Source organism: Leptodactylus fuscus, chromosome 5 (assembly GCF_031893055.1).
Source record: "Leptodactylus fuscus isolate aLepFus1 chromosome 5, aLepFus1.hap2, whole genome shotgun sequence".
In the NCBI taxonomy this organism is placed as follows: domain Eukaryota; kingdom Metazoa; phylum Chordata; class Amphibia; order Anura; family Leptodactylidae; genus Leptodactylus; species Leptodactylus fuscus.
The window spans coordinates 168,548,427-168,620,515 of record NC_134269.1 but is presented as its reverse complement, the minus strand read 5'-3'; the positions used below and the strand labels follow the sequence as shown (position 1 = coordinate 168,620,515).

Below are 72,089 nucleotides of genomic sequence, written 5' to 3'. Positions count from 1 at the left end.
CATCAGCAGCAGAAGCAGCCTCCCATAGGAAACTATAGGAGAGGAGTGCATGATGTATCGTGCACCAGTCTAATTAGCATATGAATAAAAACGGACTTATTCAGAAACCACTGAGGCAATTTACATACTAAAAGTAGGTGTGAAATAGCCTTTCTAAAGCCTATGTAAGGATGTGATTAGTTAAAAATGACTTTTCCCAGTGATAGAGCCCCTTTAAGAAACAGACAAAAGTTTCCTTATGCCTTTATCAGACAAAAGAAAAAGCCCAGCATGTTGCTTTTTTCTTTCCATCAAAAAAAACTGAAAGCTAACGGAGGGGGAATTCAGATTTTTTTGTAAAGCTGCTGTCAGTGAGTACTGACAGAAAGGAAAAATGTTAGTTTTGCATCCATCCTTCTGACAGTCTTACAGTCCATTGTTTTGATTCTCTCATGGATGAAAACATTGGATAATACAACCATAGTGTGAAACGGCATTAGTGTTTGTGTAATGTAATTTGTGCAGCTTTTTCATTCCAGTATTATCCGTTGCTTTCCATATTGGAATATGAGACAATTTCAGTTTTTCTGATGGAGACATTCATTACAATAATAACAAGGCCGTAAATGATAAGAGTTCTCACAGCTAAAATGATGCCCCATTCACTATGTTTGAATACCCTATTGTGCTTTAATGCAAGTGACTGGCAATTGGTTAATAAGTACCCTCTCAATAACAAACAGCTAAAATGCCAGCGCTACCAGCTGCGCCTCGATTTTGGCATTTTTACAGAAAGAAGTTGTGCCTGTCAAGTATGAACTTATTCTTACCATTTTGATATATACTGTAAGTTTTGATCCTAGTTAGAAAAAGTTAGAAATGTCCAATTATTTGGTAGCGTAAGGGGGTCAATACCTGGTCCACTGTGTGCAAAAACTGTATTTTAGTATGATTTCTTAAAAAAAAAAAACTGTTTGGTACTCTCAGCGATTGTACGTATATAGGACATTACAACTTTAAAGTCCTTCTTTAAAAATATTTTTTTTTACATTTAAATTGGCCCACATTTGTGTCCTGCTTAGTTTTTCAATATACTGTTATAATAGACAGAGAGTTCTCCAAATCTACATGTACATAAACATAGCCTATAACTTGCCTACAACTACTACTATAAGGAAATTAGGGTCTAAACTACTTACTGATATGCTGTATATATATAAATATATATCTATCGCTAATCTGACTATATCTGTTGCCCGGTGCTGCAGTAACATTAAAGTCAAACACCTGTGATTTATCGCTGATCCTATAGGAGTGATAAGCATCTCTATGCTGAAGTTACTGTCCAGGAGTTACACTGTGATAAGGGAAGCTTTTAGGACTATTATTAGAGATGAGCGAACAGTAAAATGTTCGAGATTCGATATTCATTTTGAGTAGCCCCTCAATATTCGACTACTTGAATCGAATATTGAACCCTATTATAGTCTATGGGGGGAAAATACTCGTTTCAGGGGTAGGCAACATTCGATCAAATTATGCTTACCAAGTCCACGAGTGAGGGTCGGGCTGGATCCTCCGAGAAGTCTTCTCCGTGCAGCGTCCCTGTGGCGTCTTCCGGCTCTGAATTCACTCTGCCAGGCATCGGGCCTGGGCAGAGCCGACTGCGCATGTCCGTACTACAAGCGGGCATGCGCAGTTGGCTCTGCCCAGGCACGAGGCCTGGCAGGGTGAACTCAGAGCCAAAAGACGCCACGGGGAAGCTGCACGGAGAAGACTTCTAAAGGTAGGAGAAGAACCAGCGTTGATTGGCCGACTGTATAGTATTCAGCCAATCAATGCTGGTTCTGCATCGAACTTTTCCATTCGAATAGCGAGTGGTACTCGATCGAGTACGAGTATTTCGAATACCGTAGTATTCGATCGAATACCTACTCAATCGAGTACTACTCGCTCATCTCTAACTATTATCATCATTTTTATCACACTGCTCAACTCTGACACAGTTGAACACAAGCTATCAGTGCAGTTAGTTTTGATGCCTGATATGCTAACTATGCCAAGTGGATGTTAGGTACAACTCATCTAGCTGCTACTTACAGAAGTACTCCGATGACTCTGCTATACTAGGCCTCATCACAGATTGGGACGACAGGGAGTACAGAGACTAAAACCAGGACTTTGTGGAGTGGTGTCAGCAGAACCACCTCAGGATTAAGGCCGGGAAGACCAAGGAGATGGTGGTGAACTTTAGTAAGCAGAGATGTGCTCCAAAACTCGGTGGACATCCAGGGGACTGGCTTTGAGATAGTAAAGTCCTCTAAGTATCTGGGTGTGCTCCTCAATAATAAGCTGGATTGCCAGATCACCTGGAGGAGCTTCACAGAAAGGGCCACAGCAGGCTCTACCTTCTCAGGAGGCTGAGGGCATTTGGAGTCCAGGGGCTACTTCTTATGGTCTTTTTCAACTCTGTAGTAGCAACAGCCATCTTCTTCAGAGTGGCCTGCTTTGAGAGCAGTATATCAACCAGGGATAGAAATAGACTTGACAGGCTGGTTAGAAGGACCAGCTCAGTCCTGGGGAGCCTCCTGGACCCAGTGCAGGTGGTGGGTGACAGAAGGATACTGTCCGCGGTGAGCTCCATGCTGGAGAATAACTCCTATCCCATGTATGAGACTGTGATAGCACTGGGCAGTACTGTCAGTGACCGACTGCTTCACCCTAAGTGTGAGATAGAGCGCTATCCTCTTCCTGGCGCCCTTAGTAGCTGCCTCAATACAGGGCTCCAAGCTGGGAGCAACCTTTATCTTTCCTTTCTTTTCCTTTCTCACTCTTTTTCTCTGTATCTTCAAAAATCCGGTAACCAAGAAACTAGCACTATGAATTGGCAACTATAAATCGAATGGAAGACCCTGTGGAGTTGTTTGTTCCTTTTGTTTCTATTGTAAAGCATGGACTCAAGACCTGGTTCAGCTGGTTTCCTGTATCTACACATGTGCCTATTACCATACCCCAGAGCTAGGACAGCATGTCTCACCATGCGGCATGGAAGAGAAACCTACATGGAAGTGTGGACTTCTTCGTTCAAGGAGATGATTTTTGGAGTCTATTGCTGATGTGTGAAGATGCTACAGCTGACTGGTATTTCTTTCTATTACTGTGGACACGTGGGACTCTGCTACAGCCTGGAAACCTACCATCACCCACCTACCCCAGGAGTTATGGAAGCTTGGCAAGAGAGCAGCACCATGTTTACCTGGATGGCTTCAGACTTCTTTGGGGAAGTAGAACACAGTGGTAAGGAGGAAGGAGGAGGAGGGCTTGTGATGAAGGACATTTGGGGCATTTTTTTGTGGTTAATGGACAATAGTGCTGATGCAAGATACCGAACTATCAGCTGTGAGCAGGAGATCTCACCACCTACCAAAGGAACTGCCACATGTTATCATGATAGCTGCATATGTCCCCCACCTCTGCAAAAAATGTTTTTCTGCCTGTTATATCTACATGCTGTGACCCCCCTCCTCGTGTCCTCCAACCACATTCGGCTGTATTATTAACATCACTCCGCACAGAGAACTAAATGATCCTGCAGTGTGTCTGTGTTTCTTTCGTTTTAGTTGCTATGATTCCTAGGATTTCTCTGCCATGAGCTTCTATGTGTTTCTCTCTTGTTATATACTGCTGTACCATCTATGAAACTGTATCACTGACATTTCCCCATTGTGGGACTATTAAAGGAATATCTTATCTTATCTTATCAGAGGTCCTTCTCCCAACCGCACAAAGAACTAAATGATCCTGAAGTTTTTTTTTTTCTTGTTATGACTCCTAGTATCTTTTTTTCTTTATCTTCCATTCTGAGCTTGTATGTGTTTTTTCATGTATTATTATTCTGTTACCTATGCTGCTGTAACACACTGAATTTCCCCATGGAGGGACTGTGAAAGGATTATCTTAGCAGGAAGGAGCAGGCGTAGGAGATGATTCTGAGCTCCTACACTGTCCTGCCTCTAATTGGAGCTCTGAGTTACACCCCCTTGCCTACTCCTGCCTGACACCATCTATTTGACATTAGAGGCATTAGTTAACATATCTTGCACCAAAACTACCTGCACTGCTCAGAAATAGTGGAAGCTAGAGAAAAAAATTGTGCTGGAATGAGTGGAGAAGTGCCTATTAAAGGATGAAAAGTGCTCAGTTAGTGAAGATGCTGAAAGGTCCTCTTTAAATGAGTTCCCCCATAAGTCACATTCCCAATCCACAGGACAGGGGATACATTTCTGATACTCTGGGGCCCTCATTCATCACATCAAAGGAGTCAATCTATGGCAGCCCAATAGAAGTTAATGGAATAGTGGCCATGCATGTACACCACCACTACATTTACAAAGAGTAGTCAGAGTAACATGCAGTCCCTGCTCTCCTGATCTCTGAAGGTCCAAGAAGTTAGACTGCTATTGACAAGTGTATACAGGGCAAAAACCTCTTTATTCAGAATATGGTACAATGCATTTAATCCCTATTTTTCTTACAACTTATAATGATACATAAAAAGAAAAATGTTTGTGATCTGTTGACAATGTAGTGGCCAAAATTGTATCAGTGTTGCACCACTTCCCTGTCGAGGAATTTTCTGTCATGTGATTCTGCATAGTGGGCTCATGAAATAAGTCGTTTCATAGAGCGTCTATACATAAGTGTAAAAATATGTGGTCAAAGGTTCATTGCACTGGAAAACTTTGTGAATGGGGGGCTTTCTTCCAACTGTTAGCATGCTTTAATGTGGTCACATTTCCATAAAGGACTGACTTCTTGTAAGTAATGTGTTTTCTTAAAGTGTCCTATCCTTTCACAAGACATTTCCATACAAAGTATAAATAATGATAAAGCCTTGCAGAAATAGTCCTATATAATACCATGTAATAAGACTCAATGAATGGAGATTGGTCTAATGGTATAATGTGGTAGAGGGGAAAAAATCATTCTATGCAAGGTTCTACTGGCATTACTATGCATTGTTTATGTAACCCTATAAGGGCTAGTTCACACGTGAACTGCCCGCGCGGGTTTTGACACAGAGCGAGCCGCGTCTCTCTCTTGTCAAAAACCCGCCCGCCGCGACCATCGCTGTCGCGGCTTAACCCTCTGCTGTCGGCTCAAATGAATGAGCCGACATAGGAGGGAGCTGCCGGGGGCGGAAGCCGCGCGGCTGAGACTGCGCGGCTTCCGCCTGAAGAAAGGACATGTCCTTTCTTTTCTCCGCTAGCAGCAGCTCGCCGCTAGCGGAGAACAGAAGCCCGGCGGTCTCCATAGACCACCATTATAAGGGGAGGTTTTGGACGCGAATTCCGCTGTCAAAAACCTCCCCTTATACTCACGTGTGAACTAGCCCTAAGACTGAACACAAATGTTGGGGAAAAGCTGTGTTTTTGGTTCTAAATTGCTGTAATTTATTGCCCCAAAGCCAAGAGTGGATTTTATAGGAATGGGAAGTATACAATGAAGACTTATGCTTCTCCCTTCTGCTAAATAGACTTGTGGCTTTGGCTAAAAAAAGGTTTGCGGCCTCAGCCTAAGGCTAGTTTGAGCCTTAACCCTATAACAGTGCTCAAGATGCAGTGTTAGGAGAGCGACTACTTAGTAGCAACTTCTTCTCCCGGCAACTTCTCCCATGACCATAGTATAATGTAATATACAACTTGGGCAAAGTATTCTTGAGGAATATTTTGTCGAACAATGGTTTTGTTGAAGTGTTTTCCTCACTCCACTCTATTAGCTGCACTTTACCATAAAAAATAATGCTCTATGGACCTAAGTGGAGTCTTCATCTCTGCTGGGGTCCTATCGCTGTTGTTGCCCGCCTCTTATCATTCATTCCCTGCTCCAGTCAATAATAAAATGGTCTCCAGGTTTCCTCAGTTCTGCATGTGCTAATCCTTGCCTCTACATCTAGAACAGAGGTTCCCAAACTTTTTTTTTCTCATAGACCACTTTCAAAATGTTACTGGTTTCGGTGGACCCCTGCTGATAGAGTTCTACCATATTCCCAAAACTCATCAAAAAATGTGAAGATTGAATGATGGAAAATTGCGTCACGGCTGAAACCCCTGGGGGTCCACCTGGACCACTTTGGAAATCAATGATCTAGAATGTATGTTTATCCTGTTGTCCCTCCTATGAAGAAGACAAGGTACGAGTTAAACCCCAAAATATTCTCTTCTGTGGTCCCAGGATCTCCTTTACCTCCTTTGATCTGACAGCCAGTATCCTCCTGAGTTATATTCCGAAACGGATAGAATGACTCTAAACTATGAACTTATCTTAGGTGCTGTGGTAGATGTTAAAGACTATGAACCTATGGAGACTTTTGCCACAACTTTTCCACAAATTTTTTTAGTGAATTCAGTCGCATTTCCACCGTGAAGGTAATGCGACTGACTACGGCTCTACGTTTATTGTGACAGTCAGGGCACCCTTGTGTCACCATGTAGCTCCATTCATTAACACAAGTGAAGGAGTCGCAAAATTGTTTCCAAATTTATGCAGTTATACACTCCACCAAAAACTAGGGAACTGACGGAAGAAAGTATGAGTGCAGACCAACAGGTTTGTTGTCATAGAAATGTATACTGTAGGTTTAAAAACTGTGGGAAACTGTTCAATCAGAATGATTCTAATTGAAAACCAGTTGGACATTTACTCTAGTCTTTATTTTTTTAAAGGAATTCTGCCACCCATTTCAGCGATAAACAACATACTTTTGTTATGTGACATATTTAGTAGATTTGGAAGTGAACAACTTTGAAGTTTTATGCAAATGAGGCAGATAGTGCACTGGGGGCGGGCCTTCAGCTTCCAGGATTAGAGTTCTTGCCACTCAGATCTCTATCATCTTCTGTCTGCATCAACCCATCTTACCCTTCGTTCACATCTGTATTCAGTATTCCATTCGGGGAGTCCATATGGGGACCCCCTGAACGGAATACCGAACGCAACTGCTAGCGGTGTGCAGTGAAAGCACATGGACCCCATAGACTACAATGGAGACCGTGTGCTTACCGCGCACTGCCTGCACGAATCATGTGGGCAGGAAAGTAGATTGTGAACTACTTTCCTGTCCGCATGATCCCCGTGGAGATCTGGCGGCAAGCACATGTACCCCATTACAGTCTATAGTTCACTGATGTGAACGAGGCCTTAGTTGAGTAGCAAGATATTACTACTATATGGAGGAACAAAGTGGAGCACAAATTAGAGTATTTCTTCTTTGTGGGGACATAAAGAAGGGCTTTATCACTCCTTTGAATCAGTGGATGTCTGACTTCCAGTGCATAGTGCCATACATTGTATAGTGACTGGTAATGTAGCTGATCTGTGAATGATCTGCAGTAGATTCACGTTAAAGGTGTACATGACTTTCTAGGAAGATGCCACGGCCTTGCCTTTGGATTGCAAGACTTTCAATCAGCTGAACAGCAAAGGTGCTAGAAGTTAGACTAAGGTCATCAACAGTAAAATTTTTGGAAAAAAAACCCCATTAACCTTTCTCATATAATACAAGTTTCTATCACTCATCTTCCTGGCATTCTTCCAACTAAAACCTTTTGCTGAAACTGTAAAGATGAAAAAAGAATTACATGGCTGGTCATTCAAGCATAGACACTGTAAGCATCTAGAAATGGTACTGAAAATATTTTTTGTCTAAAGGTAAAAGTCTTAGTTTCAGCCCGCAGTGTAAAAAAAGACGCAAAATACAACTTTCTAACTGTTCTGTGATTTGGGCAGTGATAGTATATTGTATACCACTTAATAGTCTTTCTTCTGCTGTCAAAATACAATACATTTCTCACAAGCAAAATCTAGACCAATTGTGCCAACTACCTGGTTTGACTTTGGGCCATTCCCAAGGGCTTTTTCTAAAAAAAATGCCTCCTGATCCTTTAATCCCTGTATGGATATCTGGATTTCGCTGTGGAAGGATAACCAATTCAGCTACCTCTATGAGTGGTTGTGGTATAGTTGGCAGCTGGGAAGGGCAAGAGAGACAGCAGTGTGTAGCACTGAAGGGTCAGGCAAAATCATAATCGGACATGGGTCAAGGGGTGTGGGCAGGCAGCAATATACACAGTCCAGTCACATTAATGTGACCACCTGTCAAAATCCAGAATAACCACCTTTCGCAGAGCAGACCGCTGCGAGATGTGCAGGAAGAGAGGGGGATGTTGTGATGATGTTCACTGGGATGTTGAGCCATGCCGACTACAGTGCCGTGGCCAGCTGCGCTAGGTTACGCGGTTGAGCATCCATGGTGCGAACAACCCGATCGAGGTGGTCCCACAGATTCTCCATTGGGTTCAAGTCTGGGGAATTTGCTGGCCAAGTGAGTATGGTAATCTCATCTTGGTGCTCCTCGAACCACGTACGTACACTGTGAGCTTTATGACACGTCGCATAGTCCTGCTGGTAGATGCCATCATCCTGAGAAAAAAACATTTCACATGTAGGGGTGAACATGGTCCGCAAGGATAGATGCATACTTGTGTAGATCCATCGTGCCTTCCACAATGATGAGTGCACCCACATGACTGATGACACGTGCCTTCTGCAATTGGTTATTTAACCCTTTCCGACATCCGCCATACTAGTCTGGCGCATGCCGGGTGTGTAACTATGGCGACCGCCCGGGATTCGGGCGGCCGCCATAGCCACCAGGTGTCTACTGCTTTACACAGTAGACAACCGGCGCTAATGTCACTGATCGGTCACCGGACCGATCAGAGGCATTAACTCTTCCAACACCTCGGTCAAAGCGCCAGTTTCCCGGCGGCGCGTCGATGCCGTTATTTTCCTGGTGATCGCCCGCACCCGGAGTAAAGTGAAGGCTCCCCGGCTTGTCATTATATTGCTTCTATTGCAGGCTATGCTACATAGCCTGAAATAGAAGTGCCGGTATTTTACAATGCATTAGCATTGTAATACATTGCATTAGTAATCAGATGAGCCGACTGCACATGTCTGCTTGTAGTGCGGGCATGCGCAGTCGGCTCTGCCCAGGCCCGATGCTTAGCAGAGTGAATTCAAGGCCGGAAGAGGACGCGGAGACACTGCGCAGGGAGAAGAATCCAGCCCGACCCTCACTCATGGACTTGGTAAGTAGAATTTGATCGAATGTTGCGTACCCCTGAAACGAGCATTTCCCCCCATAGACTAGAATGGGGTTCGAAACCCGTTCGAACAGTGTGCGGCTGTTCGAATCGGATTTCGAACCCCGAATATTTTAGTGTTCGCTCATCTCTAGCTAGGACACATCAGTAGATGCACATGCTGGCCCTTTAAGAGAGGGAGTTGCAGCCTTACAGGAACAGATAGCATTCTGCTGTGCGCTAGAGGGCTGTAAATTGAGGACGAAATCAGGGGGGACTCGGGGACTCTGCTTATATTCCTATTCATTTTACGCTGCTAGAACTTCCCATTACATTTCTTTCCCGAGTACATTTTCTTTTAAGATTGATTTTTAAGATGAAATATCACATGTGTTGTGGCATCATCTATATTAACATGTATCCGATGTGTAGTCTGACAACATCCCCCTGCTTAGTATGCAATATCAGGCACTTGCTGCAAAGACAACACAATTGGGTGCTGTTTACTTAATTGAAAGTGAAACATAACTAGAAAACCAGCTTTGAAGCTCTTTATATCTGTTAGTTTAGTCATCGACTAGCTGAACCGAGCACCAAATTGCTACAAAGGGGTTAAACACTGTTTTCTACCATCCAAATGAGTGAGCTCAGCTGTGTCTATTTATTTTATGCACTGGAAGACATGATGTCATCCAGTTCTTTCATCTGGGCCATCAACGGCTTTTATTCCTCTTTAATTTCCTGTGCCCAGCAAAAAAGCCTGTTGGATAGTGTTCAGACTGAGCATTCAATTCAGTGGGCACATTCCCTGGAAGATCCAACAAAGCTATAGGCAAATGTTGATGTAACACCTGAACCCCTCTCTATGAAGCTATACACGTACGGTCATCCGGGGTGAAAACACAAGGCGCGGACCTGATTGTCCTTTTTTTGCCGTGATATTTTTAGTATATATAAAAGCTATAATCACCATGATAGGGCAAAGAATAGATTTCACTGCATCAATGATAATCTATATAGTACAGCCACAAATAGAAGGAATAACCCGAATAAACTGTATCAAAAAGGGGCTAAATATAAAACTTCACTTGTATTAAATCTTGGTAAAACTCAAAGTCATACGTGTGCCCCCAAGGGTACGAAAATAAATAAACCAATAGCTACAGTCCCTGTAAATATACCCATACTATGTGAACATACCCTTACAGTCATGGGGCACAAGTCTACAGGGTGCCAAAAGAAAGGACACCAGCCATGACTGGCTGGCAGGTTGTTGAAGGATTCTTATGGTAACAATCTGAAATTCACCAGTCTACAAGGAGAAGGAAGACACAGGTGGGATCTTCCCTTGTCACTGGAAAATAGCAATGACTAAATAAGTAAAATAAATCATATCATCATAATTTTTGCCTGTGTTTATATAATAATACACCCTCATCCTGCATAATGTATATTAACATTATTCATCCGTATCTTCCTTCTTCCTGGAAACTGATAAATTTCAGATTTTTAGCATTAGAAGCCTTAAAAAGCATGCTAAAGTTATGGCTGATGTCCTTTCTTCAGGGCACCGTGCAGACGCACACGTGGATGCTCCAGAACACCAAAATGCAAAACTTTATGCTTTAAAGGGGTTGTCCCATCTCAAGGATCCTATCTATACTGGTGTAAATTGAAGCCTTTTTCTAAATATATTGCTTTAGAAATGCTGCGTGGTTTGCCTGGGATGTGAACTTATTCCTCCCATTGTTTACACTGTATTGCTATAACCATGGACCTGGAAGTAAGGACAAGTGACTCAGTCACTTACTCAGTGCCAGCAGGACAATCATTCAAATAATTGCGCTTTGCTGATAATGTGTCTGTTATCTTTCTAAGTAAATACAGAGATAACATGGAGTCCATTCCTTACAAGAATCTGCAAATTATCTGACATGCAGAAGTGTTGTTTGTCCAGTTCAGCAGGAGGGAGGGGGAGGGAAAGACAGGAAGTGAGAAACAGACACTGCATACAGCCTGGCTGAGATGGGAGAACCCCTTTAAGGAATATTTTAAATTTTAGAGGTTTTTGTGTTACCAAAATTCTCATTGAAAACTGTAACAATTCCACCATGTCTGATTTTGGTCATGCAGCAAAAACTGTTGTGTACTTGGAAACCATCATGGGCTTAACTTCAGGGAGTGCAGATGGTACAGTTGCAGCTGGGCCCAGGAGCCTTATGGGGGACCAAAGGTGCCTCTTACCAATATGAGGAGACCAGTACTAAAACTATACATTAGAGATTTAGCGGCTTGGCTGAATTTTCCTAAATGATTTGATTTATATTAATTTGTGGTGAATCGCGTTACAAAACAGCAATTTCCTGGCAGCAGAGAGCCTGTATGGTAGTGTAGAACAGTGTGCCTTGTAGTAACACATATGGGGAGTCTGCTGTGGTAGTGAAACGATACAGTGAGTCAGTATAAGACGCACATGACAGGTATCGCACTTAGAACCATTGTTCTGCTTCAGTACTCTGTATAAATTCCTCCCTATCCTTTCCCTACACATCTAATGCTCTTTTCCTGAACTGCGAGGGAGCAAAATATTCCTCAAGTCTTTTCTACCACTTTCCCTGCTGACATCTCTCCCTGCACTGAGTACATGGGCAGAGTGTTTTTATAGGGCTGTGACATCACAGGGCTGGCTGGCTGCACGCATGGCATTGTGGGTGATTCTGCGTTACCAGAGTTCCCTGCCCCTCGTCCTAACATGTCAGCCATTTTAGGAAAAAATATGATTCATTACCACGTAGTGTGAGGAGGTCCGTATTCGATGCGAATTGAATATTTGCTGAAATTCGGATCGAATTCCACTTCATGAGCTTCGATTTGCTCATTTCTAAATGTGTGTATAGGATTAGCCAGAACCTCATCCACTCTGCAGAAAATGTAAAACGTTGTGTTTTTGCAACCTAGGGCTTCAGGGTTGGGGTGTGTTTTCACTTACAGGTTATTTGATGCAGTTTTAGAAGCCAAAAACAGAAGTGGATCATAATGGGAGACAAAATATAAAAGTACTTTTGTATAAAAATACAGAATGTAAGTTATATAATGAAATATTATTCCTCTATATCAGGGGTGCTAACACTTTTTCAGCATGTGAGCTACTTTATAAACTGACCAAGGGATAAGATCTACTACCCACTTCTTGTGGGTGGGGCCTGTGGGCGGGGCGGAGCGTGAGAGCAGTAGACAGCTCTCCGGTGTCTGCTTGTTCACAGCGCAGGCTGAGAATCATCTCTGGACACTGGCAAGCCGGGGCCTTGCACTCGTTCGCAGTCAGGGCTGCGGCGGGCCCTGCCTGCAAGTGTCCGGAGATGACTCTCAGCCTGCGCTGTGAACAAGCAGCACCCCGGCTCCCTTCATCCCTAAGAGTTGGGAGTGCATCATCCCCCGGAACTGCTGCTGCCCGGCCTGCAAGTGTCCGGAGTGCTTGTTCACAGCGCAGGCTGAGAGTCATCTCCAGACACTTGCAGGCGGGGCCGCCGCAGCCCTGACTGCGAACGAGTGCAAGGCCCCGGCCTGCCAGTGTCCAGAGAAGATTCTCAGCTTGCGCTGTGAACAAGCAGACACCGGGGATCCCTGGCTGCATCCCGCGATCGACCCATACGTCCTTCGCGATCGACCGGTAGATTGCGATTGACGTATTGGGCACCCCTGCTCTATATGAACACACAACAGCTTATCCTGAAAATCACCTGAAACCACTGGGACGCTCTAATGAATGCCTCCTATTGTGATTGTAGACTTGGAGGAGTTTGTTACAGTTCATCATAGATGTCTAATGGGCAAAATAAGGTTTGTTGGTTTAGAAAATTATATGTAATTATATGGAAAACTAGGACTCAAGGAAGGTATCCGAAGAAATGTGGGAAATGATTCCTGCTCTAAATAGTCCCAGGCAATAAATCATTAAATAGCTGAATAACATCGGGCCTAGCACTAACCATTAACAACATAGATAGACAGACAGACAGACAGATAGATAAATAGATAGATAGACAGACAGATAAATAGATGGCGATAGATAGACAGACAGACAGACAGATAGATAAATAGATAGATAGACAGACAGATAAATAGATGGCGATAGATAGATAGATAGATAGATAGGTAAATAGATAGGTAAATAGATAGATATGATAGATAATAGGTATGAGACATAGATGGATAGATAGATAGATAGATAGATAGATAGATAGATAGATAGATAGATAGATAGATAGGTAAATAGATAGGTAAATAGATAGGTAAATGGATAGGTAAATAGATAGATATGATAGATAATAGGTATGAGGCTAGATAGATAGATAGATAGATAGATAGATAGATAGATAGATAGATAGATAGATAGGTAAATATATAGATAGCGTGGTGTTGTTGATGGACTAGAGGACAGAAATATTTCAAGTGGCAATAAAAAGGTCATCACTTCATCTCTTTTGTACCAAGTGACCTCTGGGTTAAAGTGCAATGAGGCCGCTTCTCCATGAAACTAGGGCCATGTGTGAGCTGGATTTACCGGCCTAAGCATTAATTTGGGACATTGACTACTAGCATTATAGTTACATGCTTTACACCTCATTTACTATGTTTTAGGCACTAAGAGTTTATGTGCTTCGTACATGTGGGTGGGTCTTGTTCAAAAGGGGTGTGGTGTAATATGCTAAACTACAAGCCCAACATTAAATCCATCGCACCAAAATACTCTTGTAAACTAAGCAAAATAATAAGTGGTGTAAAAGTTAGAGTTGTTCCTACTGACACACTACCTTTGACTTTACTCTTTCAATGGTTTTTGGTGTGTTCTGTAGTATGATGCAGCAAATTCTCAGTGTCAAGTTAACCTTTGCTATATGTGAAAAGGTAAAGGTGCGGATCAATAGTAGTTTGTACTACACAGTCCAGTCATATTAATGTGACCAGCGCCTACTTTTGACGTCAACGTTAAATACCCAATCGCAGAAGGCACGTGTCATCAGCCATCTGGGTGCACTCATTATTGTGGAAGGCGCGATAGATCAACACAAGTATGCATCTATCCTTGCGGACCATGTTCACCCCTACATGCAAATTGTTTTTCCTCAGGATGATGGCATCTACCAGCAGGACAATGCGACGTGTCATAAAGCTCACAGTGTACGTGTGTGGTTCGAGGAGCACCTGGATGAGTTTACCGTACTCCCATGGCCAGCAAATTCCCCGGAACCCAATCGAGAATCTGTGGGACCACCTCGATGGGGTTGGAATGCTCAACCACGTAACCTAGCGCAGCTGGCCATGGCACTGAAGTCGGCATTGCTCACCAACCTAGTGAACATCATCACAACATCCCCTCTCTTCCTGCACATCTCGCAGCAGTCAGCTCTGCTAAAGGTGGTTATTCTGGATTTTGACAGGCGGTCACATTAATGTGACTGGACTGTGTAATAAATGACCATTATATGAAAACACACCAAAGAACAGGTTTGTGAAAATGTCAAAATAAAAGCCAAGCGAGAATCTAGAGTTAAAAGTTTATTCATTCAACATCTCACATTACAAATATTTAAAAATTATATGCATACTGGTATAAATAGTCATTTGCAAACTATTTAATAACATTAATTTTTCACTAGCACTTCAACAAATGAACTCTTTAAAAAAAGAACTTGTGTTATATAACTTAATTAGAGTAAAACATACAAAAATATGAACTTAAAAGTGAAAATGACTTTAATAAAAAAATGAATTATCTTTATTTAAAATGCTATAATAAATACTACAACCTCCCCATACACAGTAAAAACTATGTGTAAATTCAGCCAAGTGGTACAATTAACTGACATACTTAAATAACTTTTTCTCCTTCTGGTAAATGAGCAATACAATGGAAAAGAAGATAACATTAGGGATTAGTAAAAACTAGACACCCACTTGTTAATAATAATAATAATAATTATAATAATAATAATAATAATAATTTCACTTTCAAAAAAATATAACAAAGGAATCTGATGAAAATTATAAAAACTAATTATGCTTTCAAATTTAAAAATATAAAAAATAAAACAATTGAATACAATATTGTCCCAATTCTTACAATGTTATCAATCACAGTAGCTTTAAACCCTGACTGTCTGGAGAAGCGCGAGTCTTCCGAAAGGCCCGCGCTCCTCCCCGACACCAGATTTTAAAAGAAGGTAACAAAATAACGCCAATGACCAAAACCTCTTTTATTCCATTTTTTTAAAAAATAATCTCAGTTTTACATTAGTAGAAAGATTGAATTCTGATTCTTTTCTTTAGAAACACCAGCAAGAAAGAGGATTACTAGAACAGTAGAAAACGACATCTTTAAATGCCTGCAATTAAAAACAATGAAGAATTACACTGCAAAGATCTCTCAAAAGTCAGAAATAAGTATTGCACATAACAACTTGAAGTTCAACTCGCCACAATATATTATCATATTCAAGTTTTAAATCACCTTTTAACAGAAGGCTTAAACTCTTCAAAGCAATAAAAACGTAAAAAAAGAAAATGAAAGAAAAAAAAAAAAGAAAAAAAAAAAAAAAGGTGGGATTATCAAGTCTTTCCAAACGGCAATTCTTTCGAAAATTGCCGGTCGTTCACTGCAAACATATTAAACTTGCATTATGCAGAGGTCTGTGTATGGAGAAGTAATATACTAGGCCAAAGCGTTGGGCAGTGAGCGTTTCCGTCACGTGGAAACAAAAAAAGGAACGCGCTTCTGTTTAACAGTGCAGGAGAGTATCATGTGAACACCCTGGCAATGGGATGCTTGGGCTGCATTACGGGTACAAGCACTGCACTCACTGCTAGGAAGGCTTATTCAGAAGAAAGCAGGTTACAGAAAACCAAAAACTCCTGGCATGTGAAGAGACGAGGACTTATGCTATATATCACATGCTTACCCCCAGCTAATACACCGAGGTGCCGACTATTGGCCGATTATCTACTAGCATACGTTATACTAAAGCCATGAGTCCGTACAATGGAGTAAGGTCATGGGACTTTATGCTCTGGAAATTAAAGTGTTACCAAGTCTGTATCTGTAAACACGCTTTTCACACAATAACAACAAGTGAATATTAGTAGAATAACTAGATTTTTTTTTTTTTCCTTATATTAGTCATGCATACTAACATTACACATCTGGAACCCCGAAGGTATGGTTTTATTTTCTTTAGTTTTTTTTTTTTTTCCACTTAAAACATTTTTTTTTATTTTTTTTTTCCAAACTGCAGTTGTCGCCTGCAATATAAAACACCTAACATTAATTTTGTTAATATGTAAAATGGCTAAACATTCACCAAAAAAATTTGCAATTTATATATATATTTATTTTTTCACTTCTTTAAAAAAATGAGAAATATGAAGAAGCAGAATACATTTTCAGTTGTTACTTTAACTTTGAAATTTCTATGCTACAATTATTATTATTTTTTTTTTTTTGCATTTTTCCAAGGGACTATAAGAGTAGATTAAATTGTCTTGTTCATGCGATTTGTATTGTTTTTTGTTTGTTTTTTTCATCTCCTCGATATTAGATCTAGAACATCTTTAAATGAAACGTCCACCAAATGTTTGGTGTGGGCTAGCATATTTTGAAGCCACGTGCTTTGTATCTCTGCAGGTTTCTGAAGTAGCATTACCAGTGCGCAACATCCATCACTCGTAATGTATGCAGAGCACTGAAATGTATAAAAAGCAGAATAAGAAAATAAAAATTTATTAAAATTATTTATCTTAAAAAATGAAGTTATATGAAGATCTCTCCGTAATAAAAGTACAAAAAGCTACTCTTTGCAATATGAAAAATTGAGGTATTGCATAAAGAGATATCCCGCCAGTGAAAAGTGGGCCTAAATGCTCACTGCTGGAAACATAAGATATATAAAATTAGTGCATAACAAGTGTACAATATGTGCATGACAAAAATAAGTTAGCTACAAAAACACTGTACCGAAAGTCAGCAGGTCATGTACAAAGGGAAATAAAGAGAAAATATTTGTCAAAGCTAGCTTCCAAACAGTGGGTTTATTTCCGCCGTTAACCTTTTCCATGCCGAGGTGGAGTCTACACAAAGCCCATCCGGACTACGGGATGTATAAAGGACTGTCGGGCTTTCCTGTGCAAACGTTTAGCAATGAAAAGGTTAAGTGATCGCCACTGTTTACTGGTAGGAATGGCACTCTAGCACACCCCAAGCCACCTACGCTCATTTTCAGCAGATAAAAGGATTAAAACGATCTGTCAATCCATTGACTAGATGTATACGAGAGCACCCACCTATAGAAATTACGTTGGTCGTTGCAGTACAGGGATTGGTTTTGTAAGCAGCTCCTCTACCAAGTTCTCTAGAATCATCAGCAAATGTCTCCATTTTGAAATATTTTTACCATACCCCTCCGATGGTAGCGATGCACGTTATAAGAGATACAAAGGAATACCAAGAACGATAAAAAAAGGCAGGTGCATTGTTTAGTAACGTTAATGCTGAGGGGAAGGGAGGAAGACCCGGGGCTTCCTCTGAGAAAGTCAAAATACCTCAAATATTCATTCTGGAAGTTGAAATTTGGTAATAACAGAGGGGCTCCTCAAGAGTTAAGCAGCAGCACTGAAGCAAGTCTTTGGTTTCCACAACCTACGATAGCATTGTTAGGAAGCAATGCGCTTGGACATGTTAAACCAGTTACATCTGCACTGTTTATAGTCATAAAAAAAGTCAGTTTTCGGAGCTAGTACTTGCCTCTATCAGCTTATAGCAGCAAGTCACTGTAACCCTTTTGCAGCCAGACAGCACCAGGTTATGAACAAGCCCATAAAACAAGCCTCTGCAAATCTTGCCCTTCACAGCAGCAATTCAAGAATAAAAATACCTAAGAACCCCTGCTAAACAAGACGGTGTTCTGTACAACCATTGCCACATGAATCCATGCAATCCTGTCATGCTATGATGAACAGCATACTCATATTAAAGGGCATCTGTCACTAGGATAATGTCGTGGCTCCCTCTGTACCCTCCCACAACTCTGAACTGCTTAGAAGTGTGAACAAGATATGTCATCCATTATGATCAACCAGAAGGATCCCCAAACAGGAGGGGCCACATGGGATCATTCTCGATCACTATGTGTAAAGGTGCCCAGCTATCAGCTACAAATCCATGGCATGTGTATGGTATCCTGAAACTGATGGTCAGCAGTATCTCCCCCCGTAAACAGGGCATGTGCTGCTGACAGTGATGTGAACTGTACAACAAGAGGGGGCAATTAAAGGAGTCACCAGCCGATACAATCTCAGGGAAACCTGCAAATCGCTGATTGTAAGGGGAAGTTCACACGGGGTTGTTTGGCGGAGGCAGCCTCAGGTTCCAGTCCAAAACTGGAAGTGCAGTGCAGTGCTCCGGCATCCAGTTGCGCACTCCACTCTGGATTAGGCCCAAATGAATGGACTTAGACAGGAGGGAGTGTCAGCCTGAAGAATGAGCATGTCGCTTCTTTTTCCAGGAGCCGGAACTCCTGGAAAATAAGACCTGAGCAGCTCCCATTGATTTCAGTGAGAGCCACCTTTTTGGTCAGGGATTTGAGGCAGATACGGAGTCAAAATCCTGACCAAAAAAACCTGTGTGAACTTACCCTTATGGGACCCTTTCCTACAAAGTGACTGAAGCATTTGCTGCCTAGATCAAGTCATGGAAGAAAGAAATGCTGACTATCTGAAGGCATTCAGAGACCAGGAGGACGCTCTGCTTATATCATTGTGCATCGCTTTAGCCCTGTGCACAGCAGATCAGGAAGTCATATAGTGAATTGAAGTAACTTAATGTATATGGATGCTCTGATTTAAAGCTGTGTACCCTAGTGACAAATGCCATTTATAGTGATCTTGTCACCTAAACAAAACGGAGAGCTGCATAGTTCAAGATGACAAAGCTCTATGCCTCAACGGACTATGCTCAGATCTATCCCAGCTCAACCTACAAAATGACTGCTTCTACTTCTCGTCAGCAAGAGAGACTACAGATGTTGTATGAACTGGAAGTATGCGGTTCCTGGAATTTACATACATACATAACTTTTTCTCCAGACGTCCTTAAAGATCTTGAGGTCATTCAGTAACGCACATTTGTGTGATGGGTAGCAGCAAATTTCCAAGCATTACAAATATTGCACATTAGATATAATGGATACATCTGCTTGAATACACAGGGCAGCGCTTGCTACTGACTAAAGTAACCGAAATATCCAACCTGAAACCTATGGTACTACCAATACAATTCTTGTTATGCCTCAGCGGCTGGTTCACATGAGTGCTGGCTAAGTTACTTGGCCTGTAAAGAGTTAAGGCATCAAGATTATTCAGTGGTATAAGCAGCTTAAAGTCTACAGTGCCAAAAAGGCTTTAAAACAAGGTAATGAAAGTTCCTTAGCCAAAAACACAAGCAAGCTGAGAATGTCAAGAGTTTCATTTAGAAACGAATATATCGTAGTGTTGTACAAACTGCGGCAAGAAGAGAGGGGACGTTTTGAGCTAAAGTGACAACTATTCCAATGAGAGACAGTCATCACCTGCAAAGCAAACAAGGACAGGCGGCCATACAGTACAATGTTTTCTAGGCTGACTAGGTAACATTTCACTGTACTACCTGTAGCCAAGCAGAAGAAGCAGGGGTGTAAAGTGACATTATGCTGAGGGAAGCCCTTCATCGGTCCTTTGAAGTTCAAAGGGTAAAAATACATCTGTATGACATATGGGAAACTGATGTGTGCTGCCACTATACTCTCAGACAGCAAAGGGTTACGTACGCAAGAATGGGCTCCTCTGTTAGTGTCCAGAATTCTAGACTGGAGGCATTACAAACATCCAATTCCATCCTTGAGGTATCTTACAAGTGTTCGCTGTCAAAATGGAGAACAGAAGCTGGCACCTGATATAGGCTAAGGAAGTTAGGACTATAGATATATATTAGGAATTCAAAAATAAAAATCTATACATTTGTTCTTTCCGAGCAGAAAAAAACTGCCTTCTGTAATTTTATTTCTTTTACTTTGGTAGGATTTTTTTTTTTTATGGGGGGGATATGGGATAACTGATACTGTGTTACTCTGTTCATTTTTTTTTTTTTTTTTTTAATTTTTTTTTTTTCACTGAAAAAATAAATAAATAAGTGCACTCCCCTCAGTAGTAACTTCACTCAACATTTACATTCTTAAAAAGCTTAAATAGCCCCACGCTGAATAGACTTCAGAGCTCGAAGGAGATTCTGCCAGTTATGTGGATGCCAAAACAGAAAAAAAGTGACAATGACTTAATATAAAAAAAAAAAAAAAAAAGTTAAATATTGGAGGCATCTGCCATTGTTTTACCCCTTGTTCACGGACAACGCTGCTTTCACTTTTCGTGTGCGGGTTATTTATTTTCACAATAGGCAATTACTAACTTCTACTAAAAGGTAAAAAAAAAGCAAATAAAAAAAAAAGAATAAAAAATAATAAAATAAAAAAAGAATCCCCAATAAATAGGAAATTAAAAAATCCCCCTCCCCTTGTAAAAAATAAGCTGTGTCAAACAGACCAATAGTGTTACTGTGGTTGCATGGTTACATTAACAGTATTCTTCTGTTAATTTTTTTTAACAATAATTTAATTAAAAAAAATACTCTGGTTTTCTTTTCTTAATAATTATCTAGTTGCAAGCTCTCAAACTCTTCTCTTTGAATAATAATAATAAAAAAATTATAATAATAATATTAGTTGCAGTCTCCCTGCTCCCTTGGTTTTCGATGAGGACAGCATGAAACATGCATGCATCAGAGTGATATTGTTAGGAACAAAAAAGGCTTTCCAATACAGTTCTCAATGACACAAGACTTTACAAATACCTATGGTGTAGGTCATTCTTTCGTTATACTATTGTTAAAATACAGACTACAACAAGAGGACATGCTTTCCTAAGGATGGGAGGAGGGGAAAGAGAACAGAAGAGTGCACTTATTTGGATCCTTGGAAGGAAGGTAAGCAGTGGGTGGTTCAATTCCAACGGAATGAAATATGCCTTGGGCGATCTCCTCCCTCCTTCACCAGCGGCTTGTGGAACTCCCGGCCAGCACGCGAGTGGATAGCAGCCCAGCAATATTCACAGTAATACTGCAGACAGGTAACATTAGCACAGAAGAACGGAGCAAACTTGCCACTGCAGCGAGCTCCTTGACACTCGTCACACAGCTGGTCGTCCAAGACATATGGCTTCACCTCCACCTGAGGACAGAATCGGCAAAGATACAAATTAGAAGAGAGACAGTGTACATTTTTCCCTATCAGTATGTATTTGGATTATGGGAGGAAATCCATGCAAACACGGGGAGAACATTCAAACTCCTTGCAGATGTTGTTCCTGGCAGGATTCAAACCCAGGACTCCAGTGCTGCAAGGCTACAGTGCTAACCACTGAGCCGTGTTGCCCCTCCTACAAGGAGGATTTTTGTGGATGTCTTATACTGTGCACAAAACCCACAAGAACACCCTACAGTAACATAACTCCAAGCAAACTGTTTTATACATCAAGGTAGGGAAGTAGCTGTGATAAAGGGGAAGAATGCACAAGATTTGGGAGGTTACATCCAATTATTTATTTCAAAGCCCTCCGGTAACCTCTTACTGCAAATACATGGACCATTTTGTCCAGCTTACCATGTCCTTACCGCAAAGAGACGCATAGTAAATAGAATGGGTACAAAAACTGTGCCTATCCTATCAGCTGCAAGTACTTCTGCAGCTGGAACCCGCTACCATGAAAATGCCTGGAATTTATTTATTTTTACATTTATTGTTTCTGTGCTTGAAAAAAACAATAATCTAGTCCGATAAGTAATAGACAGCTATATATGTAAGTGCAATCATAGAAATAAAATTTAAAAAACTAGAAAAAACTTAGGATGCTGTGTAAAACTGGGGAACAATTTCAGAAAAATGTTCCATCATGTGAAATTGCAAAGATTTTGAATATCCCACCATCTACAATACATAATATCCAAAGAATCTGGAGAAATCCGTGCTACAAGGGACAGAGATCAATATTAGATACTCATGATCCTTGGGCCCCTTAGGCAGCACCGCATTGAAAACAGAGATTAATTTTTAATACAAATTACTAGATGTGCTCAGAAATACTTCCAGAAATCATTATCGGTGTGTACTGTGCAATCCATAAATACAAGTTAAAGCTGTATCGTGCAAACAAGAAGCGATATAACAGTACAATCTAGAAACACTGCTGTCTTCAAAGCTAGTTTGTAATGGACTGAGACAAAATGGAAAACTGTTCTGTGATCAGATGAATCACAATGTGAAATTCTTTATGGAAACCATGGATGAGGGTCCGTCCACCTTATTACCACACAGTCCATAAGCCTACATCTATGATGGTATGGTGAGGCATTAGTGCCTATGGCATGGGTAGCTTACACATCTTGAAAAGCCCTTAGGTTTAAAAACAACATATGCTCCTATTCAGTCAATGTTTCTTTCCTATTTCAGCGAGACAATGATAAACCACACACTGCATCAATCACAACAGCATGGCTTTGCAGAAGAAGAGTGTGTGTTGAAGAGGCCCCTGCAGTCCAGACCTTTCATCAATAGAATTTGGTGCATCATGAAATGAAAAATCCAGTAACGATGACCTAGGACTGTTCGGAAGCTAGAATCTTACATCAGACCAGAACGAGCCAACGTCGCTCTCCTAAAACTTTAGCAGTTGTCTCCTCACTTCCCAGATATTTACAAAAGGCTGTCCAAACTTTCACCCACTGATATGTGTCCTATTGTGTAACTTTCACCTTCTGATATTTGTCCTATTGTGTAACTTTCATCCACTCATATGTGTCCTATTGTGTAACTTTCATCCACTGATATGTGTCCTATTGTGTAACTTTCATCCACTGATATGTGTCCTATTGTGTAACTTTCACCTTCTGATATGTGTCCTATTGTGTAACTTTCATCCACTCATATGTGTCCTATTGTGTAACTTTCATCCACTCATATGTGTCCTATTGTGCAACTTTCATCCACTCATATGTGTCCTATTGTGTAACTTTCACCTACTGATATGTGTCCTATTCTGTAACTTTCACCTTCTGTTATGTGTCCTATTCTGTAACTTTCACCTTCTGATATGTGCTCTATCTTCCAAATCACTGCATTCTTGTTTTCTTCACAACTTACAGTGTCCTAACTTTTTTTGATTGGGATTATACAAAATATACAGAATCTTTTACCACAAAACTATACATTAATCTGCTCAGCTGTCCCTATTTTATAACATGCTGCAAACTGATCTGCATTTTCACGGTGACAAATTCACTTTAACCCCTTAGAAGGTACAATCACAATAGTAAATAAATACCCATAGGAGAAAAAAAACATGCCTACGTCCCACGGATTTACACTATAGCTTCGTGTATGTTCATGATTGTACTTTAAGAATATGCAAGACCTGAAATCCACATACCCGCTTATCGATTTCTCCATGCTGTAGCTGAACAAAGCGGGCACTGATAGCAGCTATATAACTCTGTTGATTGGAAAAGGCAACTCGCCCAGCTCCCTTGGGGTACTTCAGCTCTGGATCTGTGTCTATGCCAGCATAGCATACACCTCCATATAGGCGGTCCATTATCATAGCTAGCTCCACTATAAATAAATTAAAAAAAAAAGATTGATAATCCTTATATTATACAAACATGCAGTAAATATGATGCATAGAATTGCATCTAGTGTCATTTACAAAATTAGAAGACAGATAAATGTTCTGTTACCTAAAACAAGTTGCCATATTGGGCTCTGACACTAGCAACCTGTCTTATCAACTATTTCATGTGACACCTACCAGCTCGCAGGGGTCGGGGGACTCCTCCAACAAATATGGTTTTCCTTGGATCGAGAGGCTGGGAGCCATCCATCACAAAGTCACTGTCACTAAGATTCCAAGGCCGGATCTGAACCTGTTAAGCAATACAGAATGAGGTGAGTTGTGGCTGCAGACTGTAGCGTACAAGCAGTCCATACACTTGAATTTCTGTGCAACCTTTTTGTCAAATAAAATGTAACTACAATAACTAGTTAGAAATCTTAAGGAGGATTAAAGTTCAAGGCTGAGGTCACATGTTTCAGAAAAGCTGAGATTTTTGTTGAAGATTTTGATGTTTTTTTTTTTTTAGTTACACCAAAAGTGGCTTTAAAAGGATCACAAAATATAAAAGAAACGACTTCTACTTCTTCCTTCTGATAAACCTTTGGCTCAAAAAAATTGCAGCAAACTCTGCAAGAAAAAAAAAAAAAAACAGCGTTTCCCATAATATGTGGCCTTAGCTTTACTTGGCTTTGGAGTTACTTTGTACTAAGCAATGTCAAATTGCTTCATTCCCATGTTACTTATTCACTTATTACTAGGAGGGCACCCTATAGGACCATCCTGACCACATCCATTAACTCGGTAGCCTCCTGCTATGCCTCACAGTCTTGTGACGTGACATAGGAGGAGCAGAAACTATAGTTCTGAAGTGTACATGTTGCCGCACAACTTTTTAACTAGTTTTGCCCTTTTTTATATCCGTTGGTCACCTAAGTATCAAAATCCGGTGCTAGGCGTGGGATTTAAGTGGCTACGAGTGGTCTTACGCCGATTGTAAAACATATCAGCTTGTAGTTCAGAAGTCCAGAATGTTTAATGCGGAAGTAACTCGGCAATTACAGATGGAGATAGCACATGCAACCATCTTCCTACCAGCAGACAAAAACATCTTGTGCTTCTCTATATACCTATTACACAGCAGGTTTTTACTATTAATGGGCTATTCACAAGGGCAGAGTATTGGCAGTACTTTGATGGCTGGCCTCCTTCTGAAATGAAGAAGAACTTATGAAGCGCTCTTGAAGTTGTCAAGCAGCGCACAAGACAGGACGTTCCACCCAGTTGAAGCTTTCAAGTCTCTATGTAAACAGTGCAGGTGCTTCAATGAAGATTTCTTTTGCAAGCTTTGCCATTAGGTGATACTTGTACTTCAACTTACCTTGCATGAATAACTACAAAGAGAATGATGCCATTTTCTATAATGAATACTCACCGGCTTGTCTTTAATGGTAGGGCTTGACACACACAGGTAGAGCTTACTGTCCTCTTCAATGCAAGCATCGATCAGAGCCTGCACAGAACTTTCATCTTGAAACAGCAAGAATGCATAGCCTACAGAATACAAGACGCATTAGTAACCAGGAAAAAAGCATTTCAATGTAAAGCAGGGCTCAGATTAGATCAACGTGACAGACCTGCAGTACTGATTGTAAATACCCAGCACTTCAATACATGCTGTGGCATCATCCCTCTAGATGAAAAATGGCGAAATCCACATTTCCACAGCAAAATCAGCAACAAACCTGCATGAAAGGCAAATGTATTTAGCCTCCCATATTTCTTCTTTTAGAGTTTGATGTGGAAATGCCATAATGTATGGTAGGAGCATGACCCAGAGGTGGAGCTATCCTTTATATTCAGAACAAGGATCCTGCCTCCTACCTCACCCCTGTTCTGACAGCTGCCACGATGGCAGTGAACAGTGAACCGTCCGTGCCTTCTAGAAATTCTGAGAACCATTAAGCAGCAGCCAAGAAAGTGTGACAACATATATATTGTACAATCTATTATACACAGCGAACAGTGAAAGGTCTGGTTCACATCTGCATTCGGTATTCCTTTCGGGGAGTCCGCTTGGGGATCCCCCGAATGGAAACCTGTACGCATTAAAAAGCAGTTAGCTAAGAAACCACATGGACCCCATAGACCATAATGTGGTCCGTGGGGTTTCCGTTCTGTATCCGCACAAATCATGCGGAGAGAAATGTGTTGCAAGCAGCACTTCGGAGTACCGAGCGCAGATGTGAACCAAGCCTTAGAACAACAGTTGTGCCTTTTCCTTTCATTTCGGAGAACAGCTCACAAATCAGACAATTTTTATACTTTACTACAAAAAATGTAATTTACCATATGCCAACTAAAATACCTTTTGGTGGGAAATAGGATTTGCTCTCTGCCTTATGAGGCCAATCCACGATCAGAGGACCAAACCGACGAAAACTAGCAGTGATTTCATCTGAAAGAAGATAAAGTAGCATTAATGCAATAACAATAGTATTGTTCTGCAGTCCTCCACAGAATTGCAGACAAGCAAATGTCACACTCAGCATTGCTAAACCGGGGATCAGCAACCTTCAGCACTCCAGAAACTCCCAGCATGCCCTAACTCACTTCTATAAAAATTTCAAGAACAGCACATCAAGTATGCATGCTGGGATTTGTAGTCTCACAACAGCTGGCGTGCCAAAGGTTGCTGACCCCAGTGCAGATAATAATATTAATAGATGTCTAATATTTAAACTAAGTTAAACTATAGGGTCAGTTATTACTGATGAAGCCATTTCTGTCGAAACGCGCATTGTGGCGCATTCTGAACATGGTATGTCAGGGATAGGGAACCTTCGGCTCTCCAGCTGCTGTGAAACTACAACTCCCAACATGCTCCATTCACTTCCATGGGAGTTCCAGGAACAGCAGAGCCAGTATGTATGCTGGGAGTTGTAGTTTTGCAACAGCTGGAGAGCCGTACGTTCCCTACCCCTGTGGTATGTGGTGAGGTTTCCTGTATCTTATACATTTGGGAGGTTTCTTGGGCACCATTATTATTTTTTGCAGTATGTTTTCCATTTAGTGGCTTAAAGAGGACGTTTCATCAGTTGGGCACATGCGGTTTTATATACCGCTAGAAAGCCGACAGTGCACTGAATTCAGCGCACTGTCGGCTTTCCCGATCTGTGCCCCTGGTGAAGAGCTATCGGTACCGGTACCGTAGCTCTTTACAGTCAGATGGGCGTTCCTGACAGTCAGCCAGGAATGCCCTTCCTCACAGCAGCGCCTATAGAGCTGTACTGTGAGAACGGGGAGGAACGCCCCCCCCCCCCCAGTACTCGTCTATGGATGAGCACTCACAGTACAGCGCTATAGGCGCTGCTGTGAGGAAAGACGTTCCTGGCTGACTGTCAGGAACGCCCATCTGATAGTGAAGAGCTACATTACCGGCACCGATAGCTCTTCAACGGCGGCACAGAACAGGAAAGCTGGCTTTCTAGTGGTGTATTACACCGCATGTGCCCCAGGAGGTGAAAGGTCCTCTTTAAATAAGCTGGGGGCAGTGAAAAAAACAAAATGCATACTCGCCTGTTGCCGTTGCTCTGATGTCCTCCCGTATCATCTGCTCCCATGGTGACTTCCGGCGTTGTGCTGAAGACGCTGAAGGGCCTGAATGACACTATCTGTGACATCACTGGTCCTCTTCCAGAGGTCTGCTGAGGTCAATCAGCGGCTCAGCACAATGCCGGGAGAGACCCAGGAGAGCAAATGACCCGGGACCTGCGGGACGACTACAAAGCAGCTGGGACTGGTGAGTATGTGTTTTTTTCTCACTGCCCCCAATGTATTTAAATTTTAAAAGTTCAGCCTGGACAACCTCTTTAAACCATTAAAGAGGTATTCCTATCTACGTAATTATTTTTAAATTTGTAGATAATTAAAAGTTAAACATTTTTGCAAATATAAGTAATTAAAAATTCTGCAAATTTTTAAGGATTTTCTCTAACTTTCTTAGTGGTGACAGTCTTATCTTGATTGGTTGCCATGGATACGACCACTAATGCAGTAACTTTCTAAGGTCAGAAAATCCGCCATGATTTCCTTATTGTGGCCGGAATATCTTCTGATACATGTAGTGTCCCTGCCTGATATCCCGGCTACAATAAGAAAACCATAGCTGGGTCCCTGACAAGTCCCAGACCATAGAAAGTTTCTGCATTAGTGGTCGTATCTATTGGCAACTGATCAAGACAACAGACTATCACCACTAAGAGAAAATCTTTAAAACTCTGCAGAATTTTTAATTACTTATATTTGCAAAAATGTTAAACTTTTAATTATCTACAAATATAGATATGATTATGTACATGGGAATACCCCTTTAAGAATACAATTTTGGGCAAATCCACTCTTTCCCCACAATGACAGTAGTATCTATATTATGATAAGATTTTCACAGTGAATAGGGATGAGCTGAATCATCAGAAATTTTTTACCGTATTTTCATCATTACAAACAACTTTGCTCACCTTCATCGATATCCGGAGGCAAGCCACCCACAAACACTTTGCGGGAATAGCGCTCTACTCTTTCGCCATTCTGATGTGGAAAACAGTGAGGAGACCCTAAGCCACTATGAAGGGTTTGATCACTTCGACCATCGTCCAAAAAGCCATCTTCCATTGGAAAGAGAGAGGACTGGCCTAAACAACGAGAAAAACAAAACAAAAGTTAGCGAGTAAGTGCAATATTTATTCTGTATTCTGCCCTAAGTATTAGAACGCAACAAAACAGAAAAGCAATGAGGAAGTTTGGAACAAAGAAAAAGTAAATCAATAGAAGCTGGAGAAAGTACATTCCTGCCTACCATGCTGTGTCACCTATAGACAGTCATATTGAGATCCTGCTGCGACCAGGAATCCACAGAACGGAGACGCCAATGTTACCCTGAATGCCCTAAATGCTCCATTAGCTTCTATGCAGCTGACATTGATTTCTGTGGGACGTTTTGGACCCCTGTTCTCTTGATCACAGTGATATGACACCTAGTAGTCGGACACATTTTCCCTATCCGGGGATATCTATGTCCTGTGATCCTCAAGTAACTACCCATACTCTTCACTCAACTATATTATAACTAACGCTCTCTTGTTGAAGGAGTTTCCAGGTCCCAAACATCATTGTGTCAATGCACAATCTTCCACCATGGCTGCTTCTGCTTCTGTGGTTGCCACCGAGCACCGCTACCTAGCCAAGATTGATCTTAACACTTGATGTGCCGTAAACAGCTGAAGAACCGCTGCTCCGCACGTGTGGGCCCACTCATGGTGCACCAAATGTGAAATGTACATACAGCAAAAGTGACATTTCTTAGCAGCAAGATTTGTTCATTGTGCCACTAACATCTCCGCACAGAGGCGTAGAAGTGGATTAGAAGGTGGTAGGACTAAGAGCCACATAATGTGGATACACTGATAGAAACTAATGTAGACACATTACAGAACCGATGACCTTCTTCTGTATGAGCCAGACTTTTCTACAGAGAAACTTCTCATTTATTTGCTATATCTGCATTTTGCAGGTTACCACACTCCTATGCCATCATGTTTGATGAAGAAAAATGTCATTTTTAAACGTTATGCTATGGCAAAGGTTTTTTTTTTTTTTACTGCAATGTGCTTTCACACAGAGAATAGGCGAGGGGATTAGCAGTTGTAGGTATAACCCTGGAGACATAGCTGAAGAATACGTGTGGCAGCAGTCTGTCATCTGTAGACCTCAGTGACCAGGACGTTCAGAAATGTCTAATATGCTCTCTTTCATAACCTCAGGGTACAGACTGCTGAATTTACATTGCTTTTATGTTACAAAGTGACTTCTAAGCCGCCTGCTTCATGGCGCTCACACGGACTACTTCAGGCAGAGTCTTCACTAAATGACATTCATGGCCGGCTACACCGAAATGTCTCAGACATGTCACAAAACCTGAAATCTTTTTGGACTTCCCTAAACACACCCTTTGTGAAATCAGACAGACCCTCCCCATAGGGGAAGATTAGGAAGCTAGTGGTTACTTGTAGAAATGTGCATATGACAGCTACATACCAGTAAAGCAGACATTGCACTGTATTCACTGCATTGTCAGCTATCCAGTGGTATATAACACCGCCAATGTTAGAGGTGCCGCTCCAGCACAGTCACTCTGGTCCTCCCCACCTGGATCTGTTTACTCTGTTGCAGCAATGATATCCCCATCTACCTACATGACTGCTATAGCGAATCACTGACCACAAGGGTACATGGTACAAGAATGCTAAGGTCAGTGATTCGCTGCATTGGTCAAGTGGGTAGACCATGGCAAGAAAACAAAAAGCAGCATGGACCAGAAGTATAGTAGCGAGGGCTAATGCCCCACGTTGCAGAAACGCAGCTTTTTTTTGTTGTTGTTGCAGATTTTGCTGCAGTTTTTTGAGCCAAAGCCAAGAGTGGATTGAACAGAAGGGAGACGTGCAAGAAATTCCTATATATTTCCCATTCCTTTCGTAGCCATTCTTGGCTTGGGCTCAAAAAACCGCAACATAATCTGCAACAGAAAAAGCTGTGGGGCTTCAGCCTTAAGGGTGAATTCACACTGAGTAAACGCTAGCTTATTCTGAACGTAAAACACGTTCAGAATAAGCGGCGTCTAAAGCAGCTCCATTCATTTCTATGGGAGCGGGGATACGAGCGCTCCCCATAGAAATGAATGGGCTGCTTCTTTCACTCCGTGCAGTCCCATTGAAGTGAATGGGGAGTGCCGGCGTATACGGCAAGCTCTGCTCATGCCGGAGCGTACACGCCGGCACTCCCCATTCACTTCAATGGGACTGCACGGAGTGAAAGAAGCAGCCCATTCATTTCTATGGGGAGCGCTCGTATCCCCGCTCCCATAGAAATGAATGGAGCTGCTTTAGACGCCGCTTATTCTGAACGTGTTTTACGTTCAGAATAAGCTAGCGTTTACTCAGTGTGAATGCACCCTAAGGCTGGTCTTGGGCTGGATTCATGGAATAGAACCAGTCCCAGCTGAACTAGCTGACTTCAGTTCGCTTGAGCTGTGTTCGGGCCAGTAAATCCAGTCAATACACAGACCTAGTTGCTCGGCTTGACCCTGGCCTTCTGAAATAGGCCTGACTTATCTTCTGAAGCCTTCTGAAAGTTGTTTGTCTCAAAACATAGTTGACTCTAAATAGTCCTTCTTGAGACAAACTCTGCAAATGTGTCTGTGACCAGGCGTAGTGTGACTCTATGTAATCTCATCTTGTGTTAAATCAATCAGCTCTTGGAGAAGAATTAACACTTTTTCTTCTCGCACTGTTGGATGTCTAGTTTAGCTATAATGTTATCTAAGTAAACACAATCTGCCAACATTTTAATAGGAACGAGTATAAAAATCCAGTAATTCCAAAGAGTTCACTTTTTCTTGCAAGTGTATACTGCGGACAATTTTTTTTCCCCCAAAGTGTATGCACATTAACACTGTAGGGGATTGTAGGGTTATAGGTTGGATGGACTAACATCTTCATCCAACCTCATCTACTATGTAACTATTGGGAAAGCTTCGTGTCTAATAGTCGAAATTGGCAATATTATACCAGCTGGCTAATAGGAGCAATGAATATACGGCAAACTTACATATTTGAGAAGTATCTAAGGGAGCCTTCACACGGAGATTACGCTCTGATCATTCTGAATGTATACTCGTTCAGAGTGAGCGGCGTTAAAACAGATCCCATTGATTTCTATGAGTGCCGGCATATGCGCGTATCACATTGAAAGCAATAGGTTTTTTATATAAAAAAAAAAAAAAAAAAAAGTGTCCCATTGATTTCAATGGGTAGCGCACGTATGCCGGCACCCATAGAAATCAATGTGATCTGTTTTAATGCCGCTCATTCTGAACAAGTTTACATTCAGAATGAGCGGAGCGTAAACTCCGTGTGCAGGCTCCCTAAGGCTGGAACCCCACATAGCGTAAATGCTGCGTTTTTTCATGGCATTTTACAGTCACTGCAAGGTGGATGGGATTTTAGGAAATTCCATCCAGACATTGTGGAAAAATCTGTGCAGCAAAAACAAAAACTCATGCATGCGAATTATACCTATGGAAACGCTGGCGGTTTCCCTATAGGTATAATGTAAGCAGAAAGTCCGCAGAGGAAACTTCTGCAGATTTTTGTGATAGTGTCACTTGCTGGAAAAACCGCAATGTATTGCCACCACGGTTTTTCCCACAGCGCTTTCTTTTGGTGTGGCCCGCTATGTGGGGTCTAAGCCTAAGAAGGGAATTCTCTTTGCTATCCTCACAGTGTATACAGAGCACCCAGCTATCAATCATTAGGGACAATGATCCTCTCAGGGATACTATGTTTGCTATATTGCTTGTCCTCTGCTGTTAGCCAACCTAATAAGAGGGTGGATGAGTTTCTGTGATACACTGCCATTACACAGGACAGCACATTCAGGTTTGATGATCTGATGGAGTGGATTAGTAGCACACCCTGAACAATTTGCTACAAGTGGCATACGTGAACTAAGGGAGCGTTCACACTACCGTCGGTGTCCGACAGCTAGTGTCCAATGCTAATGTCCGCACAAAATCTCACGCGGACATTAGCATCAGACACTAGCTGCGTTTGTGACATTTTGAATTGATTTAAATGGACATCGGGTGCGTTCTTTTACTGTCCGTGGGTGTCCTTAACTGTCTGTTCACAAAGATGTCCGACTTTGCGCGGACATTAGCATCAGACACTAGCTGTCGGACACAGACGGTAGTGTGAACGCTCCCTAAGTCTAAAAAATAAAAACCTTAAGATAGCTTTTAAAGCATTAGAAAATATTTTCTGTTTTTGACTGACCATGGCTGTCAGCCTCTTAGGAGTTGCATTCAGCCCATGGAAAAGAGAGCAGTCTGAGCTGATGGGATTGGCTACAGTCCTGCTTGAAACAGATGTACAAAGCGTATTCTTTGCATATAACTTCCTTCACTGACATTTTGGTTCTTTAGCGCTGGACTTTTAAACCGGATGCTTGGGTATACTGTTAGTACTACTGAGAGGAATAGAACCGCATCGTTCCAGTGACATTTTCACGCCATTGTGGGAGCTGCTCCATCCAGACGGATATATAAGGGACCGCCATTATTGTGGCAAGTGGACTCAGTGCTCTAAGCCTGAGTTCACATGGGGTTTTCTGGTCAGGATTTTGAGGCTGTATCCGCCTCAAAATCCAGACCAAAAAGATGGCTCCCATTGAAATCAATGGGAGATGGTCAGTTCTTTTTTTCCAGGAGCCGTTTGTTCCGGCTCCTGGAAAAAGAAGCGACATGCTCATTCTCCAGGCCGATTCGCCTCGCAACATCACACGCCTGAAGACACTCCCTCCCGACTAGGTCCATTCATTTGGGCCTAATCCGGAGCGGAGTGCGTGATTGGATGCCAGTGCACTGTACCATATTGTTCTGTCCAAACAGATCTGTAATATGACCATGTGCATTCTCCCTATCTGCTTATTACTAAGGCATGTTCCTCTCACTAACAAAGCCATAACCATCAGGTACCAATGAGACGCCTGTATTTCCATTTTAAGAATATTAGCCATGGCTGTACAATCAGATTTCAATTCCATTCACATTTCTCGCACTTTATTTAGTTTCAAGCTTCAAGAAAAGTCTGAAGCAATTACAATTCTATTTACATCCGATGATAATGAGAAAGTGCAGTCAGCTAGAGCAAAGGAAGAAACTATGGGTGTGGGTGAGTGTTTGTACATCAGTACTCTTAGTGGCGGGAGAGACGATGAGCGGTAAACATCTGGCGTCTATGGGCTGGCTCATTACTAAGAAAAAAAGGTTAATACGATACAAAGCTGTAGGTTTTCTTTTTGACTTTTTCTGTTGTGCCCCCCAAAGGTTGTGGTAATACAGCACAGATTAGCATCAGCATGTCACTTATACAAGTCATATCTGCAATATTGGTTAGTGGTAAATATTAAATGAGGGTTATCCTGTTATTACTAAAGCACATGGAGAAACATTAGACAATGGTCAGATTTTGATGCCGACCAGCCCTATGCAAGTCATTTGAATCAGAAATAAAAGGTTTTCATCATCTTTTCAGTAAAGTAGCATTTCCCAAAATGACAAGCAGGTAACATAATCTGGTGCTTATCACTGACATTATAAACATGGTTAGAAGATGGAAAAGCAGAAATATTACCTCTCCTTCGCCCATATGTCCTTGCTGCGTGTCAGAGAAAGAAAAAAACCTTTCAGACAATGTTATCAAGAACAGCAAATCTAATTACATCCCCCGTACACCATGTCATTTACTGACAGCTCACCAAGTATCTATTTAGAGATCGAGATCTGGACATTATTGTGACCACGGCTTGGTACTAGCGTACAGGAAAATGCTCAAGACATCAAGAAAAGAAATTAAAAATTTCCCTTAGGCTTGGGTCATGGGTTTCCATTCGGGGGAATCCACTTGGGGACCACTTGAACGGAAACCTAATCCGCATTTTTAAAAAAATCGGTTACCTTAGGAAATCCGTGGACCTAATAGACTATAATGGGGTCCATGTGGTTTCTGTATGTAAAATGTGGAGAAAAAAGTGCTGGAGAACGGAATGGACCAAACGCAGATGTGAACCGGGCCTTAGTCATTCCTTCACTACCTTATAGAAAGGACAATGATAAAGATGACCATTCACCACCTCCAATGAGTCCAGCTCTTTATATCATTTAATAGGTGCTGCTCTGCTGATTCTGGCACAGTTGGAAATGTTTCTCTAACCCCCACCATTCCCGAGCAATAAATGTTGTGAACTTTGGTGCCTGATATACTATTTGGCTCTGCACTGTCAGGAGGGCGGAGTCAGGCAGGAGCAGACAAGGGGTGTGATTCTGAGCTCTGACACTGGCTGCCTCTGACTAGAGCCCTGAATTACATCCCCTGCCTGACACCGCCCACCTGACATTACTGAGCTTAAAGCGGTAGTCAGGATATGCAATTTTTAGCAAGGAAGGTGAAAAAAACAAAACCCATACTTACCTGTCCTTACAGAGCACATGACAGTGATAAACAATATATATTTGTTATGTATGTGACTTCCTGTAGATTAAGAGAAAAACAACTTGCAACTATGCAAATAAGGCAGTTCGGTGCACTGGAGGGCGGCTTCTTCCCATTCAGACCACTACCATCTCCCTACGACATCGCCCATGCTATGCAGCGCTCCAGGAAGCTGAAGTGCACCAAATGAATACTTTGTATAACACTTCAAAGTTATTTTTCTCCAAATCTACAAATGTGACAGAGATAACAGAGGTATGTTGTTTATCTCTGTAAATGCGGTGAAGACAGTTGAATACACTCTATAATACACACTTAAAGGAATATTCCAGCTATAAGTTACCCGCACCAATCACCAGAACTAGGGGGTTCTGCACCCCAATTTAAAGCAGAAGTGTTGGTTGGCAATTCAAGTCCCAGCATTATTAATTTCAATGGGCAAAACACCACTATTCTCGTGATTGGTGAGGGTGCCATTGGTTGCCTCCTCCCCACCCCACCTCCATTCCCCCGATTAGCACAATCTCCTTTGGATAGGGGGTAACTTGTTGTGGCTGGTATATATCTTCAAAACAGACTTGGCAGGTAGTATATTAAAAGCTACAAGTTTTTACCCCAATCTGTACAGAAAGTTTGTATTCTGTTACTATGGACAAGCTTATTATTATTTATTTATTATGCTTACTTATATAGCACCATCATATTCTGCAGCGCTTTACAGATATTGACAGTCACTGTCCCATATATGGCTCACAATCTACAGTCCCTATCAGTATGTCTTTGGCATATGGGAGGAAACCCACGCAAACACGGGGAGAACATACAAACTCCTTGCAGATGTCGTCCTTGGTGGGATTCAAACCCAGGACTCCAGCGCTGCAAGGCTGCAGTGCTAACCACTAAGCCACCGTGCTGCCCAAGCTTAGATGGTAAGATTAAACATACCAATGTTCTTCAAATATTCTTCATTTTGTTTCATGGATAGTATTGTACCCATTGTAGATGATTTTGGTTCTGAAATATGGTTAGTATAGCAAGATTATGTCAAAAATATAGAAGCGGGAATAAAACCTAACACTAAGGGTCTGGAAGACAGAAATACCCTACATACCCCTGTGTGTAAGACTGTTCTAGGAGAGGAAATGAAATGCCAAGTAATAGCCAGCAGTGCAAGGAGTTAAGCACCGCCATCTTGCCCTATAAAGACCTGGCCAGAAGGAACAGTACAGTTCTTGGCAGTATACGGTGTATCTCTGCATGGTCACAGCCACATAGTCCAGCTGTACGGTACATTCTATACCAAACTTTATACGGTGACTCTGTGTGCAGCGGGTCCTGGGACATCCAAATACTAGCGTCAGGTCAGGGAATAAATGGACCAATTTTTTTTTTTATAAAAAAAAAAAAAAAAAAGGCTTTTTAATAACTAATATGGGTACTTGTTCCCTGGTCTGACTTGCTTGTGTTAGCTCCATCTCCTTCCTACATACATATAGCTCAGGTCATGGCATGAAAGTATAGGCGTGGGCCTGGGATTGATTTATTATGGAGTGTCCTGGCTAGTACTATACAGGTCTGCTGTCTCTCCCTTCATACTTTACACAGGATTGCAGACTGTGTAAAATCTGGAGGGGTACTATGTAAAACAAGTCATGATTTTGTCTGCTTCTAAGAGAGCATCCGATGCACATTGAAGCACAGTATGAGCTGTAATACTGAGGTAATGTACACACTGTATTTCAGTGCCTTTCATGTAAGGATTGAGAACTCTTGCCTCTTGCTCTATAGCAATGTGTCCTCTACAATAGGAGGTACCCACTGGTCATGTAAGTACATATCTCATCAAACAGATCAGCCTGACATCAATGTTCTTTCCACATCATTGAACACTATGGCTTTTAAGCCACAATGTAAATCCTTGGTGTTGCTGGTCTCATGCCACCATGCTTTCCAATCATTAGAGCTGCTACCCACGGCATCATTGGCATTCTAGTTTCGGCGTCCTCTTCTTGGCAGTCATGTGAATGCAGTTTTTTGTACTAAGTCCTATGGCAATTAGTATTCCGCACATAATGACCACTGGGTTGTTTTTCTCATTTATCTTGCAGGGTTGCAAATTGGCCGAGATAATAATATAGGTCAAAAGTTTTATGCTGGTTTAGGCTGGGATGCCAATGATGTTTTCTGGGCGAATCCATTACATGTTTTTTTTAGTCTCCACCAAAACATATAAAAAACAAAAAAACTTTGCAAGTCTTCAGTAGGTGATACCTTTTTTAACATAGAAACTGACCAAAACATAGAAACTGATCATTGGTGTGTCACTGTGTCACTTTTTTTGATAAGGCCGGGTTCACACGGAGTATTGTGGCTCGTCATTTGGTATGTACACGCGGTGCTATTTTGCGGCCGCTGCAAAAATCACGCCCGCAAAATAGCGCCGCGTGTACAGTACTGGCTCCCATTGAAAACAATGGGAGCATATACGGCCCGCAAAAGATCCCACGGCGTGTACATACCAAATGACGAGCACAGCACGCCTTACAGACATAGTACATAGAATATTTTATGTACACTGCACATATGTTCAGATTGACTTATTACAACAAGTACAGCACTGTGATACTGTCATAGACTTATACACTGCTCAAAAAAAATAAAGGGAACACTCAAACACCCTAGATCTGAATGAATGAAATATTCTCATTGAATACTTATTCTGTACAATGTTGAATGTGATGACAACAAAATCACACAAAAATCATCAATGGAAATCTAATTTATTAACCAATGGAGGCCTGGATTTGGAGTCATCCCCAAAATTAAAGTGAAAAAACACACTAGAGGCTGATCCAACTTTGATGTAATGTCCTTAAAACATGTCAAAATGAGGTTCAGTAGTGTGTGTGGCATCCACGTTCCTGTATGACCTCCCTACAACGCCTGGGCATGCTCCTGATGAGGTCCCAGACCTGGACTAAGGCATCTGCCAACTCCTGGACAGTCGGTGGTGCAACATGACATTAGCGGATGATGTCTCAGATGTGCTCAATCAGATTCAGGTCTGGGGAAGGGGCGGGCCAGTCCGTAGCTTCAATGCCTTCATCTTGCAGGAACTGCTGACAAACATGAGGTCTGGCATCGTCCTGCATTAGGAGGAACCCAGGGCCAACCGCACCAGCATATGGTCTCACAAGAGGTCTGAGGATCTTATCTCGGTACCTAATAGCAGTCAGGCTACCTCTGAGGAGCACATGGAAGGCTGTGCAGCCCTCAAAAGAAATGCCACCCCACACCATTACTGACCCATTGCCAAACCGGTCATGCTGAAGGATGTGGCAGGCAGCAGATCGCTCTCCACGGCATCTCCAGAATCCTGGTGTTCTGTGGCAAATGCCAAGCGTCCTGCTGGGTGTTGGGCTGTGAGCACAACCCCCATCTGTGGACGTTGGGTCCTCATATCTTGTATCTTTTAACTAGAGCAGTCGATGCAGCCCACTGTCATTGGAGTCTGGTCGGCTGGAGCCGTCGGCCAAAAGTACGGAAAATATACCCCTATGGGCGGGTTCACACCTGCGCCCGGACTCCATTTTCAGGTTTCCTTCTTCTGCTCAAGAAACTGGACAGGAGTCGGAAACTGGCAGTCCCTTTTCAAACCCATTCATTTGAATGGGTTTGCCAAGTGTCCGCCGTGAGCGTTTTGAAGTCTCCGCGGCGAAACCGTTTTTTTTTACTTAACCAGATACAGGTCAAGTCGGTCATGCAGGACTTCGTGTCCGGTTTAAAAAAGAAAAAAAAAACAAAAAAAAAAACGTTTCACCGCGGAGACTACAAAACGCTCACAGGCGGACACTGACTGCCAGGTTTCCGTCTCCTGTTGGCAGGAGACAGAAACCTGAAAGCGGAAGCCGGGGCACAGATGTGAACCCGCCCTAAGAGTGATATCCTAAAGATGTGTGAGAGAGTCCCCATGTGACATGAATATGTATTAGGGCCCCTTCACACAGCGTAAGCCACGCTCAGACACGTGTATACGTGTCTAAATGAGCGGTTTATGCCGTGTGAAGGGGCCCTTAATGTAGAACTGTAGAGATAAGTCAGTGAGGCTTTGTTGCTTGGTGTACTTATATATTTGAGGTTTTTATACAGAGCACATCTTAAAGGTTACGCTGTAATAACCTTGTGCTGCTAAGAGGGATTGTGTTGCCTTAAGGCAATTTGTTATTAACTATATGCCATTTCCCAAAACCACATAAGAATTCAGCATTTTCTATGTATGTGATTTTTCCTATGTTATTCCCATTTCTTTGCTGGTCTTACTTAATTGTGAATTTTCTTATAGGGACAACATCAGTAAAGGGTTTAGTGAGTTTTAGTTCAATAAAAGCTGTTTCGTAAGGTCAAGCATTTTATTCTGAGATATAGATTACTGTTTTCTTAATGTCGCCAGTGTATTTCCCATACCTTAGAATAATGATCCTGTTCCGTGGAAACTATATGTGCTACAGAAAAACTACAGCGTACACATTTTTGAAATCAGGACAAAAAAGCTGATTCAGAAAAGTACAAAGTCACCTGCGAAGATTACAAAAAATATTTTTGTAGACCAGTGCCTTTATCCTTCAGGTTACTTTATTACAATTTGCTTGCGCTTCAGTTATTTAACAAGCTCCATGGTGGATCTTTAGGAATGACCTTCTAGCAGTAACTTCATGGATTTCTTCCTTCCTTGTGACAGTCCATAAGGTTGGCTGTTCATTCCCTTCTGTGAAGCGTCCGATTCCTTACTTTTCAGTACAATTCCTACTCATCCCAGTAGTAGTAAGACATGAGGCAGCTGTCAGGGATCTGGTACACGTGATACTCTATAGGACAGGATTAGATGCTAGACTCTTAACTGGACAGTGCCTGTAGGCCTGAACGCTCCCACATATTCTGCATTTATGCTCAAGCTATAGAAAACATTTTATTTGTTTTTATGTGTATTTAGTGATATTTCTGCTCCTGCCTAGAAGTCTGTACACAGAGGATCCCTTTGTACTGTGCAGCATGAATTGGTTAAGGTAGAGAAGAATCACTGCAGGTTGGGTACTGTAGACTAACATATAAAGCTATAATACAGAGTAAAGGTAAGTTCACACAGAGTTTTTTGGTCAGGACTTTGAAAGCAATGGGAGCCGGTCAGTTCTTTTTTCCGGGAGCCGTTTCTTCCTCACGATTCGGCCTGAAGACACTCCCTCCTCTTGACTTGGCTCATTCATTGGGCCTAATCCAGAGTGGAATGCAGTGCACCGGCATTCAGTCGCATCTACCCATTTTTTTGGTCTGGAACCTGAGGCGGCCTCCACCTCAGATTCCAGACCAAAAATCCCCATGTGAACTTACCCTAAGGCTAAAGCCACACCTTGCGGAAAAGCAGCTTTTTTTTGTTGCAGTTTTTGATGCGGTTTTTTGAGCCAGGGGTAGTTTGAGCAGAAGGTAGAAGTATAAGAGCTTCCATTCAAATTCCCATTCCTTTTGTAGCCATTATTGGCTTTGGTTTAAAAGACCACAACAAAATCTGCAAAAAAAAAAAGCTGTGTTTCCACACCATGGGGTCTCAGCCTAACTTCATGGAATGCAGGTTTTTACTCCATTTTTTTTGTCATTCCCCTATTAAATATGGGAAATCGCTTGTAATTCTGAAGATAAAATAACCATTCTGCATTTTTCAAAAAAAATACAAGTTTGTTTTTCCCACAGCCCTTTTTTTTCTGTAATGTCTGGATGAGATTAACCAAATCCTCCTTCACCTTGGTGGTACGGTAAAATGCAGTGACCTTTCTGCTGTGTTTTTGCAGCAGCCATACACACTGCATTTACACAAAGTGGTTGTCCCAAGACTGCATAGATTATCTACAGGATAAGTGGGGGTCCCACAGCTGGAATAGCCACAAATGACATAGCCCTTGCCTGAAATATAGTGGTGTCAGAGCATTGTCTATTACTCCATTCAGTGGTAGCTGACTATCTTCAGAAGGTGTTGAATGAAGCGGCAGTGTGCATGCATGACCACTGCTCCATTCAGCAAGGGTCACCGGCCCCTTGTCCTCGTGATCAGTGGGTGTAACACTAGTTAGTCACTAGCATGCACCTATCACCTACACCGTGGAGAAGAACCAAGACACAATGTATATAAGAAACAAGTTTATACATGAACTTAGAGAGTTAATGTGTGGTCTATATGCTAGTCTACCTAATGCAGCCTGTGTTCACACCAGTCTTGTGCCTTTTTGGAGATGGAACTAGAAAGATTTATTCAGCTCATATTTTTTTACATCTGTTTGGGGGATGCAAACGGATGGTCATCTGCTTACGTAGACATCAATTTAAAAAACAAACACACAGATCAGTTTTGACGGACACAAAAACATAGTATACCCGCCAAAAAAAACAGATGGAAACTGATGACTAATCATTTACATAGGGTCAGTGTTAAATAAAAACTAATCAGTTACATAAAAACAGAAAAGTAGGACAAACTTCACTTTTTTGTCCCAAAAATGAACTAAAAGTACTGTATATACTCGAGTATAAGCCGAATTTTTCAGCACAGTTTTTGTGCTGAAAAAGCCCCCCTCGGCTTATACTCGAGTCTATGACCAGCCGCAATAGTAATGTATAGAATCTCCCATAAAATAGTGAGAAAAAAAAAGCTTTAAAAAAAAAAAAAAATACAATAAAAAAAATTAAGTAAATAAAAGTTGTAAATCACTCCTCTCCCTAGAATACATATAAAAATAGAAAATGACTGTGAAACACATACACATTAGGTATCCCTGTGTCTGACAGTGCCTGGTCTACTGAATATAGGGGATCTGCAGTGCTCCTGTTCTGTTGAGAAGGGGTTAATAGGAGCACTGCAGATACCCTATATTCAGCCAGGTTGAATTCCAAGTGGGGGAAAGGAAAAAAATAAATAAATAAAAAAATCAGTCCTCAAGCTCAGGGAAGGGGCAGACAGAGAACCAAAACACACCCTCCCCTTCCCCAGCAACTACTGCACCCAAAAATTCTGACCATTTTAATTTTTGAAACTTACCAGTAGCTGCTGCATCCCCCCCCCCCAGCTTATACTCTAGTCAATAAGTTTTTCCAGTTTTTGTGGTAAAATTAGGGGCCTCGGCTTATATTCGGGTCGGCTTATACTTGAGTATATACGGTAATCTATTTTTATTATACATTATAAATGGTCCTCGGTTTCCATATCAGTGTTTTGTATCCGTGAAACTGATCAGTTAAACTGATGATCAAAACGTGACGTGAACAGGCCCTTAGATGGTTTCAGTGACAGGCACCAATACATAAAAATGCTACAAGATGGATACAGCAATGGAGAAAAGTATTGTTCACATTGCAGGCCAGAAGACCGGAAAAGATGCATAATGGAAATGTGGTTTACATTACAAGGAAACTAAACAGGCGATTCTACTGTGTGTGTATACTATATATGTGTGTGTGTATATATTTTTTATGTAATGAAGTGACTGTGCAAATATAAGAAGCCCTGTTATGTATCCTGCGTTGAGGCCAATTATACTGTGCCAAAAATAGACCTTTATACCCGTATACCCAGGAGTGTTCACTCTCAGCAACATTTATTAAGGCTTATACAATCTTCACATCATACAAAAGGCCTAAAAAAATTAAGGTAAATCACAAAATGATGAGCGTCCATCTCACATGGGTTTCAGCATTTGGTACCAGTTGTGGCCAGAAGAAAAAGATCTTCAAAAACACACTGCAAACTGTATGTAAACTAAAGCACCACTATAATGGTGACAGTCTCCATGAGAACCTCTTCTACTCCCATCATCAATATGGATTGCAGTATTGATAGCAGATAAAGGGTCACTGCAGACGTTATAGAGGGCCTATGGTGTAATCTAGGATAATAACATAGAAGAACTAGGCGTTGTTTCTATACGTTGTCTAATAGGGCATTTAGTCTTAAAGGAGTTTTCCAAAAGCACATCTTGTGGGTCTGTAAGCCAGTCACATGGCTGCTTTCTTCCTCTCAGGAAGTGACATCTGCGTTCGTTGGTCACATGGCCATGCTCAGCTCAGTTTTTTTATTTTAATGGAACAGAGATATGGCGCCGCCATGTGATGAACGGACGTGATGCCACTTTGTGAGAAGAAGAAAGCAACCATGTTTTCACGTCCTGCACAACCCCTTTAATATACTGGCAACAAAAACACACAAGTACATTATAACATTTTTAAAAAATGATCAAAAAAGAAAATGCCAAAGAGCAGAAAATAAAAACCAAGTGTAAAACAGTCCTGCATTTTATCTGCAGAATACCATTAAGGTAAGTTCACATGGCAAATTTTGCAGCAGGACCCATCATGTAAAATCTAGCACAGCACCTTCCTGTCATTGGCAGACAGATTTCCTGCTCCCATTCACTTCAATGGGGGGTTCAGGACAAAGATCAGACTGGGCACTTATTTTTCCCCACTAGTTGATCTGCATCCCGTTGTAATGAATAGAGGGCAGATTTGACGGATTCCGCTTTGTGCAATTACACTTAGAAAGTGGAAATTATATAGGTATTACCTGAATGTCAATGTATGGTTCTGCTGACATGGATACCTAAAACTTAATAACCAAGTAGATGGCTGACATTTTTGTCAGGATCTGAGCTACATACATAAAACAGTTGTGACTGTGGTTGTGCTTTTGGTGGTGTTTGTCTGGGGATTTGAGCCGGTGCTCTGTGGTTCTTTGGATGATTCTCTTACCACTGAGCTGTTGGGATAGTGGTTGGGTCTCTACCACAGTGTCTATTGAGCTTGCTTTGTGTCTCGGTGGATGTGAGCTTCAGGTGTGTGTAATTGTCGTCAGCCTATCAGGTCTTTCCGGGGTCTGTATCGGGCTGACGGCTGGCTTCAGTCCTTGTCGGTTTTCGTGGTTACCAGCTAAGATTCTTGGCCCAGTCTAGAAGGAGAGTTTAGTTGGAGTTGTACGGCTTCTGGAGTGGAATTGGTAGTGGTGTGAGTTGTGTTCTGTATGAGAGTCTGTTTTCCCTCTTACTCCCCTACTCACACCCGGTCCTCTATTCCTGGCTGCCTGTCACTGTTTGGTATTAGTGAGTTTCTGTTTTGGGTTCCAGGTTTGTTTTGCCCCTGTCCTGTGATACCGTTCCTCACTCCTCCTCCCCTCGGTTCCTGTTGTATATTCATGGTTGTGCTGCACCTGTTAGTTCTCCAGTACGTCCCATCCTAGCTTGTACTTTGCTGCTGCACTTATCCATTCCCTAGGGGTGACTGCCTTTAGTTTCCCAGTCCCTAGCCGCTTTCAGCTCTCATCCTATCTGTCAGTAGGTCTTCACGTTTAGAGAGCGAGTAGTTGTTGGGGCCGAGCTTAGCTTGGGAACAGCTGACCAACACCCTCAGGCAGGACATAGTCAGCCATCGTAGTGCTAAGAACAGCTTACCCTACCCAGTTTCCCTAGAAGTGCTAGCATCGCTCAGAACCACAGTTTTCAGAGATCCACATAACCCTGACAATTTTCTAGTGTTGCCAGGACCCTGTCTATTCTTACAACAACAATACAGGCCATAAGCACTACTACAGAAGTGTGCCAACTATACAGCTCTTCTGCTATGTGTACAGAGTAATGGCACTGATCTGCTCCATTCTCTTTCCTTCACTTAAAGGGGTTGTCCCATTACAAGGATACTATCTATACTGCTTGTTAATGTGGATGTAAGACTTTTCCTGAATACATTGCTTCAGCAAAACTGCTTTGTTTGTCCAGTATCTTACTTTATTCAATTCATTGTTGACACAGCCCTTGACTTATCTGCTCAAAAGTCAAGTGATGTATCTGCTGCTCTCAGGGGGGAGGGAGGAGGGGCTCAGTGCAGGGAAGCGAGCCTGTGTATCTAGCTATTCCTGTGTCTACACCACATGTGACCTAGCTTGGGGGGAGGGGGTGTGTGGTATATATGCATGCATATATATCACCCCCCCATACAGCGGTCAGCAACTAATGGGAAGATGAGACTCCAAGGACTGTTATACTTTATATACATAACGTCTGAGATTTATATTTGGGAAGTATGTGAACGCTGGGGGACTGGTCTCACCATTCAAAGCGCTGTATGTCCGATGCCTAGCTGCATCAGGAGCGCGCACGCAGGGCCAGCAGCATAGAAGAGACGTCATCTCGCCGCTGGCTTTGCATATGTAACCCCGCCCACCAATGACGCAAGAAACCAGGAAGAAAGAAGATTTTACAGCAGCGAAGACTGGTGAGTATGCGACGTGGGAATACCCCTTTAAATATAATGTAAAGTATCAGTGGATTAGGGTGAGACACCCAGCCAGATGTACTGCAAGGAACTTCATAAGAAGGGCGGTAAAGTTAAATCTCATGTATTCTGAAAATGGTGTAGAATAAAAGCCATCTTTACGTATCTGGATGCACGTACTGTACGTGTGCCGCCTGGCTACACTAGCTTTTTGCAACCTACTAGCGAAGTGCAATGAATAGTGGTAAGGTATAGTTCATATACCTTCAGGCATGGTATCTGCATCCCAATCATGACTAAAATATATCTAATATTTATATTTATGTAATATATATTTCATTTTTACAAGATTTGTCACATACTACATACTAGTTCACACCCTCCAAAAAAAAAAAAAAAAAAGCCAGTTTTGCTTGAAATAACTTTGAAGTTTCGTTGGCAAAACACCAATTTTGTAGAAGAAAAATGTAATTCTATGTACCAAGACCATTGGCGTACTTGCTCATGGAGCAGTAGATGCCAATGAAGACCCCATTGTGTATAATCTTGCGTTCATTGGTGGTTGCATGAGGGGGTGTTTCAGCTTCAAGTGGCTACCGCTGAGTGAGCATGAACAGCAGAAACCCTTTCACTAAGCTAGAAGACGTATACGATCCAACCTTATGTGGTAACACAGGTCTGCCCAATACAGATCGCCTCCGTCCTGCAGTTTCATGCTCGTGTACATGTTTAATTACATTATTTCAGTCATTTCCAGCACAGAAAAGGGAAAAACTGACATTTCATCTCATGTCCATGTGAATGCTCACACTACTGGAGTATCTGTACAGCTTCCTTCACATCTGCGCTGCTTTTTGTTCTTCTCCGTTATAGAACCAGAACAACATTTAATACAATGGAAACAGTTCAAAGATTATCTATAATGGGGTCAGCTGGACTTCCATTCTGATGTCCGCCATTTTGTTTGCATGCAGCACTTTTCTATCTGCAATGTAAATGGATTCTGTGACAGATGTGAGTATCGCCTACCAATTGCATCATCTTTATTTACCCCGTCTGACTCCAGAATCTGCCAGGTCCCATTGGTTTTAGAGGACAACTACAGGTTAATAACATGAAAGTACCTAAAGACCATTGCAATAACCTGAGAGGACAGGTGAGGCCACACATCACATAAGTCTATGTACTTCACAAGCTACAAGTTCTTAGGCTGTATTCAGATGAAGTATTTAAACCTGTGCGCTGTTTTGCTGGGGCTAAAAACATGTACGTCACCTGTAAAACCTGAAATGCAAATCACAGCAAATACGCATGCATTTTATCCCAAAGCACTTCTAACCACACGTAGTCTGACAGGTATGTAAAGCTAAAGTTACACGTCACACACTCTCTCTATGTGGCTAATATCCAGGAAACTACACTTGTGTGCATGAGGCCTTAGCTCATCGGTTTGGGGCCAAAAAGACAGGTTTCTGGGCTTTTTAAAGACACTTTCTGCATGAATCCAAGCACAGACTGCAGACCACTACAACAAAGACAGGTTTCCATTTCATGCTGTTAGGGTTATCATTCGTACTGGGGAGTGAGAATACAAGTACATGAGAGAGTACACTAGAAGTATATATATTACTAATTCTACTAGGAAATTGTATAATGGACAGGATACAGACTGCTGTAACTGATGTCCTCAGACTACCTGTGCAAAATCCTGTCCGATTAAAGGGATTCTATCATTGGGGAAAGATGTTTTTAACTGAAGCAATGTTGGAATAGCCTTTATAAAGTCTATTCTACCCCTACACTTACTTTCCTTCTCCTCGCTGTCATTTGTCCAAACAAAACGTTTTATTCTCATACGTAAATGATGCTCAGGGAGCGTTCCCCTTGTGCTTCGAGCACACCCACCTCCAGCGCTGTTTTTTCACGCCCCCTGCATCTTGCATCTGCTTCTTGCTCCGTTGGCCATTTTTCTGGAGTACACTGGTGTAAGAAACTAAACAAAATGGGCCGACGGAGCATGCTTAGTGGGCTCTGCCTGAACTCCAAGTGGTAGAGCATACGATGCATGCTGTGCTCCCTGTGCATCATTTACATGAGAAGAAAACCTTATTTTGGACAAACCGCAGCAAGGAGAAGAAAAGTAAAGGTAGGAGTAGAATAGCCAAGTTTCCCCAATGATAGACTCCCTTTAAGAAAGTCATATTCCTAGAAAATTATACAGAAAAAAAAAAGAAAAAAAAAAGGTTGCCTTCATATTAGGGTATAGTAGGGTCCCATAGACATTTACCTTCAGTACAACTCTGAGGTTGTATATACCCATATTCCAGTTAGGTACGGAAGCCCTAAGCCAGCAGAGCAGCTCCAGCTCTGCAATACTAGTATTCTACCATTAAAGGGGCTCTATTATTAGATTTCCCAGTTTTTAGATAAGCATATGCGTGACTAGCCTTTAAAAAAGCTATTCAGGTGCTGGTAATTGTTTTTGAAGCCCCCCTACTCCGTGCACCCCCCTGCATCATAGCTTGTTTACGCCCTCCTCTCTTCTTTGATGTCCTCCTCCTTGCGATTCACTGCCTCCAGCCCGGCGGTTTTGATTGAAATCTGGCACATGCGCAGTAGTGCTCTCTCTGGAGTGCTACTGCACACTCTCTAGGGCCATTTTCCTGTAGAAAACATCGGTGACTGTACTGCACATGGGCAGCACGCTCGCGTAGTTCTCAGGGGAACTGAGCAGTTCTCTACACAAAAATGGCACGGAAGCCTGCACAGTAACACTCCAGAGGGAGCGCTACTGCGCAAGTGTGAGATTCCGATTGAAACCGCCGGGCTGGATGCGGAGAATCGCAAGGAGGAGGAAGTCAAAGAAGAGAGGAGGGCGTGAACAAGCTATGATACATGGGGTGCATGGTAGGACTGATTTGCATATACATTTTTACGGTAATTCAGTGAAACGGGGGCAGGGGGGGATTTTTAAAAACATTTAGCAGCACCTGAATAGCCTTTTCAGGCATATGTTTATCTAAAAAAACGGAAAATCTAATGATAGAGCCCCTTTAGAGAGTAAGTTAAAATCAGTCATGTGGCTGCCTTCATGAAAAGGGTTACCAGCATTATACAAGCAATGAATACCCCTTAGATTTTACTATTATAGAGGTGATTCTATAAGTAAACTCCAAAGTCATTTAGGAGGTACAGAGAACCGCACTCGTGCTGCGCTACAACGCTCGGCTGGGGTTAAGCCTCCAAATTCTAGCTGTCACAACAATTTCCACCCACATTTAACTTCTGTCATGAAATCACATTATCTTTTTTTATGTGAAGCAGAAAGAATATTCCGGCAACGCCTCAACATTCATCCCTTCCAAAAAATCAGAGAGCCAAACAAATGGTGCAGCGCGTGGAGCAGCAGAGAGGCGTGAATAAGCATCAGGGAAAGGGATAAAAAAAAAGAAAAAAAGAAAAAAAAAACTGGTATGTCATCTCAGAAAGTAAATGTGAGTGCAGAAAACGTGGTGTCAGCAATGTCTGCTCAGATTCCCCAACACACAAGCTGCTTAACCAAAGCTGAAAAGCAAATGTCACATGAAAAGGTGCGACACGAATGCAGATTTACCTTTCAGTGAATCATTTTCTGCTCTCATGATGTCGATCAGGGAGCTTTCCAGTGAATGCATGTCAAATGTTCGGGTGCGATCCTGCAAAAGAACACAATATACTTAGATGGAAGCCAAACTAGGGAAATAAACACTAAGCAAGAAGCATTGAGAAGTTTATAAACCCTGCACTTCAGAAGTCAATTGCTAACCAGTCTCTGCTTTGGGGAAAGTGGGTATGGTTTGTCTGTCTAGCCATCTGTGTACAGAATTTATCAAATATATCTAACAAGTTGCAATAATTGTTGCAATAATTGTTACAATCTCACTCCAAGTAAGTGGGTGGCGTAGAAAGTGAAGTGACATCTCAATTTACTATGCACCCGGTTTATCAAACATATGGCAACACCAAAACCGACTTAGAAGGGGTTATTCAGCTTTCTTACAACATGTTTTATTCATAGGATAAGGCATCAATTTTAGATCAGCAAGGACCTGACTAATGGGATCCCTGCAGATCAGCAGTTTCCATGTGCTGGCGTGCTCATGTTCTTTTAACAGTGGCCATAAAGAGTACGGACGTTACTAAAAGTATTGGGAGTGAGCATAACTGGGGCGTCCTGGTAATAGAAAATTCCTCCAATCTAAAATTGATGCCCAATCCTATAGATAAGAATTTTAAAAAGCTGAAAAACCCTTGGAAAATCCCCCATTACACGTTTAACAAGAAGAAAGTGACGAACATATCCTAAATGGAGAATATTATTTGATCACACCACTAAATCATTGAATTCAGGCGTTTCATTCAGTTCCATTGCCGCAGGTATAATATACAACCCCTAGCCATGCAGTCTGCCCCTAATACATATGTGACAACGGGTCGATCTAAAGAGCTCACCGAACACCAGTGTGGTAGTGTAATAGGATGCAAACATCGCAACAAGTCCGTTTGTGACAGATCTTTCCTCCTCGATATTTCGCCATCATGTATGACTGGTATTAGTGAAAAGTGGAAGTTTTTAGGAACCACAGTAGCTTAGCCAAGAAGTGGCAGACCACAAAGAGTTACAGAGCGGGGTCACCAAGTGCTACAAATAAGTCGGCAACGCTCTGCTGACCCAATGGGGTACTTGGTTTTGCTGGAGGTCACCACGTATGTGAACAAAGCCTACAACAAACAGTTACCAAAGGAGAAGGAGACAGCATTGCTTGTCTGACATAAAGACTGTGATGAATCTCATATAGATATAGATATAGATATATATATATATCACACAGTATATATCTTACAAATGAGTAAAATCAAGCTGCCATCTCGGCACATGACCGCCTAACCAGGAAAGTAAGAAGAGATGGAGCCCAACGTAGACTGGAGTGGCAGCTTTCCAGCGGAGACTCAGAGGGGTGAGGATTTATTATTTTACCACCAGCAGGGTAATTTTTCCCCCTTTTGCCAACAGCTAATCCTTTTATGCATCAGCAACAGGAGACCTTCACCACATTTACAACATATCATTATGGATACATGTAAACCAGGTGGAAATGCAGCAGACTTTGCGTGCAGATAGACAGAATGTGGATTTCAGCCCCTGTAGAGCACAAAATAAGAACCATACAAAATTCACAAGAATGGATTATTTCCACCCCAAGTGGATTTATCCTAAAAAGCTCACAGACGCAGACTGATCCACAGACCTATTCAGTGGACTCTATAGTTTCCATTTATCATAAATGTCTATTAGCAAAGACTTCACATTAGGGGAGATTTATGAAAACTGGTTGTAAAAGGAAAGTGGACGAGTTGCCCATGGACGCCTATAAGATTACGCCTCTCTATGAAAAAATGCAGCCCAATTGGTTACCAAGCAGAACTATTTCAGGTTTCTCTCACACCACTTTTGATCAATCCCACCGTTTTACCTTTTCCAAAAGCATGGTACAGATCGTGAAAATTGTACATGATGTTACTGGGAACAGTTCGGTCAGACATCAAACCTTAACTTATTACAGGCGTGAGGCCATGTCTACAGGACGCTCCTAGACCATGTGGCAGGTTGTCATCCATCAGAAAGCAAGGCAGGGAAACCCTGGATGAGATCTCATGTCTGTTATTTCCTGAGGTCTAGGGAAACAGGAAGCAAGCAGGAGAGAAGAGGCCTACAGAATATGTGGGGGAAGGGAAAAACCCAATAATCTACCTCTACAGTTTACGCTAGGTTCACACCTGCGTTCATGTCTCCGTTCTATGGTTTCCGTCTTCTGCATGGCAGAAGACGGAAACCATAGACCGGGTCCGGCCGTGAGCGTTTTAGGCTCTCCGCCGCGAAACCGGATTTTTTAATCCGGACACAGAGTACTGCATGTCCGACTCTGTGTCCGGATTATAAAACCCGGTTTCGCGGCGGAGAGCGCAAAACGCTCACCGCCGCTCACGGCCAGACAGCTTTCTCACCCATTCAAATGAATGGGTGAGAAAGTCTCCTACAGGCTTCCGTCTCCTGCATCTGTTTTATGCAGGAAACGGAAACCTGCAATAAGGACAGATGAACGCAGATATGAACGAGCCCTTAGTTGTGGTCTATTAAAGGTACAATAAAGCTAGAAATGAGCGATATAAGGGATCATCCTACCACGATTTGTGGGGGGACAACTCTGTACTAGAAGACAAGGACTACAAGGCAACTTTTCCCGTAGCTCCCATTGCCCGACCAAAGATTGCTGGACCACCCTAACTAGTGCAAATGAGTAGAGTCTCACTGTATTCCTGATGATGCTGCAACTGCAACTTCTACTTGTCACAAACAAAAAAAAAAAAATCCAGCAGTGCTGAATCATTTTGTGGTAGAAGTCACAGCAGCTTCAGGGTTGCAATGAGACTCCAATCATTTAGACGGTAAAGGAGTCATACGCTTAGTTCTCACGTGAATACCATGTGGTGTAATTTGGTCCAGAAAAAAAAATGCTTCCTAATTAGGAAGCGGTTTTTGGACCTTGAGGCGTTTTTTGGTAAAAACTGCTTCAGAAAACGCCAGGTGGTTTTTCCCTCCTGGACAGTGAATGGACCTTAAAAAAAACAAAACACGTTGCAGTTTTTGGGCACGTTTTTTGGCAGACGCAACGCGGTTTCCGCCTCCCATTCACTTGTATTGACTTCCTGAGGCGGAATCCTCCTCCAGAAGGGTCATGTTGCTTCTTTTTCCGCTAGCAGAAAAACGAACGCTAGCAGTCTCCATAGACCACCATTGTGAGGGGGCGGATTATGACGTGGATTCCACACCATAATCCGCCCCCTCTGTGCCCGTGTGAACGGGCCCACAGGCAACATGGTGGGGTCATTCCATATCAAGTGATCCAAATAGGAATATTTTTTTTACCTGATGTCTTTAGATTTTTTTTATTTTTATTTTTTAAGTACAACTTAAGTTAATTACAAATAAAAAGTTTTGAATTTTTTTCTTCATCAGTTAATTTTTTATAGACTTCTAAAGTTTTGAAAAAGTGTGAATTTTGTCCTGGTATGGCTTTACATTTTTTAACATATCTTGGGCTAGAATTAAGATAAATAGGTGGGAGAGGCATCATTTTTCTCAGAGTGGTACCGGCTTTCATTTGATATGTCACAAGACGATGTTTCTTTATATTTTGTTTTGGAGAAATCAAATTCAAAATTTTGATGCGCAATTGCGAAAAAAACGTATGTTTTAAAATTGTGAAAAAATGCATTTGTGTTACTTGTGTTCTTGGTTATATTTGTACAGGTTTTCAACTTGGGACCAAATTGGGATCAATTTTTTTAAAAAAAAATTTTTAAGCCTTGAATCATCTGATTTTATGTTTGTGTGAGCTTCTTCCTTTTTTCTTTTCAAATGACAACTTGATGAATTCAACATTTATATGCAACAATAAAGAGAAACAAAAAACAAATACTGTAAGTGCCAGAACAAATACATCTTATCAGAACACAACTTGTTCAGCATTTTCAACCTGAATGCATTGAACAAACCGAAAGAAAAAAGCTGCTCATATCCTCAAGTGCGATTTTCTAAATAGTCTCATCCTAATTATATGTTAACAAGAGTACAAGAACCAATATTTCTAACACCTATTTCTACATGTAACAATTGTTTTTTATTATAGCACTAAACATGTAATTTATTAGGAAAAATAGTCCAGTAGATAAATCCTCATTCTATAAAATATGAACTAATCAAACAATTAATAGGACATTTCTAAACTACTGGCCTTTTATCATCAATTTGTCCTTTCTAGTGAGTGAAATGTAATCTTGTCCATAAGCGCTTACTAGCAATGGCCATTTCCTTTTGTGTCAAAGAGTATGTACGGCCTGTCACGGTGTTAGGCTCCACCTGAGTTAATATCTGATTTTTGTTGACTTGTAAAATGTCTGGTTTTCTTGGATACAAAAAGGATGGTGCTGGACCAGAAGGATGCAAAAAAGTCAATTTTATTGTCTTCATTTTCACAATCTTTGGAGAGTACAGTAGCCAGCCACCAGCGCCGATCATATTCACAGGTCACATAACCAGTTATGTCATCCATTGCCAATCTTGTGCCGCCTTCTACCACTTCATGGACTTCACTGTCATTTTAGACCACAGGCTGAACAGATCTGAATTCAAGATTTTCGGAATGACACTGTAATAGTTATATTTTAAAATATTATCCCATCGCGATCCCAACTTGAATTTTGGTACAGATGTGGCTAAGGGCATAGCAGGCCCATGTGCATTTTTTTGATATTTTTAAATAAAACGTTTTTTTTTCGGAAATGAGTTTTAAAATTTTGCGCTCACATGGGTAAAATATTAACAAAGATACTCTTGTGACATATTTGGTGAAAGCCTGTATAGTTCTGAGTAGAATGGTGTTTATTTTGTTTCTCTATCTTTTTTCTAGCCTAAGTTATGAGGAGAAATGTAAAGGCAGGCAACACAGAAATTCGCACTTTCTGAACTTTGAAAATCAATTAAAAAATCAAAAAAAATTTCTAGAATTTTTTTTTCTTCACATTTTGCATTCTCTGACACACTATTACCAAATGACAAAATCTCAAAAGAATTAAAAATATAGAGGGAAAAATCATTGGTTCACTTGACACGGAATGACCCGGTGATCTTTGGTGGGAGTCAAGCCCAAAGGTATCAGGTAGCCTTGGCCTTAACGTTTTATGGCTTCTACTGGACATAATAGTTATAAAACAGCTATACATAGCCTAACATTGGTGAATTTAATATGTGGGGTGAATCTAAGGTGTTTACAAAGGGTAGAGAAGCAGAGATTAAAAATCTGTATACCAAAGTCATCAAGTATTGAACTAAGCCACTTGTATGAGAAGTAATAAGGAAGAAAAAGCAAACCAGGTTGCACAAGATTTTTCTTCCCAGAAAGAAGATTCTCCGGCTGCCGATCTAGCAGACATTCAGGGATTGAGCAACATAGGCACTCATGTCCTGGTTTGAGGCCAAGCCCTATTTATGTCCATTGCCAGGTAGACTCTTCCCTAAGCAGCTTTATAACTGGGATAAAGCAATACAGACAGCACTAAAGATGATCTGACAGCCCATAGACTACAATAGACATATACATTCACCAAAGGCAAACCTCAAACATAGGAGATGGATTCCATCCCAGCAATAAGCCATTTCTACACAAGGCAAATATAAGAGAAAACTTCCATAGCAACCTCCTTTATTCCACTGCTTTTTATACAGTACATTATGACCTATTTAAAAATGAAAATACAATGGGAAAACTGTATATGAACCCCACCCTTCTAAAACAGGGAGATGCCATAGATTTCTCCAAGAAAGGATTAGACAATGTCATAGACTCTCCAAACCATGAACCACAGATCCCAGAAGTCTACGGATCATTCGCCAGAGACTACAATCTACATGATGCCATGTGAGCGGCTGCTCAACAAGTGCGACAGGCTAGTACATGAAGCCAATATCTGTCGGCAAAGTATTAGCCTCTTTCCCCCTCCCCACTTATCTGAACAGTTCACAGACCCCTCCTAGACCTGTCTAAACCTGTTGCGAATTAGACAGTGGATTCAATTTCAATCTGCATAAAATATTTCCTACTAAAATACTAGTCATAAGTGAAGAAGAAACATGGCGCTAGATAGTGAAAGGATTTTCATTGTATACTGAAAAAGTTATGGAATATTCTTAACATGTCAGCATCATATTCTGCAGATTCTCAATGGTGTACAAAGAAAAGGGGCGACTTCTCACCACTTGCAGTCTATGAACAGAAACCTTAGTGGAGTGGGGAGGAGTGCGGACCTCCAGTCTTGCAGTCACCACTTCTTCTGTATCTGTAAGTCTAATTTCACACAGGGCTCCTGGACTGTGGGATCCTTATGGATTGCTGGATACGCATGGGCAGGGTTTGACTCCTGCAGGTAGAGAGGTTGACCTTTTGGTTGGACCAAAGCTCTTTTGTTAAAGACGTTTTCTTGGGGGCAAGTCCCGATGCCACTTTACAGGCCTATGACATCATGTTCATGTATTACATTGGCTATTTACAGCTTTGTTCCCTTCCAGTGAATGGGGCTGAGCTGCACTACTAAGCCCAGCCCCTACATGTAGTAGATGGAGGCTGCAGCACTTAAAAGGGGTATTCCCACATCGCGTACTCACCAGTCTTCACTACTGTAAAATCTTATTTCTTCCTGGTTTCTTGCATCATTTGGTGGGCGGGGTTTCACATGCAACCTGCAGTTTAGCCCTGCCCCTAAATTAGCATGTAGCTCCGCCCACCCATATTGGACTATAAAGTACAGGCAGCAGCAATTCCATTCTGTGTTACATACAGAGACTGCCGGTCTCTGCCATAATGAACACAACTGAATTAGCTAGCCTGATAACTGGGAGAACAGAAGAAATGAAAGCAGTTCCCCTCCCCTATCTGACAGCAGGGAGCTAGGTCACGTGGTGTAGACACAGGAATAGCTAGATACACAGGCTCGCTCCTGTGCACTTAGCCCCTCCTCCCTCCCCCCTGAGAGCAGGCAGATATATCACTTGACTTTTGAGGAGATAAGTCAAGGGCTGTGTCAACAATGAATTTAATAAAGTAAGATAGTGGACAAAAAGCAATTTTGCTGAAGCAATGTATTTAGGAAAAGTCTTACATCCACATTAACCAGCAATATAGATAGGATCCTTGTGATGGGACAACTCCTTTAACTGGATGTCTTTTCAGGCTGGTTGGTGGCGGTCCCAGACGGCGATTGAATATTATAATCCCAAAAAGACCCTTTAATGGTTATGTTTGATTTCTGCATTAGGCAAGTTACTGAAGAAGACAAGCCAAGGGCAGTTCTAGTCTAAACATCATTGTGTATTTGTTGCTGCGAGTTGATGACCTCATGAGACAGCGATCCTATTCCCGTTCTTGCCACATTGTCTATAATTTATTAGGTAAGCTACTTAATAAAAGCACTGACCTGATACAGGCAACTCCATCCCATATAATCTGTCCAGCCTGTGACATTTTGACCTTGAGCCCATTAATACTAATTTTACCAATAGTTTTTTCCCCCCACAAATTTAACATTATTTTTGCATATAAGCCTCACATCTACAGAATGAAACAATAGAGATATATCATATGCAACACAAATGCCATAATGTCCGCTGCTGCATGCACACACAGCCCAAGAAGTGGTCTCTATTTCCATCCTATGTGAATAATTCACATGCGGTAACACAACGTAGTCCACTTAAAGGGGTATTCCCACAATAATCAGATTTCATAGAAAAGTTACAAAATGTCACCTATAGAAAGCACTTAGCAACAGTGTATATGTCATTAGAAAAAGTCCAATTAAAGGGGTTGTCCCATCTCAAGGATCCTATCTATACAGCTAGCAAATGTGGATGTAAGGGCTCGTTCACACGGGTGCAAGAGGGGCCGATTTTAGCGTTGAATCCACCCCCTCACAATAGGGGTCTATGTAGACCGCTAGCTTACTTTTTTCTGTGAGTGGCATGTTCCCGCTCACGGAAAAAAGAAGCGAGCTGCCCTTTCTTCAGGTGGGTTCCGCAGCTGATTCAGCCCCAGTGTCCACCTCGCAGCAGCACCCTCCGAAATAGGCCCATTCATTTGGGCCTACTCCATAGTAGGAAGCTGTGACAGTCGTGGCAGGCACATTTTGGCCCTATTCTAACGCGCCTTCCCGCTTCAAAATCAGGACCAAAATACACCATCCCGCACCCCATGTGAACTAGCCCTAAGACTTTTCCTAAATACATTGCTTCATCAAAACTGCTTTATTTGGCTACTATGAGATTCTTCACTTCATTGTTTACACTGCGTTTCCATAACCACGGACCTAGGGATGGTCCTATCTCTCCACCCAGGACAAGTGAGGATCAGGGGAGCTGAGTGCTGGGAGCGAGCTTGTATTTCTGAGCAGTTTATCTCCTGCTCTTCCAGTTATTAGTCTGGTAATCGAATTTTGGTGATAAGGGCTGAGACAGGGAGTCCATTACCTCTGTATGTAACACAGACCTAAAACTGAGTATATTGCAAGCTGACTCTTGGTCCTGTAGCATGTAAATTTGGGATTCTCATCACCTATCAAATCCAACTCTACTACATCAGCTTCATATTGTGCATCTTACAGTGATAATGTGCTAATTTATTTACAACCATCCCTTATTACTGACTGCAAACATGTACTGCTATGAAGAGAGATAGCAGAGCTGGCTTTGTGTGTGAGACAGCAAGTCAAATCCCGCCCACCAATTTACTGAGAAAACCAGGAAATGAACAGAGCACACAGCCTGCAAGTTGGTGAACAGGCAAGTTAGGAATACCTCTTTAAGTACCCCTATCCCTACCACTGTCTGAGCACTGTTGTCAATGGGTACGACCTGTAGTCCTTCATTCAGGACAAGAATGCCCAATTTGCGTCTTTTACTTTATTATAGCTTATTAGGTCCAGGTCAGGTTTCTGCTGGATTTGAGAAAAGTCCACTGTGCAGGACTTTTGTCTCCACCAATTTTAGACAGAATCTGCAGCAGTTTCCTACGGAGATGTGAACCTAGACATATAGACATGAATTCCAAATGCATGCATGTATGTATGTATGAAAGGCAGCACAGATGCCCACTGCAAGCGATGGCACAATATTCATGCAGATTTCAGCATGGAATATGGACAGAAAGTCACATAAGAATTCCACAAAACTTTAAAGGGAATTGCAGGGTAATGATATTATAGCCTATCCTTAGAATAGGTCATACATATATCAGTGAAGGGCTCTGTGCCCTGTATAGCTTGGGCCAGCAGTTAGCCCCATAATATTGGTAGTCATTGACAATCCCTTTAACCCTTTCCCGACATTCACCGTAATAGTACGGTGCATACCGGGTGTGTAACTATGGCGACCGCCCAGGAGCCAGGCAGCCGCCATAGCCGCCGAGTATCTACTGCTTTACAATAAACAACCGGCGCTAATGTCTCCGAACGGTCCCCGGACCGATCGGAGGCATTAACTCCTCCAGTGCCATGGTCAGAGGCGCCATTTTCCCGGTGCGCATAGGTGCCACCATTTTCTTTGTGATCACCGCCACCCAGAGTAAGCTCCGAGGCCGGCGTCACGTTACTATGACAGCCGGGATCCTTATGAAGGCTCCCCGGCTTGTCATTACATTGCTTCTATTGCAGGCTATGCTACATAACCTGAAATAGAAGTGCCGATATTTTTCAATGTATTAGCATTGTAATGCATTGCATTAGTGATCAGACCCCCTGGGGTTCAAGACTCTTGGGGGTCTAATAAATGCAAAAAAAAAAAAAAAAATTTTTAATAAGTATTAAAAATTCAAAATCACCCTCCTTTCCCTAGAACACATATAAAAGTAGTTAAATACTGTGAAACACATACATGTTAGGTATCCCTGTGTCCGAAATCGCCCGCTCTACAAATCTATAAAAATATTTTTCCTGTTCGGTAAACGCCGTAGCGGGAAAAATAGTCAAAAGTGCCAAACTGCTGTTTTTTCACTGTTTTGATTCTGATAAAAATTTTAATAAAGGTGATCAAAGCAATAACATTTCCTCCGAAAATGGTAGAACTAAAAAGACACCCTATGCATCCCCCGTACACAGACATATAAAAAAGTTACGGCTGTCAGAATATGGCGACTTTTAGGAAAAAAGAAATTTAACAGTGTTGGATTTTTTTTTAATTTTTTTTTAAGGGGTTAAAATGTAAATAAAACCATATAAATTTGGTATCCCCGGAATCGTACCGAAACAAAGAATACAGGAGACATGTCATTTTGGCTGCACAGTGAACGCCGTAAAACCAAAGACCGTAAGAAAGTCGCAGAAATGCATTTTTTCTTCAAATTCACCCCATTCTGAATTTCTTTCCAGCTTCCCAGTACATTATACAGAATAATTAATGGTGGCGTCATGAAGAAAAATTTGTCCCACAAAGATTAAGACCTCATATGGCTCTGGGCGCGGAGAAATGAAAAAGTTATGGGGTTTAGAAGGAGGGGAGTCAAAAACGGAAAAAAAAGGCATTACCAATCACAAAAGGATTTTTGTTTTTTGCAATTTTTACTATTTTTCTTAGTTTTATTTTATAGTATATTTTATGTGTTCTGTGATATGGGGCCAGATATCTTCTATAAAGCTGCTATTCCAAGATTTTCCACAATCTGTGAATGGTTTTGAGAACCTCACCATATGGAGAATACAAAACAAATTTGCCATTGATGCATGCCCATACAGTGTTGGCCAAAAGTATTGGCACCCCTGCAATTCTGTCAGATAATACTCATTTTCTTCCAGAAAATGATTGCAATCACAAATTCTTTGGTATCATCATCTTCATTTAATTTGTCTTCAATGGAAAACCACAAAAAGAACTGTCAAAAAGCCAAATTGGATATAATTCCACACCAAACATAAAAAAGGGGGTGGAGAAAAGTATTGGCACGGTTTGAAAAATCATGTGATGCTTCTCTAATTTGTGTAATTAGCAGCACCTGTTACTTACCTGATGCACCTAACAGGTGGTGGCAATAACTAAATCACACTTGCAGCCAGTTAAAATGGATTAAAGTTGACTGAACCTCTGTCCTGTGTCCTTGTGTGTACCATTGAGCATGGAGAAAAGAAAGAAGACCAAAGAACTGTCTGAGGACTTGAGAAGCAAAATTGTGAGGAAGCATGAGCAAGCTCAAGGCTACAAGTCCATCTCCAAAGACCTGAATGTTTCTGTGTCTACCGTGCGCAGTGTTATCAAGAAGTTTAAAGCCCATGGCACTGTGGCTAACCTCCCCAGATGTGGATGGAAAAGAAAAATTGACGAGAGATTTCAACGCAAGATTGTGAGGATGGTGGATAAAGAACCTCGACTAACATCCAAACAAGTTCAAAATGACAGTTTGGAGAAGGTCCCCTTCACATCTCAGGGACCTGGAGCAGTTTGCCAAAGAAGAATGGTCTAAAATTCCAGCAGAGCATTGTAAGAAACTCATTGATGGTTACCGGAAGCGGTTGTTCGCAGTTATTTTGTCTAAAGGTTGTGCTACGAAGTATTAGGCTGAGGGTGCCAATACTTTTGTCCGGCCCATTTTTGGAGTTTTGTGTAAAATGATCAATGATTTAACTTTTTTTCCCCATTCTCTTTTGTGTTTTTTTCATTGCAAGCAAAATAAATAAAGATATTAATACCAAAGAGTCTGTGCTTGCAATCATTTTCTGGATTAAAATTAGTATTATCTGACAGAATTGCAGGGGTGCCAATACTTTTGGCAAACACTGTATATAGAAGTCTTTAGCTTGTACCTGTAAGCGTATTCGAGAGTGACATCTTGTCACAAAAGACACTGACATAACCTTGGGCAGCAGAACTATTTGTGACATCATGCAGTACATGCAAGGAATATAAGACATCTAAAATAGATCTATTATGTGATGGCTGATAAAGCAATTCCCTAAGGCCCCATTCGCACGGGGCAAGAGGGGGAGGATTTTGGCACGGAATCCACCCCTCACAATGGTGCTCTATGTAGACCGCTAGCGGCAACATGCCGCTACCGGGAAAAAAGAACCGAGCTGCCCTTTCTTCAGGCGGATTCCGCGGCGCAACCTCCAGAGTCGGCCCATTCATTTGAACCTACTCCAGAGGGAGAAGCCACAACTGTAGGAAGCCGCAACAGTCGTGGCAGGCAGATTTTGGCCCGAGAGCGACACGGATCCCCGGGTCACTCTGGGTGCCAAAATCCGCCCGTACGCCCCCCCGTGTGAACTATCTCTAATAGTTTTTTGCCACTGTGTCACAGGTGTAAAATTGGTGCACCGATATCATGGACACAACCCCCACACCTCCTTTGGTTCTTCAGTTATGGCGCTCTACAATCAAGTCTCATGAGCCCTGGAAATTTCAGTTGATACACCCATAATTCAGGAGCAATAAAGCACTTGTATTACACCCATCTGAAAGAAGCCTTAGTTATAACATTGCTAAGGTTTAGTGATGAATATATTGACTAGTATTACAATTTATATAGGGAAAGTTATGGGAACACCACAGGGCAGCACTGGGGTGAAGGACTTGGGAGCAGTTCGTTCCATCTATTCAGTAATTTGCACAACTGGAAATATCACTTTAAGCATTGCTTGCGATATCCATGATCTTTGCACACCTGGATCTATTATATTTAGATTTTATTCTGTATCTTTTAATGCATTTTCTGTATTTCTCCTGTTTGGCACAGAGATACAAGTAGGTGAACAGCGCTGTCAGCAAACTGTCAAAACAGCAGCGACTGTTTATTTTCAGGAAATATAATCAGTGTAGAAGTGCACTTTAAGGTATAATCCCTGAAAATGTATAAACTATTAGGTTTTCAAGAATATCATCAGTAATCTGACCCCCATGGACCCTCTGTTTTGAAGACACAGTGGTGCTCTGAGTGCGGTTTCTACCTCACAGGCCATGGGACATCACACAGATTGCTTGTAGCTAAGTGAATACAGGAGAACTAGGATTGGCCAAACGCTACAGGTCTCTTCAAGCAGCTGCCACCTGGAAAGTGGCATAAAATGTTTCTCCCAATGAACATCTCCAAACACCTAGATAATGTTAAGAACAGCACAGGCAAGATGGCAGACCGCACTGTCATATTGAAACGTTAAAAGGAAAAAATGTTACCATCGTCAGGAAAGGAAAAAAAAAAAAAGTGTCATAATCTGGTTTCAGTGCCCTTACCGATATCTCTTCACTGTCAGAAGGGCGTTCCTGACAGTCTAGCTGGGCTGTGAGGAATGCCCCTCCTGACAGTACTGTCCACATCTCTGTAGTGTTCCTTATCAACCAGTGATGATGCTGAGCACTGAGGAACGCTCCCTTAGGCTGGTCTTACACGACCGTAATGCAAGTCCGCAATTGATGATTTTCAATTGCAGACCATTTGCAGACACATTATACTCAATGCGGCTTCTTACACCACCGGATATTTTATCCGTGTTGTGGCCGGGCCGCAATTTATAGAGCATGTCTGTAATGGCCGTGAATTGCGGCACTGCACAGACTCGCCCATAGAACTCTATGGGCAAGTGCGGCAGGACACGGACATCTGCGGAGTGTATTTTGGCGATCAGCAACACGTGGACCGTAGAATCAGTACGGTCGTGTAAGACCAGCCTTAGTACTAGTCTATGGGCGAGTACTGTCAGGAAGGTGGGGAAGTTCCTCACCGCTCAGTATCTTTCCAAGGCAGTATTGAACGCCCCCTCTGACAGTACAGCGCGATGGACAGTATTGTCAGGAGGGGCGTTCTCAGCTAGACTGTCAGGAACACCCTTCTGACAGTGAAGAGATATCAGTAAGGGCACCGGGGCACATAACGGGAAAGCCAGCAGTGCACTGAATTCAGCGCACTGTCAGCTTTCTAGCGGTATAAATAAATGCAGGTGCCCAAAAAAATGAAAGGTCCTCTTTAAATAGTAAAAGGTCTCAATTGTCTAGCATAGGTGGGAAATATTCCACACCAATACGACTACAGGGCCCTGTACTGTAATACCACCTTTCTTTTCCTCACCACTGCATGGCATCACGTTGAGACTGTTTTTTTTCTATTTCTACTGTTTAGTGATATTTCGGGTAGGATATGACAGTGATCCATATTTTATTATTTTAATAGTACAACTTTTTACTTCACAACATGTCTTATTCAGAAATCCCTCCCAGATACTGGACTTGCTGACTAATGGCTTCTTTCTGCCGGCAAGCTTTGCTTGCCAGTAATAGACAACTGCTAGAACTTGTTTCTCTACATGTATTAGTAATAGACCGAGATGCATACACATACCTTTATTAGATACACCAGGGAGTATCATAGGCGGAAAAATGAGGAGGGTGGGTGAAAAGCAAAAAAGGCTAAATGAAGTAGTAGGGTAAAAAATCTTAACATGTCATCTAATGGATTCTGGGTGTAGTAATGGAATTAAATAGATAATCCGTAATAAAAGATGCCTTGTCAAGGGACCTGGAAAAATAGGTACAACTGGAAGATCGTCACTTTCTCCTATGAAACCAAAAAGAACCATGGCTCTCAAATGTAGGATTTTACAACTATTAAAAATAAAAGAAACCCCCTGAAGGGACGCAGCTTTAGTAGATGACAATGTGAGTATAAAACAGGCTGGATTATAAAGAAAGGTTACACCTCTACTCCAACATTCAAGTCAGATAACCATTGCTAAATTTAAGAATGGTTTCACCTATGACAACTTGCACTTTAACGCAATTCCCCATTTAAGCCTGTTGGCTATATATGTGTTGGTGGTCCACCCTTAACTCTGCAAGGACATATATATATATATATATATATATTTTTTTTATATGCACACACGTCTTTGCAGTATTAGGAATCATTCACACGGGGCAAGAGGGGGTGGATTTTGGCGCTGAATCCACGTCAGAATCCGTCTCCTCACAATAGAGGTCTATGTAGATTGCTAGCTTACTTTTTTCCGCGAGCAGTTTGTTCCTGCTCCTGAAAAAAAAGAAGCGAGCTGCCCTTTCTTCAGGTGGATTCCGCAGCTGAGTCAGCCCCGGCATCCACCTCACAGCAACACCCACTGGACTAAGCCCATTCATTTGGGCCTACTCCGGAGTGGAAAACCGCAACTGTCGGAAGCCACGGCAGGTGCATTTTGGCCCTATTCTGACGTGGCTTCCCATGTCACAATTAGGACCAAAACACGCCATACTGTGCCCTGTGTACTAGCTTTGAAGTAGCTACAGAAGCAGAGGATGTTTGTTACTGCAGCTGGACCTCCTATAGGGTACGCAGTGACTGTCTATTACCCTCAATGTTATAGCTCTCAAAACCGCATTTATGAAAAAAACCCTGAAAATGTCACTGTCCACCAACTCCAGTTCTTATATGTTAATAGCCGCTGCTCCACCAATTCTGGCACAGTTGGTATTACGGTATATTCTCTCGTCCCCACCATTACCAAGCCACCAATGCGGTTAGTTTTAGAGTCAGATGTGCTACTTTAGGTCTATAGTCATTTGGATCCTCCATTTCCAGGGTTGGAAGCTTGGCGTTCCTGTTTACAGGCCCCCGGCTGGCATCAGCTGTGAAGACAATGTAGCACCTTCTATTTATAGTAGGTGACTGCTTGGAAATCTCTAAAGTGACTATGCTATGGCCCACAAAGCAAACAAAACCTGCCCTGTGTAACATATATTATATTGAGAGGGAAGAGATTTGTCGGCACCAGCAAGCTGTGCTGGTTACTGGTGCCAAAAACATAGGACAAGCCAGAAGTCATACAAGCACTACAGGTTACAGTATTACACCTCCCAAAATTTATGTATAATGATGTGCAATGCTGAAAAATATCAGATCATTCCTATAAGAAATGTCAACATCCATAAGCTAACCTTTCCTATAGCAGCACTAGGCCACTGTATGGACCAAAACAATCAATGACCACCCCTGTCCCCTAAATGAAACAAACATGTATGCCAAGCTGAGCCGAGTGGTTGGTAGAATATGTCTGGCCCAAGTAAGATGTACATGACCAGCATTAAGGCTCACGCATACAGTTATTAGTGCTCCATACATTCTTCAATTGTAAGACGCCATAACATGGCACAAATAGTCAATTCAAAAGAGTCGGGCTAACGCAGACATATTCTTGCTGGATTGCTGCACGACCATATTCGCTGATGCAACCAAACTACTTAATACTGTGCAGCTACATTTCGTTGTGTAGATCGGATCCTTCACGTGGTTATGTATTTGAGGCCCGACACAAACAGCCAGGCAGTTGTGACATGATCCGATCGTGTTTCTCTAGCACTGTATTATTTTTATTAACCACAGTGACAATATTAAACCTATATTTTCTGAAAATCTTTCCAACATAACTTGCGATGTGACTGCATCCCAGCTACATCCCATTCTCTGCTATGCCGACTTAGCTTTGCAATAAGCGGCTCATTAGGTTACTATGGATACACTTCCTTTCCTATGCAGCACATCAATGCCAACCAGTCTTTCAGATTACTCGAGTCTTCAGGCTGCAGTAACTCCTTTAGGCCGAGGCAGCAACACTGCAAAGACGTTGCGTATAGTAGCTTATATTCTTTATACCTGCAAAGAGGACGGGATTCTGGCTAATCCCATACACACATTGCAGAAAAGTCTGCAGCAGAATTGCTGCAATTTCTAAAAAAAAAAAAAAAAAGTCAAGTTTTTGCAAATCACGGTATGTCAATTAAACCTAACACGTCTTCTGTATAGATATAATCGAAGCAGAAAGTCCGCAAAGGAAAACCCGGTGGACTTTCTGTGAAAAACGCTGCTTCTCATTACGTGGGACCTCAGCCTTAGACAGAGGCCATATGTTGCAGAAAAGCTGCATTTTTTTTGTTGATTTTTCATCACTTTTTTTTTTGTTTAAGAAAGTCAAGGAGAAATGTAGAGCACGCACTTCTCCCTACTGCTAAATCCACTCCTGACTTTGGCTTAAAAAAAAAAAAAAAAAAAATGCAGTAAAATCTCTAACACAAAGCAAGGCATTTCTGCAACTTGTGGTCTCAGTATTAGACATGTAATACTTTATTAGCATTTCATATCTTACAATAAAATCTTAGCACATTTATTCAGTACTGTTAGGGGTTTCGTACAGCATAAAACTTTTTTCTTTTAATTATTGTTATATATCTAAAATGAAGAGTGAATGAATACTTGCTTAGTTTCTACAGCTCCTATGCATCTCCATAGTAACAGACAAACTGTGTAGGCTATTCCTGCAGTTATAAGTCTTCTACTTCTGTCTATACTATCAGATGGACATTAGCACAAAATAGTGGAAAATGGAAACAAGTATGAGACTGAAAGACTGCAGGATTACACCACAGAGAGGCTGTTTGAGATCTGTTACCGTAGAAAAAGGGTAACCCCATTAAAAGAAACATGTCTCAATACACAGGTACCAAGATCTATGCTCACCTAGTCCCCCATGATAAGTAGTATTTCCTGTATCTGGTTGCCATAGCAATGACCACCAACAGCTGTGAGATGGTGGACATAATTTGTCCACTCCTCTGCTTGCTTGTTTGCAGGTCCCTGTGAAGTGCTGCCCAGTTTCACTTTCATTTTTTGTGCTTGAGCAGTTCATAGAGATCATGTATCTGGGGAGCAGGGCAAGCAAAGGCCAGACTAACATGCAGTCCTAAGAAAGGCTTAGGAGGGGCTATCCATTCAATTCTGTTATTTCATAGTAATGCCGATGCTAGGTACAGGAGAGAGGAGAGGACTGGGTTATTATGTTTATGGCCTCATTGCCAGCGCTATTAAATAAAAAAAAAAAATTAAACCTTCAATCCCTTTAACAACCACATGGTGTAAGCATGGGCCTACCCACAGAAACTGAGAAGTGCAGTAGAGGGCCGAGAACAGAGGCTAAAAAGGTGACGATGGCACTGCAGTACATGTTTGCTTTGATAGTGTTATCATATTGGTGTGACTCACTGCAGTTTCTTTTTCATTTCAGGGAATAGCCCCTTTAAGACCCATAGTAATGCCACCTCATTTTCAATTTTAGATTTTTTTTGGACAATGAAATGGGACAATGGGTTGGACAATGAAAAAAATTTTGCACTGGCAAATGGCCTGCCAAGAGCAGTTCCTCAGGAGCAACCTACTTTCTACAATAGTTTGCAGGGTATTGATGCAATAATATAAAACTCGTTAAGTCATTTTATAATCTATAAGTTAATAAAATCCTGAAATATTAGCTAAAAGTAGCAGTGAACATGGGACCTGTGGACGCTGCAGTGCAGCATGGTGAGGGACTCTAAGCTTACCGTGCACCTTCTCACGTGGTCCATCATCAGGACTGTAGTGCAAAACTAGGAACCAATGGGCAAGCAAAGTGCAAAATAATGGAACACTATTGGAGCAGTATCAAGAAGCTTACTGACACCATTTACTTACATCCATAACGTAAGAACGCGTTACTTTTTTTTTTTTTTTTTTTTAAAACCACTTTTTTTCTTTTAAATACTAGTCATATATATCTGCATGTAGTCACTTTTGAGAAAAATGATTTGGTCATGTTAGAATACCAATCTAAGTGATGTGTGCCGCCAACGACCCATCCATACTAAAAGGTCATTGGTGCAGATAAGCAAGTTATAAGAGAGCCTTCATCTATTGCAATATATAATAAAAGTAATAGTAACCCTTTGACTGCCGCGGCTGCTGGAAATTTACTGCAGGCTTGCAGACACAGATTGCGAATACTACTGCATATAACACTTATACTATGCACAGTGAGGGTCACGGGTACAAAACCTTCATCCTCATTGTGTCGCCTTGAGACATGTACTAGTATACTGTATACTAGATGTGTAATATATCACAGTATGGGTGGTGATAAAAATGACCACAAAATAGTACAAATCCACTGTGCTGTAGTAAAGGGTTGGTGTCCCTTGCAGCAGACGTGTCATTACAGTACCTGCAGTGAACAATACGTTGTAGGTGTAAGGCCTGCATACAGATGCAGTATTGCTGGGTTTGTCATTTGGCACAGGCTTGCATCCGATGTGTACAAATCCTAAATCCATCACACAGTGTGTACGGCATGAAGCTGGAGGAATGCAGTGAGCAGTGTCTAGCACATTCTTGCATACCACAGATATAAATAACCTCCATCCGAATGGATCACATTGAGGAGAGACGCATTATCAGCTGACCTGAAAATCTGCAGCCGCAACGTCTGTTTTGGAAACAATAAAGGATCCCTTGTCTATTTTTAAATGGACTCAGGCTATGGGCCGCTGCCAGGAGCTGATGTGATATCTGCAATGTACAGAGCCCATCACCAAACGGCACAAGTGCTGAGCGATGGACAAGGACTAAAGCTCTGCTGCAATATTTCAAGGTCAACCATGACGCAACGATTGATACTGCCAGCGATGGCATCCGACCCAAATGGAAATGTGAGAAGCAGGACTGATGAATGCTGCATATGCTAGGACCAGCACAGGACACGGTGCTGCATAACATCCTCCTCCTCCTCGGCTCTTGCTTATCTACTATGTAATAAATCTGGGAATATGTACAATCATCTATCAATAGCAAATGTTCCATATCCAGTGCTGCGCCAGTGAAAATGGAGGCATCTGTGACATCACATATGTAGATGTCACACAAAACCTCCCATTTGTCACAACTTGAGAGAAACCTCTATGACCAGTCTAACCTGCTGGGGTGTTTGTGAACACACATACATTTTTGTTGGAGCTGGAAAACGGCATGATGCATTATTAAAGGGTTTGTCTAGGTGTTTGTTTTTTTACTTCCCTTGAGGTTTTTAGATGCAGTACCAAGGATTTCCACGCCGATTCCAACCCTGGGTCACATGACTGGAACCAGCACCCAGGTTCCTCCCCTCCTCACTACTATTTACCAGTGCTATGTTGGGGGCTGGCAGACAATAGTAAAGCTAGTCCCCTATAGCACAAGTAAATAATGGTGTAAATGGGAAAGAAAGGAGGGGCTGGAGAGACCCAGGGGCTAATTCCAATCTCGTGACCCCTTCCCCGATTTGCTACCTCAAAACCACAGAGTAAGTAACTAATTCATAGGCTCCTTAGAGAACCTCATTTAACATGTCACATATGTTGTAAGAGTACAGTAAACCTTAAAGAGGACCTGTCACCTCTCCTGGCTTGTATTTTAGTACATCCTTTTATTCATCATAATAACTCAAGAACATCTTTTCTTAGTACTCCACATTGTGTGTTCCTGTTATTCCTCCAAGAAATGTATTCTTGTTTTGAAAGCTGGATGTCACCACTTGGGGGCGTGCCCATACAACGGCTTGCATGACCAATCAGTGCCTTGCTAGGGACAAATCCCTAGGAATAAGAGGAATGGTAACACCCAGTTGTCAAATTACACACTTTCAAAAGGAATAACAGCACACAGTTATGAGTAGAGAAGCTCCAGAGTTGTCATTTTTGAAGAATCCAAGGATTTACTAACAGACATGTCAGGAAAGAGGACCGGCCTTATTTAAAAACATAGAATGGTAACTAGACGTTAGATATATCCCCATCACATTTCCAAACATGCAAAACACACATATATATGCTCACCGCAAAAGGAAATATGTTGTCGGCTCTGTTCAGGCTGTCTTCCATCCAAGATTTTTGTGCAAAGGCAGAGTTGGGCCTGGCATACTTCTGCAACTGGATGTGGTTATTTCCAAAATTCTTCTTTAAGGGCGAGATGGAATTCAAGGGCGTTATTCCTCCATTGAGTCCTCTACGGTGGTCCCTACCTTGGGAGCCACCCCATCCTCCATATCCACTACCACCAGGGCTCCATGAAGAAGATGGTGTAGGCGATGGGCTTTGGTAGCTGCTCCATGGGGAAGGAGGTTTATTGAGATTATTGGCCAAATGGGGTAATTGGTTAAAAGCAGCATTTCTGTGGGGGAATGGGGGTGGATGTGGGCTGGCGGGGGACCTCCTTTGCTGTTGGTGTTGGTTATGGTGATGCTGAAAATGTGGGTGGTGGGGGTGATGTTGTGACATGGGTCCAATTTGTGGAGAAAAGCTACCTCCGAAGCCAGGGCTCACGTGGTGAGGGAAATTTTGGAACAGCAAAGCACCATTATTTGCCGAAGCAGCCGTGACCCCTCCCTGGTGAAAGAAACTTGCATCCTCATTGATGATAGTGTTAGAAGAAGGGGCAATAGCAGCTGACCAATTGCTGAACCCTGTCAGGGGGGATGCGGAGGAGGTCAGGGTCTGGTTTGAAGACCCCAGCCCCGATGCCTCTTGGTAGTCGAACCCTGTCAAGACTGGAGACTCAATTCTTATTTTCTCCTTGCCGTTTTCCGAGGAGCTGTCTCCTTGACTTTCCTCAGCTTTCACCTTCTCGGGGTCAGGTAGGATTCCCGCTTCCTGGCTTTGGCTGGGAGAAAGCTGCTGCTTTTCTAAGGACTCTTGCTGTTCCTGTTGAGATTTGGATTTGTCGGAGCCCAGAATCTCATCCTGGATGTTATGGGCATTGGGGGCAGGAAAGAGCCAAGCTGAGCCAGCACTACTGCCATTGGCAGCGGTGTTATTTATGAAGGCGGCAGGGCTCGGGGTGGCATTCTGGTGATGATGAGGAGGCTGCAGATGTGGGTGAAACCTGACTGGAAAAGCCGACTTATTCCCAGTGTTATTCTGCACCAGCACTCCGAACCCGTAATCCCCCATTTATTACTAATTTTAAGGGCAAAAAGAGCGTTGTTGTTTTTTTTTCCTTTACTGCCAAATTGTGCTTAGTGCATACAAATCTCCAGAGGGATGACTGCGGCCCCCTGTACGACACAGATCTGCCCCCTCAAGAGGGAAGGAGGGGTGGGATCTACCAAATGACTCTTTGGTTTAGTGAAGCTGGGCTGCGCCTGGTGCCTCTCCCCCAGCAGCAGCAGCACAGATCAATGGGGAGCTGTCATTAGAATAGCAGGGGCCTCGGTGCGGTGCTCTTCCTCTGCTCCTGGCTGCTCGTGTGTCCTCCTCCTCCTCTCAGCACCCTGCCCAGCAGTCAGAGAAAAGACACAGTAAGATGACGTCTCGTTCTAGAAGGAACACAACCCTCATCATCCATCCATCCATCCACCATATAATTACCTCATGAAGCCAGCACTTCAGTGACAGCAGCGACAGGAGGGAGATGGAGAGCGTCGTCTGCCTCACACCAGAGACGAGGGGCGATGTGTGCCTAGCGCAGGAGCTCGCCTCCCAGTCTCTGTGACATTACAGCATATGGTTGGCTCTGCTCCCCCGCCCCGGTGACAGCAACGAAGAGCAGACAGGCTGAAGGGCAGCGGCTGACTGACTGACTGGATGGACGAGGGCAAGAAGAACGGGCTCTCTGTGTCGGTCTCGGGGAGCGGGGGGAGGGGGTTCTGCTCCCTCTACGTGCGTCTCTCGCCAGGCTCTGTCCGTCTCCGCTGCTCCTCCCCGTCCTTCTAGTCAGGACCGAGCACACAGAGAAATGACAACCAGCTGGAGCAAGAGGCGCTTCCGGTTCGCGTACTCGGGAGACATAGAGCAACCCCCCGGCTTAGCAACGGCCAATGGCAAGGCGAAGGCGGACGGGGGTGGGCGGGGTCACAGTTATGCCTGACCGGCAGCTTCTCGCTAGTGCCGCACAAGCCACGCCCTAGAAGGTCAAAAGAGGAAGCAGGCAGTGCTGACGCTAGCATCACGTGGTGCCACCCCAGTAGGGGGAGCCTGACTCCTCCCATGAAGGTCACTTATCATAGCTCCTCCCAGTAAGGTCAGTGCTGGAGGCATGTGTACAGTGCGTCTAATGAGGTCAGCCAGAGGAGGTTTGGGTGTTGTCTGCTGGAGATGGGCAGGATATTTACACATAGCACTTGCTGGATTACAGCTACACATAGACCTGCTGACGCACTGACATCCAGCACCTTACATACTTATACACACTAGGGTTCTACAATCTCTGGTTTATTATCTCTGTATAATACTAAGAATTATTGCAAAAAAAATCTAATTCCCTTTCCATTTGTATACAATAAAATCTAGTGTCAGGTACAGAGGTAGGAATAAGCCCAAGTAAAGGGAACCAAGGTTTAGAAATTAAGACTTGGTTCAGACTTT

At 42.2% G+C, this 72,089-nt stretch overlaps 1 protein-coding gene across 2 annotated transcripts; it reads right to left on the bottom strand.

Moving 5' to 3' along the window:
* Positions 1-14,671: 14,671 nt before the first annotated feature.
* On the bottom strand, positions 14,672-71,488 carry CPEB4 (cytoplasmic polyadenylation element binding protein 4). Of its 2 annotated transcripts, XM_075274718.1 has the most exons (10): positions 71,094-71,487; positions 69,564-70,996; positions 48,891-48,972; positions 34,118-34,141; positions 28,388-28,561; positions 26,236-26,325; positions 25,303-25,421; positions 24,066-24,180; positions 23,688-23,869; positions 14,672-21,433 (listed from the first exon to the last, which is right to left on the bottom strand). In XM_075274718.1, the coding sequence occupies exons 2-10, from the start codon at positions 70,674-70,676 to the stop codon at positions 21,206-21,208; spliced, it is 2,127 nt and encodes a 708-aa protein (XP_075130819.1). In that variant the 5' UTR covers positions 70,677-70,996; positions 71,094-71,487; the 3' UTR covers positions 14,672-21,205. The 2 variants fall into 2 exon arrangements, with proteins under 2 accessions (XP_075130819.1, XP_075130821.1); XM_075274720.1 differs by lacking the exon at positions 34,118-34,141 and having other exon boundaries at positions 71,094-71,488.
* Between the last annotated feature and the right edge of the window lie 601 nt (positions 71,489-72,089).

Bases quoted from the DNA above. Each gene is read 5' to 3' on its own strand.
- CPEB4 (XM_075274718.1), bottom strand. From the start codon at position 70,676: ATGGGGGATTACGGGTTCGGAGTGCTGGTGCAGAATAACACTGGGAAT. The intron at 28,562-34,117 runs GTAATATTTCTG...CTCGTTGTTTAG, and splicing joins GACATATGGGCGAAGGAGAG to GCCAGTCCTCTCTCTTTCCA. The intron at 21,434-23,687 runs GTATGTGGATTT...TTCTGTCCTCAG, and splicing joins ATGGAGAAATCGATAAGCGG to GTGGAGGTGAAGCCATATGT.